Source organism: Equus asinus, chromosome 25, assembly GCF_041296235.1.
Source record: "Equus asinus isolate D_3611 breed Donkey chromosome 25, EquAss-T2T_v2, whole genome shotgun sequence".
In the NCBI taxonomy this organism is placed as follows: domain Eukaryota; kingdom Metazoa; phylum Chordata; class Mammalia; order Perissodactyla; family Equidae; genus Equus; species Equus asinus.
The window spans coordinates 15,802,231-15,874,319 of NC_091814.1; the positions used below are offsets into that span (position 1 = coordinate 15,802,231).

At 45.1% G+C, this 72,089-nt stretch overlaps 1 protein-coding gene and 1 long non-coding RNA gene across 2 annotated transcripts; one reads left to right on the forward strand and one right to left on the reverse strand.

Annotated features, from left to right (window-relative positions):
* Positions 1-7,329: 7,329 nt before the first annotated feature.
* LOC106846272 (protein S100-A7) lies at positions 7,330-10,618 on the reverse strand. The gene is made up of 3 exons (XM_014864979.3): positions 10,466-10,618; positions 8,685-8,842; positions 7,330-7,558 (listed from the first exon to the last, which is right to left on the reverse strand). Exons 2-3 carry the CDS (start codon positions 8,823-8,825, stop codon positions 7,394-7,396), a joined length of 306 nt encoding a protein of 101 aa, XP_014720465.1. The 5' UTR covers positions 8,826-8,842; positions 10,466-10,618; the 3' UTR covers positions 7,330-7,393.
* A 19,803-nt stretch (positions 10,619-30,421) lies between these two features.
* LOC123280801 (uncharacterized) lies at positions 30,422-52,946 on the forward strand. The gene is made up of 4 exons (XR_011498258.1): positions 30,422-30,934; positions 32,735-32,861; positions 33,563-33,718; positions 49,161-52,946. It is a non-coding gene; the product is annotated as an uncharacterized lncRNA (long non-coding RNA).
* Positions 52,947-72,089: the final 19,143 nt, after the last annotated feature.

Here is a 72,089-nt window from a genome sequence, read left to right on the forward strand (position 1 = left end):
TGACGCTTCCAGGAAGGAAAAACTCAGTCAATCCTCCACATTTATGATATTCACTTGCTCCCAATCCTGGGACCCCCATTTTTCTGAAGACATTCTGTGGCCCAGCCAGAGGAACCCTCTGGAGTCCTGTTGGATTGAGGCTGTTTGTCAGCAAGGCCATGGGATGTAAGTGGAACCCAGAGGGTAATGGGGCATGTGCTCCTGGGACTTGTAGGCTGGACTGTCCTTTTCTGACTTCTAGACGGAGTGAGGCCAGATTAATGGTGAATGCGGGTCCCAGGGCTGAGACAAAGGGAATATTATAAGCATGTGGAGATTGGCTGTGAGGCCCCCTGGTGCCTCTCTGAGCATCTTGAAGAGACCTGAGCCCAAAAAGCCGGGGGATACCACAAACTACAGAGCAAGTAGGACTAAGGGCTGCAGTGGGTAAAGATGGATCTGGAAATCCTAGACTGGGGTCTGTCCTCAGTTGCCCACGAAGACGTTATCCCTGGTAGTTCTTCTGTGAATCTCTCTGGATGTCACAGAGCCACCTAAAGTCAGAGCAGAAAGGACATGGGAAATTATCTAGTCCAGCCTCTCAGTGCCCAGAGGAGGTTGCTGAGGCCTGGAGAGAGAAGAGGAGTGACTCTCCCTGACTCCCAGTGCAGGGGTGTTTGCCTGGGGTGCGCAGGGAGCAAAGCTGGGGCGTCGTGCCTTAAACCTGGGAGACGCAAAGAGGCAGACCCTGAGGAAGAGGCACAGGGGAGGGGACAGGGAGCTGTGTATCCAGGTGGAGAGCAGCCCCTTTCCTGTGCTCAGATCTGGGCTTCTTCCTTCAGCTGCTCATGTGACACTGCTCTGGATGGCACTCACACCCAGGACTCTGCCCAACCCAGGCCCCACTCAGAGTCCTGTGGGGCTGGGCTGGCAGGTGGGTGACAGAGGGAAGGCAAGAGAGCTGCTGAGCCCCAGGAAATAGAGCATTTGGGGATTTGCAGATTAAATCAGATTCTCTGATTATGCATCCAATGAGTCATTGGACTAACTTTCATTTGTTCTCAGTAACATAACATCTGCTGCCATAAGAGACAGGTTACTACATACCAGATGGTGTGCTAAGAGCTTTCAATCTATTGTCTCATTTAATCCTCAGAAAAACCCTGCCGGTGGGTATCATTGCCCCAGTTTACAAATGTGAAACTGTAGAACTGAGGGCTTACATAAATTTCTCAAGTACACTCGTAGTAAACGGCAAAGCCAGAACTTGAACCCAAGTCCTATTGACTGAAACCTGGCTTCTAGCACTCTACTGAAATCCTGAGTCTCTGTCCAGGTCTGGGCTGAGCGAGTGGGGTCCCCCCAGGGCCTTCCCAGCAGGAGCCCACCATCTGGGACAGATGCTCTGCACACAGATGTGTGACCAGGAGAGTGACAGCAGAGCGGCCAGGGCTCTGACACAATCACAGCCCGGGGACCTCCGTCCTGGCTGCCCTGCAGACTCTGGGGCCCAGGCAGTGGGAGAGGCCTCTGTGGTCTCCGGAGCTCTGGTTCTCACCCTCCTGTTGGTCAACAGGCCCTTCCACAAGGGATGGCTGCAGAGAAGCAGTTGTGCTTCCGGAGGAAAACCACTTTCACTGGAAACAACTCGCCGGATCCCCCCTGAAGACCCAGACAGGAGCAACTGGGATATTTACCTCATTTTACAGCTGAAGGAACAAGAGTCAGAGAGACAGGATGGCTTAGCTAAAGTCACAGAGCTGCGGTTGGGCAGACTCAGGGTCGGGCCCAGGAATGCCAACTCCCGATGAGCATCCTTGCTGCCTGGGCTCAGAGTCCCACAGGGTTCTGGAGAATGTTAGCAGAGATGTTGTCATCTCCAGCTGGAACTCAGAGGCCAAGACAGCAGCCTGCTGACTCACTTCACTCTTTGCCTGCTCTGTGCTCCCAATCATCTCCCATGGGGCCAGGGAGCCTGGGTTGTTCAGTCAGCACCCACCCGGGCACCCTGGTACTCCTCAGGGCTGCTTTTCATGCCTCCTTTGAATAGGGCCCATCCCTGGGGCCCTTTATATTCTCCTTGAACCGCTCCTCCCAGCTCTCAGGATCTGTCTGGAGCACCAGGGGCCCCCTTGATGTCAGGGCTTCCTGGCTCTGCTCTTCTTTCAACTGCCCCCTAACACACACACACACACACACGCACGCACGCATGCGTTCACGCATATATACACATGCACTGAATAAATCTACACTTTCTTCCTTGGAAACATCTCTGCGTCCTCTGCACAGTCTCCCATCCACCCTCCTCCAGTCAGGCCTTCCTGCTGCAGTGTTTTCAAATGATTTTATTCCAAGATATTTTCTGCAAACAAAACTGGATGCGGGAGCCAGAGGTAGCAAACTGTGAAAAGCAGAGGTGCTTCGGGAAGGGATAGAAATGGGGCCATCGGCCACAGCCCAGAATTCCCTCCAAAGCATTCCTGGTTAAAAGCACAGATTTCAGCCCCAGGATACCGTATAACTTATTATCTCTGTGCCTCAGTGTCCTCATCAGTAAAAGGGGATGACAGTAATAGTAGGTACCTCCGGGTTGTTGTGAAGATTAAAGGAGTTAATTTATATAAAGCACTTTGGAGAGCGGTTGGCAGGTGGTATCTGCTATCTGTGTTTGCTATTATTATTCTGTTTGTATTCAAGAAAGTGGGCTGAATGGTGTATTACTTTTGCTACCTTTCCCAGGACAGGTGGGGTAGAAGGTACCCGGAACCTCATTTCATCCCTAGCAGACAGGGCGAAACCCCCTTGCCTGTCCCAGAATTGCAGGGTTTCCTAACCTCACCTGAGAGCCCCAGAAGGAAGCTAAGCAGCAGGCTGCAGCCGGGTGGAGCTTCGCATCATGAAGAGGGATTTGAGGATTTTCCTCTCTATTGTGCTACCCAGGCTGTGGCTCCATTAGTTATTCAGTAGCGCTGAGGCCATTTTGGAAGAATCAACCAGCCCCACCCACAATCTAATCATCGACAGTCTCCAAGGGTGACGCCCAGGAACCTACATTTTAACAAGCTCTCTAGGTGAATTTATGCAGGGGAGAAAAGCAATCTGAGAGCCAGTGGTCTCGATGATGAGCTTTCTGAGGGAGGGACCAGGCTCCTTCAGGGCCTAATTCAGCACCAACTGCACTCGGGGCCCCCTACACCAGAGGCTGTAAAGGCTGCAATGAGGAGAAAAGTGCCAGCCGTCTCCAAGAAGGAAGTAGACACACAGCTGGACAGTCCTCAAGGGTATCTCCAGCCTCGTCTCTGCCTCTCCCCTCTGTCACACTGAAATCCTATGGTCTCCTGATCACCTTACTCTCTATGACGCCATGGATTTGCCCACACTGGCCTCTGCCCCTGAAATTCCCATCCCCCTCTTCTCTATTTAGAAAAGTCTTACTCATTCTTTAAGAGACAACTCAAAACTCACCTCCACAATGAAGTCCCCCTGACTCACTGCTAGAGTTTTCACTTGGTGTGGAGATTTCCTCTGTAACTGTCTACACACGTTTAAGCAGTTAGCTGCCCAGGAGTTAAGATTTATGCTTATCTGTATTTGAAACATCAGCACCAGGAGCCATGCCCAGTATGAAATGGGCACCCACGCTGTGCTTCTGTGGAATGCAAGAGCATGTGATGAGATGGAGCACTTAGGGGTCCTGCGCCAGCCCAGGAGTTTGGAATGCTGAATTCTAGTCTGGGTGACCCAGAGTAAGACTCTTACCTCCCTCAGTACGGTTGTCTCATCTGCTAAAGGGAGAAGAACTCACTGTACAGAATGTTCATGAGATTCACAAGAGATAATACGGGCAACGGTGCTATATAAATGTAAGGAAATGGCAGTATTGCGAGAATTGGAGCCACTGGGGTAGATTAGAGCCAGGTCAGGTGAGCAGCAAATTGGAACCAGCAAAAGAGAGCCCGCTAAGCTACACTAACGCAGCAGGTACAGTGAACTGAGAATCAGGCAACTTGCTCTTAACAAACTCTGTGGCCTGTAGAAGGTACACACCAAGCCCTGATTCTTCATCAAAAAAATGGTATTAAATCCTGTTTCAAGAAAGAGTGTTCCCATATCAGCAACTGACCTTTATCTAGCTTTGATTCCACTCCCCTTGATCCAGCACCCTCAGGGTCCTCTCTCAGGCATACTTTCCTGGCTTCTCCTGCATTCTATATAGGCAAGTGTTGACCATAGGAGATGCTGATACAGAACTGAATGTCCTGGTTAAAAAAGAGATGACAAGATGCTGGACTAGCAGTGACCAGGTGATAACACTTAACCATCAGAAGCAGGTGGTGTAGTGCCATAATGAGCAGTGAGATCAGACTGGCCACCAGGGAGCATGGCCCACACGGATCTATGGAGTTGGCTAATACAACATGGTGTTCCTAGGAATAAGATAGATGGGCATCTATGTAATAAAAAATTTAGTCTTGCCCAAAGAGAGGTCGGCCTCTGCCCTGGATTTCTGGAGGTAATCTCTACACCCTTGAGATAGGATGCCTGATAAGAGTGTCCTTGTTTACCCGTGGGCTTTGGACCTTTCCAGAAAGTCTAATAATGTGATTTGTTGTGGAGGCTTTGAGTCACGTGGTATCAGCTTGACCTCTGGGCGGGTAGAGACTGCCATCAGCCACACAGGCAGTCAACCATGGGTTCCCCATAAAAAGTCTGGACACTAAGACTTGGGTGAGTTTCCTTGGTTGGCAAAGTGAATTGTTGCACATCACTGCCAGGAGAGCAGCTCTGCCCATGACACCACTGGGAGAGGACCGCTGGAAGCTGCACACTTGGAACTTCCCTGAACTCTGCCCCATGTGTCTCTTCCTATTTGGCTGATTTTAATTTATATCCTTTCCCTGTGATAAACCATACCCATGAGTATAACAGCTCTCAGTAAGTTCTATGAGTCCTTCCAGTGATTTATCAAAGTTCAAGGTGGTCTCAGAGACCCACAAACTTGTAGCTGGTGTCAGAAGTGAGAGCAGTCTTGTGGATTGTGCTCCCCCTAACTCTGAAGCAGCCAACAAGGGTATTGCTAAATATATATAATCAAAAGAAACCAAGAATAGATAAGCCGAAAGCTAAGATCCCCCTCCCCACCCCCCACCATGGAAAGATACTATCCCTTGCAAGTTTTCCACACCTGAGCCAGAAGCCAGAATCCATCAACTGGTCCCATAAAGAATGACTCTGTAACACCACAGCACGTGTATGTAGTAGTGATTCCCCCAGCCTTTTCCCAAAGGAACCTATGACCCTCTACTTCTGCCTGCCCATTTAGGACTCCCTGTGCCAGTACTCTAGTAGGCAAAAAAGGCATAACTTTACTGGAAGGACAATTGGTCCTCATCACCATGTACGATTGCTGCTACAGAACGGGGGCAGGGAAGAATATTTTTGGCACTCAGATGACCCACTGGGGTATCTATTGTTACTCTTATGTCTGGTCTTAAATTACATGGTAAGTACAGCAACCAAGGCATGGGAACCAGGAGCCCACATGCCTCAGGAATGATGGTCTGGGTCACCCCACCAGGCAAGCCACCCAGACCAGCAGAAGTGCTAGCCATTGGGAGAGAAATCTAGAAAGGACGGTAGAGGAGGAAGATGATGAGTGTCAGCTGTGACCTCAATAACAACCGCAGCAGTGAGAGCTATAGTAGCGCACTAACCCTCCTCTCATAAACTGCCCCAGAAATCATAGCTGACTAGAACTGGAGAAGCTGTTGCCGTCTGGAATGATCTTGACACGAAAACCAAATAGATCTGAGTGGGTACAGGTGTGGACTGTAGTAGACATGGTGATACCCCCACCCAAATCCCTGTTACCTAGGCAATGTGCCCATCACCCAGCTCCTATCAGTGTTGGCTGCTAATAGGTCACAGCTGCACTCTTCTCCCAAGAACTGTTCTGGCTGCAAAAGAGCCTCTAGGCCCAGGAATGCCTAGAAGGCAATGCCTCCCCCTAGGTGGGGCCTGTAGCCAGCGACTAACTGAGACAGGGCTACAAAAGGTGGGCCTCTTTGCCTCAAGGTGGGACAACTCCATGGATCCATTCATGCTCCAGAGCTCCCCAGGGAGTCAGACCGATGCTAAACTGAACCTGAGCTCACTGGATAGTCTAGCTTCTTCCCCTGTCCTATGCTGTTTCCCTCACTCCCTGTCAAGTTTCACCTGACAGCACCGCCTCAATAAACCACTTGCACAAGAATCCCCATCTTAATCTCAACTCCCAGGAAATCTGGTCTAAGACTGTGAACGTATTCCACATATGTCTCCTGGTAAGATAGAAGGGGTGAATGTAGGCCACACATCCAGTGCCCTGTGTATCAGAAGAGTGTGAGAATCTAACAAGAAAGGAAGGTGATCTTATGGCAGCATGACATGAGCCTCAAGGATGGGGGAAGTTTATAGAAGTGTGAGGAATAGTGGGGAAATGGTCTGAAAATGGCACTGGCAATGGAGATGAGTGCTGACTCTGCCCTCTAGTCTGAAGGATTTGGAGAGATTAACACTGGGAAGAATTAGCAACTCTCAGTAGAAACGACGCAAGAAACTGGGCATCTGGGGGAGAAGGGGCAGCCATTGCATCGTTTTTATTTCTGCATCCTCATTTCCTAGCGCAGTACCTAGCTCAGAAATGAGCATCATGAACTGTGTGCTCCCTGTCCCTTCATCTGGTGCATAAATGTTAGCCTCTATTCATTAATGACTACCCCAAAAGTGTTGACCTGAATCAACTAGACTTGTCGCCAGTTTCATGTGTGTTGTGAGGACCACCCCCACTAGAAGGGACCAACTCATTTGCCTTTGTATCCTCAGTGCCCAGCTGGTTGTGTGGCACGTAGCAAACCATATTTGAGAGCAAGACAACAGTGTCTGCTCACATTGACCCAAACATGCAGACGTAGGAGCAAGGACACAGCTGCAGAGCCCAGGCCACAGCACAGAGGTCTAGTGCTCAGGTCACTGCTGCCCATCCCACTCAGGAAAGTAGTCTAGAGCGCAAGTGCCCATCTGGCCCCTGGCAAGGCCCCAAGAGAGAGTTCCAGTTTGCACCCTACAAAGGCTCACCAAGCTGCATAAAACACCTGGCTCTAGATGCAGGGAGCACAGGAGAATCTCCAGGTCCAATAGAAAGGGGTGATAGAACCAGGTGGCAGGGTGCTGGAGGGAGCACTCTGGGAATAGAATAGAAGTCTGGAGAGGACTTCTGCATCTAGTGGAGAATCTACAAAGCAGTTAGCTGACAATTGTCTATTCTGTCTAAGATACACACAGCCAAAGAAAAGGAAGAAGTAATGGAAGTTTTTGGTGAGAAAAGACACTTTATTGTTTCTTGCGGTCTCTGGAGACCTCTGGCTGAATTAGCTCACTGGTCTCCTTCAGAACAGGCTGGTGCTCCATGGCTCTGTTTGTGGTAGTCTGTGGCTATGTCCCCCAGCAAAGAGAGAAACTCGGAAAAGTCAATCTTCTTGTCTCTATTCTTGTCCTTCTTCTCAAAGACATTGGCCAAGTAATCTGTGCCCTTTTTGTCCTGTGGGGAGAAAAGCATTCAAACAAGAAAAATCTAATTACACCTGAGATTTGGGCTGGGAGAAAGAGGAAAAGAGGCCTCCTGAAGTCGGGACATGGGAAGGGGGTACATGGAGAGGAGTATGAGGAAGCAGAGTAGAAATCGTAGGGCTGTTGCCTGGAGGTTTCTCAGTTGAATGGCCCATGGTGGGCAACACCAGGATACTGAGCAGTCTGTGCCAGGAACCACACTGGTAAGGGAGTGAAGGGGCTTTCAGTAGCCCCAGACCCACTCACCACCCCTGTTTATGGGCAGTCTCCATTCTTCCCCAGGGCCCAGCACAGGCTGACCATAGTTTCCTTATAGTTCTACTCTCCTCCCATTTGACTTCTTTCCCATCCAAATTCATGAGTTCTGGGTTCCCTTTCCTCAGGGCCCAGCTCTCTGTTACATTTTGCTAATAAATTCCATGCATTCTAATAGTAAAATAAAACCCATCCTAGGAATAAGCTTTGCTGAATGTAAACAATTAGTCTCATGTCATCAATATTATGATTTCCCTTGAGCTCCATCCTGGTGAGGCTCCACTTGAACGCAGAGGAATGAGTCTACTGGAGAGAGGAGTTATGTCAGGCAGGAGGACCCACATACTGCCCCTGAAATCACAACACCTCATTAATCATCTATTGGGAACACTTATATGTATATCACATGTTGCTATTTTTGAAGTGTTTCCACTTACTTATTCTCATTTATTCACACATTAGCCCAGAAAGGAAAATTCTATTATACCCTCTTCAGAGGGGAAGGGAGAGAAAATCAGAGTGTGGGTGACTTGTCCAGAAGCACCCTCAGGGAAGCCCAGGGGCAGAAGAGGAGCTCAGGGCTGCTGACTCCAGACTCCTTCTGCTGCATGTTCTGTCTCCCCAAAGGGCTGGCCCTGCCTGGGGCTGGGAGGGAGTGATCAGTGAGGCAGAACCGGGCTCAGAAACACCCAATACAAATAGTGAATTCATCTCCCTGACAAGAGTCCTCAGATATGTCAGAACCCATGAGACATATGGGTAGGTTCTGGCCCACCCACCACAGCCCCTTCCACACATATTAAAGCCTCTCCCTGCTCCAGACAAACCAGACCCCAACTCACACAGGCAGCAAGGAAGTTGGGGAAATTGTCCTGCAGCATCTTCAACAGGCCTGGCTTGTCAATCATGTCATCACGTCCGGTGTATTTGTGAAACAGCTCGATTATGCCAATCACAGACGCCTCAGCTTCAGTTTTGCTCATCTTGGCTTTCAAAAAAGCTGCCAGGAAGAAAGACAATGAACTTTATTATCCTTCCCCCCACGTAAGGGTCTCCAAATTAGGAAGATGGGGTGAGGACTGAGGAGCGAGTAAGGACAAGGCTAAGAGGAGCCCAAGAAACTTGTGTTTCTCCATGGTGTGGGATGAGTTGCTCAAAATGAGGAGGGTGGGACCAAGTCCGGGATGTGGGCCCATGCAGGTCAGGGTCCAGAGGAGATGGAGAAGGACACAGATGTCCACTGTGGGCAGGACCACAGGATGCAGAAGCAGAGAGGGTAGGAATCAGCCACCCTGGAAAGGAATGAAGCCTGAGATGGGACTGGAGCCAAGCGCAGCATTGTGACAATGACACGCTTCAAACAGCATCAAATCCATCTCTTCCAGCTTCAACATCAGGGTTAGAGTCACAGGGGCAGAGCAGGGTCATTGCTGAATTGATTCTGATCCCTGGGCTACTTCAGGAGCAAGACCCCCCAGGGGGCCCACCATGACCATAGAGCAATCTCTGTGTGAAACAGGCTGTGGTGGCTTCAGGCATGAGTGTGAGCGTGAGTGTGAGCAGAGAGACCCAGCCCTGTCCTGAGCCCCGGAGGAGGTCTTCCTGCACCATCCCTGGGAATGAGAAAGAGAGACTGGGGACCAGAGTTGGCCTCGGACTTAAAATGAGCAGAAATACCTGCCCTGGTTCTTCAACTGTTGGGTGGAATAGGGGAGATGGGGTCCTTGGGACTGACTGTTATTGGGGATTATGTGCCCTTTGTACCTCCCTGCTCTCTGGATCTCCGAGACTTGACCATGTTTAAATAAAGAGAAAGTCTAACTTCCCAAAGCAGGTTCTCCTGCCAACAGTCAGAGGTCTGGGCCGGACTGGCCTCCAAGCCTGAGAAATTGGACAGTGCAGCCCTCACATCCCAGACTTTCCAAAGCACCCGGGCAATGACCTTGGTTCACACATGTGGGCATCTAATACAATCACCATTGCCTCCCAATGTGGGAGAAAGATCCCTGCTCTGTGTCACTGAGAGGAGCCACCCAAGGCCTTGTGTCAACTTTGGCAAAGACCAGAGCGGAGCCCTGTGCCCAGATGGTCACTGGACACTCCCCTGGCCAGAGTGGAGGTGGAAGAGCTTTGGTTGGTCGGTGCCTTACCCAGGTGCGGGCAGGTCACCTCACCAGGGCAGGGCGGGGGGTGGGGGGGACAGTACCAGGACTGAGGTTAGAGAAACCTTCAAGGCTTTGGCAGGACACCCACACTCCCCCAAGGTTGGGGTGAGGTTGAGTCTCTACCAACCCAGGGCCTGACAGGCAGGTGAATGCAGTGAGGAGAGATGACAAGGAGGAGAGGGAGGGTGGTGTCCCCAGCTGCCACTGGGGCCGTTTCCACAGCAGTTGTCGCAGAGGAGCTGAAAGCAGCAACAGGAAGGTTTGGTCCGGTCATCTTGTACAGATGAGGATCTCAGGCTGGGGAGAAGGTCATACGGCCCCATTGGCGGCAGAGCTGTGACTGGCCCCAGGCTCCAGTGTCCTCTCCCATAGCTGCCTTTGCCGCTCCTGCAAGCAGCAGGGCAGGCGGGGCCCTGAGCTCACCCCAAGAAAAGGCAAAGAGGCAGATGCAGACTTACCAGAGCTGAGGAGGCGTCACTGAGGAGAAGGATGCGGGAGATGTGCACCTGGGCCAGGATCGGTCCCTTTATAAGGCTCAGCCTGGCTCTCCCAGGGGCTGGGAGCCCTGGGGCCATGTTTGCTGTCTGCCTCCTGGAGCATTGCCCCATCCAGGTGGGTGGGACACACCAAGGAGGGTGTGTTCAGCATTTCCTGGTACAATCCAGGCCACCAGGTCTGGCACCTCCCCAGAGACCTCACCTAGCGCCTTCTCCTGTCCCAAACTGGATCTGGGGCTGGGAGCCCAGTGGGATGTGTCACAACATCATTCCCATGACAGGGAAGGGGCTAGAGAAAACTGGGTTTCTGGACCTGAAGAGGATGGGATTTGGGGCTCTGGAAGGCAGCACGGTCTGTGTTTATTCGTTCACCCAGTCCTTCTACAAATTTGTTCTGATAGCTAACAGTAACTACCACCACTGCTTACCGAGCCCTGGAGTGTGGCAGGCGTCAAGATGCCTGCTGTGGGGCCGGCCCGGTGGCGTAGTGGTTAAGTTTGCACATTCTGCTTTGGCAGCCGGGATTCGTGGGTTTGGATCCCGGGGACGGGTCTATGCACCACTCGTCAAGCCATGCTGTCCCACACACAAAAAAGAGGAAGACTGGCAGAGATGTGACCTCAGCAACAATCTTTTCAAGCAAACAAAGGAAGATTGGTAACAGATGTTAGCTCAGGGCCGAAGAAGAAGAAGAAAAAGTACTTGCTGTACTGGCCTTCCTCCTTAATCTTTACCATCCATGTTGTCTCCTTGTTAGGAAGCAGAAAATGAGATTTAACAAGATTTTAAGTAAACTGAGATTATACAGCTAGTAGACAGCAAAGTCAGGATCTGATTCTGGAAAAGCCTGATTCAAAACCTTCTCCTCATCCCTCAGCTAAACCTCTAGGGTCACATGAAGACCTGACTTCGCGGAACTCAAAGTCCACGGGTGGGAGGCAGGGTCACCTCACTGCCATCTTCACATCGTATTCTCTGGAGCCCCTGGGAGGGAGACAGGTGTCATGACCCACACAATCAAGGGAACACAGAGAGGGTAGTGGGCTCAGCATGTCACCTGCTGTGAGAGGAGACATGGAGTCAGAACCCTGAGTCCTGACTATAACCCCACACTCTTGAACTTCACTTGGCAGCCCCAGGGGGCGCCTGGGACCATCAGGGGCCTGCTGTCTGGGTTTATGACCTAGAACCTAGTGGTGGTAACTGCCACAGAATGAATCTGTAGGCAGGGGATTGGGCAAAGTTCCCTCCCAGCCCCACGACTCGGACTTCCTATAATTTGTCAATGGCCTTCCTACTTCATCCATGTAAATCAGTCAGCCTCAGAGCCGGTGGCAATGCCCCAGGCTGTGCTGTGCCCCAACCTGCTGCAGAAAGGCTGGTCCAGGCGTGGAAAACAGGAGCCTGGAGGTCAGGCTGAGGCCTGGGGTCCTCTGGGGAACTGCCCTGGTGACTCTCCTAGAAGTTCTTGTTCCTGCTCTCTGCTCCCTTAGAACTTCCTGCCATGGAATGAGGGAACCGATTCAGGCCTTGGATACCCCTGGGACCAGCCCCACCCCTGAGCCTGGGTCGGGCCCTCCCACTGCACTGGGCCTCCATGCTCCAGGCTGGCCTCCCCGTCCCCATTTATGTCCACATTTCCAGTGCCAGACCTCTCTAAGTCGCTCGTTTAATCCATTCTCACCCCTACTAAAAAGCCTCCAGTGAAGGATACACAAGAAACTTGGACGGGAGGCTGTCTTTGGGCAGGAGAACTGAGACTTAATTCCCACTTAAGCCCTGTTATAGCTTTTGACTTAAAATTAGTTTTTAATTATTATATTTAAATTTTCTCTTTTGTTCAGTTCTCAGCCTCAGGTTCAAAAGCTGAGTTATTCATAATCCTCAGCTCCCAGAATTTAAATATCCCAGATCTGTTGCAAGTTCCCTCTCTTGATTTATTTATTCATTTATTTTCCTCTAATCTCCACTCCTATTTTATTCCCCCCAAAAAGCAATATAATGGTTTCTTTTTACTTGCCTGCATTCTTGCAAATGTGGATAGTTATTTTGCTCCATATGTTATTTAAGTTTTTTTGTTTGGTATAGATCGAACATACAGAAAAAGACACCAAACAAAAATGTACAGCCCAGAGATTTCTCTCTCTAATGCCTATACCCATCACCCAGGTCAAAGACTAGAAGGTTGCTGGCAGCCCCTACAGTCACTGTCACCTCTCTCTTCCCAAGATAACCACCATCTATGTTCTTATGCTTAAGTTCTCTCTTTATTTTCTTTATTGTTTTACCACCTAAGCATACATCTCTACACTGTAGTTTTGCCTAATTGCTGAATTTTACATGCATGGAAACATATTATATATATTCTTCTGTGTCTGCCTTCTTTGGCTCAGTATTAAATTTATAAGCTTTATCCATGTTAAAGTGTATACTGTTTTTTTTCCATTGTTGTGTAGTAACCCTTTGTATGAATGTGACCATGATTTCCAGTAATTCTGATTCAGATACCACAGACTGTTCATTTTCTTGTCTTCCTTTTAGATTGGTTTCCAGCTCAGATAACCAGATATTTTGACCTGTGACCTCATGTTTCCCCGGGAATCAGCCACCCTGTCTGATGATATATACGGAAGGGGCCCGTGACAGACCCTGATTGTATCAGTCCTGGGTTTTTAAGGAATGAGGAGGGGATGAGCCTCAGGACACAGAGTCCAGGTCCCAGGGACCAACTTCAGATCAGTCTTGGTTGCTGTCAAAGAGATCAGTGTTTGCAAGCATTCTTAGCAGCCACGTCACACCCCAGCATCTCCCCGTGTCACTCACCGCCACCGGAAGGGCTGTAGAGAAGCACCAAAAGGCTTTCTGAATCCTTGGGCTACGTGTCCAGGCCAAATCTGGCTTGGAACTGTTTCTAAGGCTTTGGGTATCCGGAAAGGAATATTGTTTCTCTTCACCCACCCAGGCATTGAGGAGTAATAGTTAATAATAAAAAGAACCACCATTTATGAACAACGTGTGCCGAACACTGTGCTAGTGATTAAATTCCTAAAGTGGAAACTGAAATGATTGATTTTAGATCTTTCTTCTTTTCTAATATACGTATTCAATGGTAAAAATTACCCTCTTAGCACTGCTTTTGCTGCATTCCAAAATGATGTTATGATAAGTTGTACTTTCATTTTCATTTGGTTCAAAATATTTTTTATTTTATCTTGAGACATCTTCTTTGACTCAAGTATTAGAAGTGTGTTGTTAAATACGTACAAATTTGGGGATTTTCCAGCTATCTATCTATTATTGATTTTCTATTTTAACTCCATTGTGGTCTAAGAGCATACATTGTACAATTTCTATTCCTTTAAATTGGTTAAGATTTGTATTATGGCCCAGAATATGGTCTATCTTGATGAATGTTCCATATGACCTTGAGAAGGATGTGTGTTCTGCTGTTGTTGGATAAAGTAGTCTATAAAAGTTAGCTAGATACAATTGATTAATGATGCAGTTTAGTTCAACTATGAACTTACTGATTTCCTGCCTGCTAGATCTGTCCATTTCTGAAAGAGGAGTGTTGAAGACTCCAACTATATAGTGGATTCATCTATTTCTCCTTGCCTCATGTATTTTGATGCTCTGTTGTTAGGCGCATACACATTAAATGTTGTTATGTCTTCTTGGAGAATTGACCCCTTGATCCTTATATAATTCCCTTCTTCCTCCCTGAGAATATTCCTTGCTCTGAAGTCTGCTTTATCTAAAATAATTAGCCAATTAGTTAATGAACTTGAAACTTCAGCTATCTTTTGATTAGCATTAGCATAGTATATCCTTCTCCATCCCTTTATTTAATCTTTCTGTGTCTTATATTTTAGGAGGGTTTCTTGTAGACAACCTATAGTTGAGTCTTCTTTGTTTAATCCACTCTGACAGTCTCTGTCTTTTAACTGGTATATTTAGACCATTCACATTAAAAGTGATTACTGGGGGCCGGCACAGTGGCATAGTGGTTAAGTTGGCACTCTCTACTTCAGCAGCCCAGAGTTAGCAGGTTCAGATCCTGGGCGCTGACCTATACACCATTCATCAAGCCATGCTGTGGAGGCATCCCACATACAAAATAGAGGAAGATTGGCACAGATGTTAGCTCAGGGCTGATCTTCCTCACCAAAAAAAACGAAGTGATTATTGATATAGTTGGACTAATATCTGACATATTTGTAGTTATTTTCTATTCATTGCCCTTGTTTTTTGTGGGATTTTTTTTCATCTTTCACTCTGTTTTCTGCCTTCTCTGGTTTTGATTGAACATTTTGTATGGTTTCATTTTTTTCTCTTCTTAAGAGAAGAGGCATGTTAAGCCATATCAATTATACTTATTTTTTAAATGTCTTTAATGGTTGCCCCAGAGTTCACAATATATATTTACAACTAATCTAAGTCCACTTTCTAAGAGTACTACATCACTTCATGGATAGTGCAAGTACCTCTAACACAGTACTCCCAATTCCTCCCTCCTGTCCCTTTTTACATTGCTTTCTTTCATTTATCCATAATCACGCAGTACATTATAACAATTATTATTTTGAACAAATTGTTACCTGTTAGATCAATTAAGAATAAGAAAAATAAAAGATTTTATTTTATCTTCATTTATTCCTTCTCTAATACCCTTCTTCCTTTATGTAGATCTGAGTTTGTGACCTCTATCATTTTCCTTTTCTCTGTAGAACATTTTTTAACATTTCTTACAAAGCAGGTCTACTGGCAACAAAGTCCCTCAGTTTTTGTTTGTCTGAGAAAGTCTTTATTTCTCCTTCACTTTTAAAGGATAATTTCACAGAATACAGAACTCTAGGTTGGTGGATTTTTTCTGTAAACACTTTAAACACTCCACTATATTCTTACCTGAATGATATCTGAAGAGAAGTCCAATATAATCCTTACTCTTGTTTCTCTACAGATAAGGTGAGCAGGTTTTCCCCCTCTGGCTTCTTTCAAGATTTCCCTTTGCCTTTAATTTTCTGAAGTTTGAATATGATATGCCTAGGTGTGGTTTTTTGGCATTTATTTTGTTTGGTGTTCTCTGAGCTTTCTGGACCTGTGGTTTAGTGTCTCTCATTAATTTTGGAAAATTCTTAGCAATTATTTCTCCAAATATTTCTCCTGTTCCTTTCTTTCTTTCTTCTTCCTCTGGTGTTCCCATTACATGCATGTTACACTTTTTGAAATTATCCCACAGTTCTTGTATATTCTGTGGGGGGTATTTTTTCCATTCTTTTTTCTCTTTGCTTTTCTGTTTGGGAAGTTTCTATTGACGTATCTTCAAGCTCACTGATTCTTTCCTCAATTTTATCCAATCCACTAATGAACCCATCAAAGGCATTCTTCATTTCTGTTACAATGTTTTTTATTTCTACCACTTCCTTTTGGTTCTTTCTTAGAGCTTCCGTCTCTCCAGTTTCATTACCTATCTGGTCTTGTATGTTATCCACTTTTTCCATTATAGTCCTTAGCATATTAATCATAGTTATTTTAAACTCTCAGTGTGATCATTCCAAAATTTCTGCCATATCTAAGTCTGGTTCTGATGCTTGCTTTGTCTATTCAGATTGTGATTTTTGCCTTTTAGCATACCTCATAATTTTTTGTTGAGAGCTAGACATGATATATCAGGTAAAAAGAACTGAAGTAAATAGGCCTTAGGCATGAGGCTTTATATTTATGTGGCTAGGAGTTAGGCTGTTTTGACTATTTGCTGCAGCTGTGGTGCCAGAGGCTATAATTTCCTCTAGTGTCCATGGTTTTGTCTCCCCTGTTGTCTGGGTTTCCCTAGAGACTCCTTCTTAAATAGGATCTGAAGCTTGCCGTTCTTCCAGCTGTAATCCCTTGTTACCGTACTGGACCATATTGATGTGTTGGTAAGGTGCGAGCAGAGAGAAGGCGATCTATAATCCTACGGTTGGGTCTCAGTCTTTTAGTGAGTCTGTGTGCCTGTGCTGTGACTTTCACAAGTGCTCCTGAGATCCCGCACTTACATGAGAGAGGAAGGCCAGAGGAGGCTGGAGTTTGGTATTTTCCCCTTCCCCCACATCAAAGGCTAGAGGGGACTGGAGTTGGATATTTTTCTTCCCCCGGGTTGGTTAGGCTCTCGTAAAACCTCAGTCAGTTAAGCTCTGGTAAAATAACTTAGCTTGAAGGCAGGAAAGGAGGAATAAAGAGCTCTGGCTTATTTCTAAATTGTTCCTTTTCTCCTCCCTCTTTCAGAAGCCCATGGGGATTTTTCTCTGATCTTCACCCTGAGAACCTGGTGGGACCCCTGGAAGTAAAACTTAGGGAAGTGTGAGGGTTCCCCTAAAGCTGGGCCCCAAGAGTTTTCATCTCTCATCTTATCCACACAGAGCCTTCAGCAATTAGTCGATTACTCTTCAAGAGCTCCCACCAGGCTCCAGCAGTAGCTTCTCTTCTTGTAAGCTATGAACCTCTTCATCCATCTGTCTTTCTCTTCTGTTCTCAGGGCAGTGGTTTGCCCTGAGACCTCAATTCTCTGATGGACCTAAGAAGAGTTGTTGATTTTCAGCTTGTTTAGCTTTTTTCTTCTTGTGAGAACAGGAGTGATGACTTCCAAGCTGTTTACATATTTAACTGGAAACCAGAAGTCCTGTGCTAATGATTTGCATATATCTTTCCAAACTCTGAGGTGGGTCTTATTATCCTCATTACACAGATGGGGAAATTGAGAGTGCAAGCAAGCAGTAACATGTGCAGGATACATATCTAGTAGATGCAAAGCCAAGATTTGAGCCCAGGTCAGCCCAACTCCAAAGCACATATGCTTAACCCTCTGCTGTACTCTTGTTGTATCAGCCTCTGGGCCAGGTTAGGGGTCACCTCAGGGCCTGCACTGCACCATCTATAGTCCAGGGTATAGACAGCCGTGAGCTGTCTCACTCACATGAGACACAAGTATCCACACAGCAGAGTCACAAGGACTGTGACAAGGGCATAGCCCAGGGACCTCCATTCAGGGAACTTCTTGGGCTCCAGGCCCCAGGAGCGGTGAGGGGGCCTAAGGGGTTTCCAGAGCCCTGATTCTTACACTTCTTCCAGCCACAGGCCAGTCTGAAGGGAACGGCTGTATGGAGAACACAGACATCTTGGGAATGGGGCTTTTTCCAACAATAGGCTTTCTGAGCTAGACAAGTCACTTTCAATAACATCATCTTGCTGAATCCTCAACGAAGCCCTGAGAAGAAGACAGATTATTGCACAGAGCAGGTGGAGTGACAGATATGGGACTAGAACCCAGGAATCCTGACCTCTTGCCACTTCACCACACAACCCAAAAGGGAAGCCTAAACCACATTGAGAGGACCACTGTCTAGACCCAACAGGGATAGTGACCCCAGAACCCTGGTCTCCTTGCTGCTTTCCATGGTCACACCACAGTTCAAAGATGTCTGAGACCTCCTGGGACCTCCAGCAAAGCCCTCCAGTCTCTTCTGAGGTCTCAAATCTTTTCCTTAAACACCAGTAGACAAAGGAGGATGCCTCTGAGGGAAGCAGGGTGAACTCTACTCACTCTGCCCCCTCCCTTTCTTTCCCAGGGCAGGCTTGGGCCACTGCCAAGAGACCCCTTGGGCTTCCAGAATGTACTCTAGGAGCCACCGGATGCCAGGATAAAGTCCAGAGACCTTGCCTTGGCCATCACCACCCTCCATGCCCTCCTTTCAGGCTGCCCTTCAAGCCTAACTGCTCCACACTTCCTCCATCCACAGCAAGACTCTGTTGCTCCCTGGGCAGAACTATGCCAGCATGCACCACTGTGTCCAGCTCTGCCCCATAGTAGTTCTGTTCTTGGGCAAACTGCTTCCCTTCTCTGAGACTTGGGTTCTTTTACTGAAAATGGAGTTAAAGTACATATCAGGTTGGTTATTCTCTCACCACACTGTAACAAATTTTTGCCACCTTGCTCCTGAAAATATTTGAATTTGACTTTTGGCCTTGATTATAAGGTCCCCGAGAGCAAGGCCCAGACTCTCTCATCAAATATTCAGAGCATCCTGGAAGCAGAGTACCATATCTGCACCAGAGAAAATAGGTCTCTAAGAAGGCCACTTCCATGCCTAACACTGGCCTCCCCAATCCTCTGTCACTGAACCCCTTAGGGTTTCCTGCACTCTCTATACCTTTGCCCACACCATGCCCTCTGCCTGGCATCCCCTTCTACCTCCTATTTGCCTAGAAAACTCTCATTCATACTTCAGACATCAACAGTTAGCCCTGTTGTAGAGCTTTCCCTGACTTCCTCAAACAGAGGCTTTGCTAAGACCCTAGGTTCCAATGGCACTTCCGCATCTCTTTCTTTGTCCTCCCATGTGGTGACACTGTAGTGACCCATCTGCCATCCCTGGACAAGTCAGAAGCACAAGATTCTCATCCTAGCCCCACAAGCCATCCTTTGTGTGGCCTGGCTGGGGGTGGCCCTTACTCTCTGTGCCATAGTCTTCTTATCTGTCACTGGGGACACTAATACCTAATTCACAGAATTCTGAGGATTACAGGAGGCAGTCAGTAAGAAAGCACTTGGTGAGGCAGAGAGTATGATACAATTTTGAAGTGATGACATTACTATTGACAGAGATTCAGGTGTGCTTGAGTGACATCTGTGACTCAGAGTTAGGAAGCTGACATCTTCAGGGTGCTATCAAATAATGGAAGTGGGGGTGGTGCTGTGGTTACAGCTCCACTGGGTGGAACAGTGCTTTGATGGAAAGAAATAGGAATTTGAAGCAATGTGGAAGGAGGAAGAGACTGTTTCTGAGGGCAGAGCTTCATTCAGGGAAATAACACCCACTCCCTCATCCACCCTGGCAGAGCCACTCCCAGAGTCTGGCCCACATGTAGACATCAAGACCTCCTGAATCACTCTTGGCCAAGGTACTATCCAGCCCCAGCTCCTTCTCCCCACACCTGACCCCGCCTTTGACACCACGTCCACACCTTCATCCTGCTGCTCCCTCAGACGGTTGCCCTCCAGCCTTGCTGCAAATTCATTCACCTGGGCCTTCCCTTCCCTTCATCCTTGGAATTCCACTGGCTTCTGTCTTCTGTGGATCCCTCATGGTCCTCCTTGGTTTATTCCCTCACTTTGGTGGAAAATATTCCCCAGTAACTTCCAGAGAAAGGGTGCTTGGAAGGTAAATATTTTAGATCTTGTATGCCTTCTTTTCTGTCCCTTGATATCCTGGGTTCCTCCCTCTCTTTCCTCCACTCCCCCTACATCTATGATTCCTGCAGGTTCTTCCCAGGAAATATTGTCTGGCCCCCCACCCCCCACTGCCTCTTCCCCCAGCTCAGGCTGTCAACAGCCCATGCAGGTATGGGTGCAGCAGCCTCGGCCAGGGCTGCCCACCTGTCCTCAATCTTCTCTCATGGCAGCCATTGAGATTCTCTGCTCGGATCCCTTCTGCCAGGAGTGTAGTTGGGATCCACCACAGCATTCACATCAAGGCCCTCAGGGCAGCTCCTAGCCAATGGCTTAGCATGGTAGGGATACCAGGGCTGGGTCATTCCAACCTAACAAGTGGTCTTTGCTCTTTAGAAACCCTATTGATCTGATAGAGAATATCTCAGAGCTGCACTGAAGTCTCAGGCTCTTCCTGTGCCTCTTTCCCCTCTCCTTTCACAGGTGCTAGACCTGCAGCAGGATGTGGGGCGTCCCCTGCCTATGCCTGCTCTCTCTCCCCATTATCTTTCACAGGAATTTCCCCCAATAAATCTCTTACACTTTAATTTCATCTGAGCAACTGCTTCCTAGAAAATCCAAACACACACCCCTCTTCTCCAGACGCTGTATTTCTCTAGTTTGACTGCCCTTATCTATTCACTCTCTTGCTCAAAACATTAATTGGCCTCCTAAAGCCTACTGAAGAGATTTTCAAACTTTGTATCCCTGAGAACCTTTTCTTCAAACAAAATTGTGTGAAGAAAGCAAATACACATAACCAATAAAAGCAGAATTGCTGTGATAAAGGAGAGAGAAAGAGCTGATCGAGAAGGAGTCCTGGACACTCAGCAGGAGCCCCTGGGCCATCTCAGGGAACAGAGTTTAAAAAGAATATGAGATTCCCTCCAGCCCTGAGGTCCTACGCATCTTTGATTCTCTATCTTCACAGTGTTAATCAAACATTTACATGCAAGAAACCTTGCCTGAGGTTCTAAGGGCTTTTAACAACTTCAAAAGGGACACCTGGCTTCCCTCAGAGACTGTGTGCCCAGGAAGGCAACTGGAGAAGTGATGGAAGCAGCAGGAAGGACAGGAAAAGCAAACATTCCTGCTTCTGCCTACAGCAAAAGAATGTCACCTGAGCCTCACAGGATGAGGCAGTGACTCAGGCAGGAGCCAGAGAGAGCAGAGAATGTTTTCTGCTCCAAAGATAGTGAAAAAACTTCTAGAAGATTGTGCTGTGTTTATGTTACCCATACCCTGATCAAGAGCAGATGCATCAAAGCTCCCAACAAACAAAAGTCCAGGACCAGACAGCTTCACTGGTGAATTCTTCCAAACATTCAAAGAGTTAATACCAACCTTCTCAAACTCTTCCAAAAAATAGAAGAGGGAACACTTCAGAACTCATTTTACAAGGCCAGCTTTACCTGATACCAAAACCATACAAAGACACCACAAGAAAAGAAAATTACAGGCCAATATCCCTGATGAACATAGATGAAAAAATCCTCAATAAAATTAGCAAACCAAATTCAACAATACATTATAAGGATCATACACCATGATCAAGTGGGATTTATTCCAGGGATGCAAGGATGGTCAACATCCATATATCACCAATCTGATATACCACATTAACAAAATGAAGGATAAAAATCATACAATCATCTCAATAGATACAGAAAAAGCATTTGACAAAATTCTACTAAAATTCAACAAAATTCATTTGTGATAAAAACTCACAACAAAGTAGGTATAGAGAGAACATACTTCAACAGAATAAAGTGCATGTATAACAAGACCACAACTAACATCATACTCAACTGTGAAAAGCAAAGGCTTTTCCTCTAAGATCAGGAATAAGACAGGATGCCCACTCTTGCCACTTTTATTCAACATAGTATTGGAAGTCCTAGCCAGAACAATTAGGCAAGAAAAAGAAATAAAAGTCATCCAAATTGGAAAGGAAGAAGTAAAACTGTCTCTGTTTGCAGATGACATGATATTATACATACAAAACCCTAAAGACGCCACTGAAAAACCATTAGAACTAACAAATGAATTCAGTAAAGTTGCAGGATAAAAAATCAATATACAAAAATAGGTTGTGTTTCTGTACACCAAAAATGAACTATCAAAAAAAGAAGTTAGGAAAACAATCCCATTTACAATTGCATCAAAAAAAAGTCTAGGAATAATTTTAACCAAGGAGGTAAAAGGCCTGTACACCAAAAACTATAAGAGACTGATGAAAGAAATTGAAGAAGACACAATAAGTAGAAAGATATCCCATGCTCGTGAATTAAAAGAATTGTTATTGGTAAAATGTCCATACTACCCAAAACAATCTACAGATTCAATGCAATCCCTATCAAAATTCCAACAGCATTTTTCACAGAAATAGAAAAAACAATTCTAAAATTTGTATGGAACCACAGAAGACCTCAAATAGCCAAAGCAATCTTCAGAAAGAAACACAAAGCTGGCAGCATCATGCTCCATGATTTCAAACTATATTATAAAGCTATAGCAATCAAAACAGTATGGTACTTGCATAAAAACAGGCACATAGATCAATGGAACAGAATAGAAAGCCCAGAAATAAACCCATGTATATACAATCAATTAATTTACTACAAAGGAGCTAAGAATATACAATGGGGAAAGGACAGTCTCTTCAATAAATTATGTTGGGAAAACTGGACAGCCACATGCAAAAGAATGAAACTGGGCCACTGTCTTACACCAAACACAAAAATTAACTCAAAATGTATTAAAGACTGGAATGTAAGACCTGAAACTATAAAACCCCTAGAAGAAAACATAGGCAGTAATCTCCTTGACTTTGATCTTGGCAACGCTCTTTTTGGTTTGACACCAAAAGCAAAAATAAACAAGTGGGACTACATCAAACTAAAAAGCTTCTGCACAGCAGAAAAAAACCATCAACAAAATGAAAAGGCAACCTATTGAATGGGATAAAATATTTGCAAATAATACATCTGATAAGGGTTAATATGTAAAATATATAAAGAATTCATACAACTCAATAGCAAAAAAGCAAACTGTCCAATTAAAAAATGGGCAGAGGATGTGAATAGACATTTTTCCAAAGAAGACACACAGATGACCAACAGGTACATGAAAAGATACTCAACATCACTAACCATCAGGGAAACACAAATCAAAACTACAATGAGATATCGCCTCACACCTGTTGGAATGGCTATTATCGAAAAGACAAGAGATAACAAATGCTGGCAAGGATGTGGAGAAAAGAGAACCCTTGTACGTTGTTGGCGGCAATGTAAATTGCTACAGTCACTATGGAAAACAGCGTGAAGGTTCCTCAAAAAATTAAAAATAGAACTACCATAGGATCCATCAAGCCCACTTTGGGTATTTATCTGAAGAAAATAAAAACACAAACGCAAAAAAAATATGCATTCCCATGTTCATTTCAGCAGTATTTACAACCACCAAGACACGGAAGCAACCTAAGTGTGCATCGATGGATGAGTGAATAAAATGTGATAGATATAGACAGACTGACAGATTAGATAGATAGATAGATAGATAGATAGATAGATAGATAGATAGATAGATAATGCAGCCATATAAAAGGATGAAATCTTGCCATTTGTGACAACATGGATGGACCTTGAGGGCTAAGTTATGCTAAGTGAAATAAGTCACACAGAGAAAGACAAGTATCATATGACCTTCACTGATATGTGGAATCTGAAAAAAACAAAACTAAAATAAAGTTCATAGATACAGAGAATAGACTGGTGGTTCCCAGAAGCTGGGGATGGGGGTGGACAAAATGGATGAAGAGAGTCAAAAGGTACAAACTTTCAGTTATAAAATAAATGTCATGAGGATGTTATGCATGATGTGGTGACTATAGTTAATAATACTTTATTGTATATTTGAAAGTTGCTAAGAGAGTAGAACCTAAAAGTTTTCATCACAAGAAAAAAAATTCTGTAACTCTGTATGGTGATGGATGTTAACTAGACTTATTGTGATGATCATTTTGCAATACATACAAATATCGAATCATTGTATTGCACACCTGAAATTGATATAATGTTGTATGTGAATTATAGTTAATTAAAAAAAAAAAAAGGAGATGCATTGCCTGAGCTGTTGATTTAACATAAATGCTTGTCCAGTTGTCAAGACCTGGCTTAGCCCAGTTGCAACACTGCCTCTGTCTGGACCAGCAATCCTCAGTGTGTGCTTTGGGAACCACCTGGGTCAAAATCTCCCAGGTATTGTGCAAATACAGATCCTGGGCCCCACTCTAGACTTACTGACTCTGATTCTCTGGGGAGAAGTCCAGGAATCTACATTTAAACAAATGTCCCAAAGCTTTTTGGGTTTGGTTTGGGTTTTTTTTGTTTTGTATCCTGGAGATCATCCCTATTTCTCATCTCCCGTATTATACTGGATGTAAGGGTTGCTATCCTTCTCTCACCAATGCGGCACTGCAGCGAGCTCCCTGAAGGCCAGGGCTAGGTATTAGCCCCCTTTGAATTCTCACGGCTAGCCAGCTCCCAACATAAAGAAGGCATGCCCAAGTGAAATAACGAGTCACCGGGTGAAATAATCCAAGGGAAACGACTGGCCGCAGCAACCAGCCTGGTCAATGTGGAATCTCTGCTGTAGCCACAGGACACCTAGAAAGAGAAGAAGGGAGGGAGGGTCCTCACCTTGGTCCCTCGGTGGAAGCTCACTGCGAGCCTGATATAGAAGATAAGGCTCTCAAAACCAGAATAAGGAAAGATCTTTTTCCAGTACTTTTAGTTTGGATTTTAATTGTATATGTGGTTGTTTTCTATCTTTGGTAGTACAGTTTCAACGTGTCTGTACAAGGCTTAGGAATACAGACATCTTAGTTTCTAGTATATGCAAAAATTCCAACACTTGCATTGAAACTGCAGATGACTGTGCTTCTCTGTATTTGCGTGTGTGTGGCAATAAAAACCTCTTAAGATGTGCCAAAGATACATGGATGAGATATAGATGTGAATTGATTGAGAAACTGGAGCTGAGTCAAGCTGCCTTCCACTCAAGCTGCTGCTTATTGTGGGTTCATATGTGTCGAGGCCCAGGGTGACGGTGACACAGAGAATTGTCTCAAAAATGATTTTTCACAGTTGGTTGTACTGTTATAGACCGAACAGTGTCTCCCCCTCAGATTCATATGTTGAGGCCCTGACTTCCCAAGTGATGGTCTTAGCAGGTGGGGCCTTTAGGAGAGAGTTAGGTTAAGATGAGGCATGAAAGTGGACCCCTCATGATGGGATCAGCACCCTCATGAGAAGAGGAAGAGACACTGGAGCTTCCTCTCTCTGCCACGTGAGGATACAGTGAGAAGATGGCCATCTGTAAACCGGAAAGAGAACCCTCACCAAGAATGGAATCTACTGGCACCTTGATCTTGGACTTTACAGCCTCTAGAACTGTAAGAAATCATCATCTGTTGTTTTAAGCCACCCAATCTATGGTATGAGCTGACTAAGACATGTATGAAACAGAAGCCAAACAAAACCCACGCATTTTAATAGGTTATTGTGTTTCTTAGGCCTCTTTTAATCTAGAACAACCCCCCTCCATTTTTTCATGGCTTTGCCTTGCTGAAGAAATCAGATAGTTGTCCTGTAGAATATCCCATATTCAAGTTTGTCTGAGTGCTTCCTCATGGTGTCTTTTAACTTATTTCTCAATCCCCTGTCTTTCCTACAAGTAGAAATTAGCTATAGAAGTTGATTAGATTCCATTTCAATTTTGTTAGCAAAAACACTTCACAAATGATGCTGTGTCCTTCATATACATTGGGAGGCTCATGATGAATGGTTTCTCACTTTTCATGGTGATAAAATCGATCAGTGGGTTCAGAAGGTGACAGCTCAATCCTTCCATTAAAAAATTCTCCATCAACATTGCACTTGATGGTTTTACCGTCCGCTGATGATCATTTCCTGAACCAGTTTTTTCATTAGAGATTCCAAATGGTGATTTCTAATTAAATCATTCCCTATGCATTTATTAACTGGGATTCTTCTAAATAGAAGAACTTTCCCTCATCCACTAAGACTATTTGGTTATCTTGAAATACAATTCATACCGGAGAATCAGAAGAAGTGCCCACGTCCTTCCTTTCAGTTATCGGTTTCCAGAGTATTGAGTAGGCACCTTGCAAGCTCCAATGACATCACGGTGTTTGCTAAATCTAGTGCTCCCTTCTCTCTCTCCTTCTCTCTCTGTCTCTCCCTCCTTCCCTTCCTCCTTGCTTTTCTCTAATTATCACTATGAAACCGTGACTTTCCACATATTCAATGTGTCTCCATAAATAGCTGGCTCCTTTGCCTTGTTATAGGACCTCATTAAGCCCTGACAGTATTCTTGATTTATGGCCCACCAAGATGTCCAAGCCCATCTTGTCTACCTTCTGGCCCAGTTTTATGATACTTCTTTGTTTTACTTTGGTTGATATTTCTAGCATTTCTTTCTGACTTTGGAGAATTAGAGGTCAGGAAAACTTACGTTAGCAATGTCAACTGGTTAACAGTCCTCAAGGTGATCCTCGTTTGCCGATTCATTACCAGTGGATCTCTGAGGAATTGAAGATTAGCACTAAAACTGGCAGGAGTAAACATGAGCAACACCAAAGAAAAGGAGCCTTGACCCAGACAATTTTCTGAAAGAGTCCACCCTCAGCCTTGCCCAGTTTCCTCGCTGCCCCTGGGGGAGTGGCTGAAAGCCTCCCAGGTCTTGAGTCCACCTCATCTCTGCCTCGGCTTCACCCCCAGATTTCCTCTGATTTGGACTGTCTCACAGTCATTTGCCCCAGGGCCACCTGGCACCTTCCTCCATCCTGGGACCTTGTTCTTAGCCCTCCCCAGCCCTACCAGGAGCCTCCTGCTCCTCCCGGGCACCACCCTAACACTTACCAGCTGAGTCCTGTCCACCCCCACCAACCCCCAGGGCCTCAAAGATTTCCACACCCCATTCCTCTTTTGTTTTCCAAAATGAAACTAGCTTTCACTTTACTGGTTTTAAAAGTATCATGTACTCATTGTTTGAAAAATCAAAAAACACAGAAGCTAACCCAACATAGTTCCATCATCCTGAGATATCTTTTTACAGAACTATTTTCTATATATTTTCACATGAAGAGTGATTGAGCAAAAAAATGAAGTCAATACACATGCATGCTGCAACCACATTCTTCACTTGACATTATTTTGTTCATTCAAAAAATATTTATTAGGGGCCGGCCCAGTGGTGCAGCAGGTTAAGGTTATGCGCTCTGCTTCCGTGGCCCTGGGTTCACCGGTTTGGATCCCCGGGGCAGACCTACCCACCGCTTATCAAGCCATGCTGTGGAAGGCGTCCCACATATAAAGGAAGATGGGCACAGCTGTTAGCTCTGAGCCAATCTTCCTCAGCAAAAGGAGGACAATTGGCAGAGGATGTTAGCTCAGGGCTAATCTTCCTCAAAAAAAAACATTAGGGGCCAGCCCTGTGGCTGAGTGGTTAAGTTCACACGCTCTGCTTCAGAGGCCCAGGGTTTCACCGGTTCAGATCCTGGGCGCGGACATGGCACCACTCATCAAGCCATGCTGAGGCGGCATCCTGCACGCCACGACTAGAAGGACCCACAACTAAAAATATGCAACTATGTACTGGGGGGCTTTGGGGAGAAAAAGGAAAAATAAAATCTTTAAAAAAAAATTATTAACTGTGTCAGGCACAGTCCTAGGTGCTGAACATTTCCTGAACAATAAGCATAGATTTATACCATTGTCTTCCATGGCATAGATGTTAGATAATTTGTTTAACCAACATTTTCTGACTGGACTTCTATTGAGTTTCTGATTTTTCATTCGAATTTTTTTTTTAAAAAATTGCTACAGCCTTTCCACCATGTCAGGACACAGCAAGAAGACTGCCAGGAAACTAAGAACCAGGAAGCGGGCCCCCACCAGACACTGAGTCTGCTAGTCCTTGATCTTGGATTTCCCAGCCTCCAGAACTGGCTCCTTAGAGGAATGACCAGGGCTGGTGCAGGGAAAGCACAAGATGAAAGCACAAGATGAGCCAGGAACACAGGAATATCTGGATGTACCAGGGACCCATAACCTGAATCAAATCATGAGGAAACACCAGGCAAGTCCAACCAAACATTCTACAAAACAACCAGCTTATGTTCTTCAAACATACCAATGTCATGAAAGACAAAGAAATAATAAAGAACTGTTCCAGATCAAAGAAGATCAAAGAAACACGACAAGTTAATGATATGTGATCCTCAGTTGGAGTTTTTACTAAAGAGAAAAAAATTCTATAGAGAATTCACTTGGTATAATGGACAAAATTGGAATGTAGATTGCAGAGTAGAAAAAAGTATGCATCAGGGTTAAGTTTCCCAATTCGATAACTGTTTCATGCTTATATAAGAAAGTGTACTTGTTCTTAGGAACTAAACAATGAAGTATTAAGAGTATAATAAAGGCCTGATCTATACAAACTCAAATGGTTCAGAAAAATTAAATGATTACAGAGAGAGAAAGAGAACAATCAAGCAAATGTGAGGAATTGTAAGAAAAAAATAAAAGACTATTCTGGATAAAGGCTATATGAGAGTTCTCTGTAATTTTGGCAACTTCCGTTACATTAGAAACTATTCAAAATAAAAAGCTTAAAAATGCATGTAGTCATAAAAAAAGAATGCTGCAGTGAAATTCTTGTACATATATCTTCGTAACCCCCGAGAGGAAATTGCTTGGACAATGGTTTTATAAAAAGAAGATTTGCCATAAGCAGGAAGGAGCTTCAAGTCCCACGGCTGCAGGACAAGAAGAAAGAGCTCCTGTAGAGGACAGTCAACTGATTTGAGCCAAGAGGGTTCAGAGAGACAGGTGGGTGATATGAGAAAGCTATGTGGTCCAGTGCCTCAACAAGATATTCTCAATACTTCCTACTGATGCCTCTGGGCAAGAGATAATGGCATCTCCTGAAAACTCAGAATTCTTTAGCAAGTCTTGAAATGGCAAGATTTCTCTGAAAAGCAGCCATGACTTTAGTTTGGAGAAAGAATTTATCCAAGAGGACCTTTATGTCAATAACAATAATAACAACAAAAATAATAATAACAAAAACTAGCTGTCAATTACTCTTGAGTAAAAGATCACAGGTACAAAACTAAGACTCAAACATGAATTGATTTGACTCCAAAACCTGTGCTTTTAACCACTACTCTGTATTACCCACCCACCACTCTGTCTAAACAGTAATATTGGACTCCCATTCAACTCCTTTGAATTCCCTGAAAATTTAAGTACAGGTTGATTTTCAGTCTTGCTGACAATTTTGAGCCCCGGACTGTGGCTGAGTTCACTGCCCTGGCTGCCCAGTTCGAAGCTGAGCAGTGGACTTGATCCAAACTCTTCTGCAAATTAATTCAATTTAACCCCAAACTCCTGTGCCCTAGTGAGCATGGCAGCTTCCTCTGGCAGCTGTAGGAATACTTGGAGACGGAGATGCACAAGCTCTATGCCAGGGCCAAGGTCCCTGGCTTCAGGGAGCTCACTTCTCTGGAAGGAGACAAATAAACAAAAACAGCAAAGCATAATACAGTGTGATGTGTGCTGACGCCAGTCTGAGTACAAGGTGAAGAGAGAACAAACCTATGGCGGGAATCAGCCCTGAAGCCAGCAGGATGCGTAGGAGATTGTGAGGTTTAAAACCCGGTGAGTCTGGCGATGGCTCGTCTGGATGTTTTGGTCTCAAATCAGCTGGTCTGCTCATAGTTTAAAAGAGAATTGTAGACCTGCCCTGGGGCTAGAGAATTAAAAAGCACACAGGGCCTCCCCGGACAGCACAGTGCTGCCCTAGGGACTCTGGAGGGACCAAACACAGGAGGTTGAGCTCTGGACACTCAGGATTTTCTGAGAGGAACAGCCAGCCCTTCCACACATGGAGCTTCTTTCCTGTGGAAGACCAGCATTTGCCTTAGTACAGTAAACCCCCTTTGAGCCAGACCAAAACCTCTGACAGCCTCACCCTGCTCTTGTCCAACTGGCTGCCACCCAAGTTTCCACGCCTGCGTCTACAAGTGTCCACGTTGGTGAGTCTATGGATGATCCAGGGAGCTTTTTGACTCCCAGTCCACCTGATGCAGGGTTCTGACCTATAAGTCAATAAAAAAATAATAAGCACCTACTCTGTGTCAGGCAAGCTGCTAGGTGCTGGGATCCGAGGTGCATACAGTCTCTGCTGTCTAGGAACTCATCATCTAGAAGAGATGAGGTGAAAAGAGTAAGTGTTGTGGATGCTAGAAATAAAATTAAGCAGAAAGTGCGGTGAAGACACCAAAGAGATGTCGTCTCATCCTTGGGATCAGCTCCAAGTACAATCACCACGGAAAAGATGAATTTTAAACTCAGCATCGAAACAAAGTGTTCCTAGACATGTGAGGCTGGGAAAGAAATTTCAGGCAGCAAAAACAGAGCGAGCAAATGTAATGGAAGCAGGAAGCAGCAAGCAGCATGGAGCATGGGGAGGATTTGCAAGTACTTGGGCATATTCCCAGAGCTTAGTTGACAGAAGGAGGTCAGAGAGAAATGGGGTCAAGGAGGAGTCAGAAGACTGGCATCAGGGCCCTGGTACAAAAATACCCAGCAGGGATCAGCACGCGGGTGGGGAAGAGAGGAGGCAAAAGGTGGGACTGATACCAGACTGGGGTGTTACAAGAAAGATGTGAGCAAAGGAAAGATCAAAGCAAAGTTGATTTGCAGTTGTGGATTATGCAAAGTAGGCTGCTGAGAGAAGGAGGTGAAAGCAGCAAAGTTGATAGAAAGAGAGAGAAAGAAGAGACGTAGACACTCGAGGTCCTGATTCATTTGAAAAAGAGGTAAAATAGAAGTAAGCAGTGGTAGTCAGAGAATGGGACGTCAGAGAGGAAGAGTCCTGAACTGTGACAAAGTCCAGGGTGGAAGGGGACCCCAAGTCGTGAGGAGGAACAGATGAGTGGGGAGTAGTCACTTAGTTAGTTAGTTAGCTAGTTGGTTAAAGCATCCTTATCTTACTCCAAGCACATCCTGTTGCTGGGGATGAAGAGGGGAACTGAGGGTCAAGTTGGAGGGCGAGTGTGACCAGGAAGTCGGTGGAAGACTGTGACCAGGAAGGTAAGTGTGATATGGCCAGATGGCCCGAGCCCCAAGGAGGGGATGCAAATAGCGGAGTACAGAAGACATGGCCTGGAAACGCCACTGGAGAAGGAGGAGGAGGCTGACTCTGCTTGCCTCCTGCCTCCTTCAGGCTTGAGCCTCGGGAGAGCCATCAGCCTTCCTTCCTCCCCAGGGAAGAGGCCACAAGGGGATTGGTGCTCTCCAGGGAGAGCCAGGGCTCTGGGGAGGCAGCCCCCGTGCCACCTTTGTTTCTGTATCCTCCGTGCCTGTGCCAACACAGTGCGCAACCCAAAGGAAATCACCTGCTGGTTGTTTGCTTCTCCCTTCCCCCTTGATCTGGCGAATAGGGTTTCACTTGCTTCCTGTGAAAGACTCCCCACTCTTCAAATCTCCATTTGAAACTGTCCCTCTGTCTCTGTTTTCACAGACCATGTTTCTCACATCTCAAGTCACGAGAGGTTCAACCAGCAGAATGACTCTCTCTCTCACTCTCTCTCTCACTCTCTCTCGCTCGCTCGCTCTCTCGCTCTCACTCTCGCTCTCTCTCTCGCTCTCTCTCTCTCTCTCTCTCTCGCTCTCTCTCTCTCTCTCTCTCGCTCTCTCTCTCTCTCTCTCTCTCTCGCTCTCTCTCTCTCTCTCTCTCTCTCTCTCTCTCTCTCTCTCTCTCTCTCTCTCTCTCTCTCTCTCTCTCTCTCTCTCTCTCTCGCTCTCTCTCTCTCTCGCTCTCTCTCTCGCTCTCTCTCTCTCTCTCTCGCTCTCTCTCGCTCTCTCTCTCTCTCTCTCTCGCTCTCTCTCTCGCTCTCTCTCTCTCTCTCGCTCTCTCTCTCTCTCTCGCTCTCTCTCTCTCTCGCTCTCACTCTCGCTCTTGCCCTCAGACACACACACACATTCACATGCACTTTTCAGGCACACACATGTGCACACAAACATATCCGTGGGCTGCAAGAGGACTGGCTACTTCACAGGGGTCTAGTTTTCAGGATCTCACTGCCTCTTCCCATTCATGACAATGGCCCTTGGAAGAAACGCCTCACTGGCCCTCAGGTGAAGTGTGGAGGCACCAACGTTTGTCCAGGATGTACTTTTGGCATGAGAGGAAAGATCAGGTTCCCCCGTGACCTCGAGGAACAGGGACAGGGAGGGGATGGGAAAGAAAGCAGGAGGCGGCAGCAGCCCCTTCTCCCTGTTGTGTCCTAAGCAGTGAGTTAGTGATATGCAGCTCAGTGCCACGGTGAGGCACGCCTCCACCAATACGCAAACACACAAACACCACTCAGGAGACAGAGAGACCTCCAGGACCCCAGCCATGCTCTGAGAAAGACAAGCCTCGCCATGGCTGTGCTGACAGCAACAGGGCCCACCTCTGATGCCAGCGGATCAGCTGCACTTGGGGGTCGGGAGCAGAAGTGGGCCTGGGGTGAGAGGTGTGATTCAGTTGGACACGCAGATCCAGGGGGTGCTCTCGGAGTAAACATCAGCTGCACTGAAGCCCCTTGTGGAGGATCTACAGAGGTGAGAGCCAGTACTTGTCCATTTGTCAACACGTACCAAGCAAAGAGAAGGAGGAAGTAACACGCCAGCAGGAGGAGACAGCTTATTGTTTCTTGGGGTCTCTGGAGGCCTCTGGCTGGGCTGGGTCACTGGCTTCCCCAAAATGGGGCGCTCCTCTGTGGTTCTCTTTGTGCTAGTCTAGGCGATGTCCCCCAGCAAGGAGGGAAACTCAGAAAACTCAACCCTCTAATCCCCATTCTTGTCCTTTTTCTCAAAGACAAGCAGTCTGTACCCTTTTTGTCCTAGAGAGAAAAGCACACAAACAAGGGAAATTCTACCACCAGCCAGTCCTGGACAGAGAGGAGGGAACGAGGAGGGCAGAGACAGACGGGGAGACACGCACCTGCGCCGAACCGAAGGTGGGGCTGGTCAGGTGAGGCTACAGAGAGGGGCCAGGCAAATCCAGCAGCAACCCTGGGGCATCATGCAGACTCCTTGTCTCAAACAGCAGCTTGGAGGGGAGACCTGAGGCTTCCAAGGCGCACTCTGCCTGGACGCAGCCGGGTAAATGAAGGAGGGGGCGTCTCAGACTCACCCACCAATCCCCTCTAAATGCACTACCTTCATTCTTCCCCCGGGGCCCAGTGCAGTCCGGCCCCCTCGGACTCCTCTTTCTCCAGTGTTCTTCCCATTTAAATTCTTTGCCATCAACACTTAGTTCTGTTCCATTTATTCAAGACTCAGTTTTCTGTTCCTTAGTCTCCAAATCTCTTCGTGCTACTGATTCCTTCTACTAAATAGAAGTCAAGTGAGATGGAGGATATGAATGTGCTCTATCCACGTAAACAGCTGTGACTATGTCTGCAGGGCTCATGATTTCCATCCCTACCTTGTGACAAGGAGCCTTCAGGAGGCAAGCCTTGACCCCAAGAGAACCAAGCATGTGGAGGGACTCCCAGTGACCAGTGGCGGGGAGATACTGTAGGCAGGGGTTGGTTCACTGTCCTCAAATCACAACATTCCTTGACTAGCTAATATATCTGCCACTTTTTCTGATTTTCAAAGCATTTTCAGATAAATGATCTCATTTCAACAACACCCCTGGACATTAAGCTCTGTTATGTCCTTTTGCAGATGAGAAAACTGAGGATAGGGGGTGGCTGCCTTGTCCAAGGTCACACAGCTGAAGAGCAACAGTGGCAGCACAGGCACCTGGCTTCTGACTCCCAGTCCTGAGTTCCATGAACAGCGCATCCTATCTCCACACAGGCCGGGGGCCTGGGTCATGGGGTAGGTGTGGAGGGTGATCAGGATAGTGTGGGATTCAGGATCAGTCAATCACAAGGAAGCATATCCACCTCACACCGGGGTCCCTAGACATGCCAGGGCCCATGGAATCTGTCCACCCACCCTTGCCCCCTCCTGCACACACATGCACAGCCTCTCCCTGCCCCAGACAAGCCAGTGCCCCACTCATGCAGGCATTGAGGAAGTTGGGGAAATTCTCCTTCATCATCTTCCTCATGCTTGGCTTGTCCGTCGTATCATCATTCCCAGTGTATTTGTGAAATAGTCCGATCAAGGCCAATGCAGACTTCTCAGCTAGCGTACTGCTCATCTTCAAAAAGGTTGCAGGGAGGAGCCAGCCCTGTGGTGTAGTGCTTAAGTTCATATGCTCCTCTTCAGCAGCCTGGGGTTCACTGGTTCAGACCCCAGACACAGACCTATACACCACTCATCAAGTCATGCAGTGGAGGCATCCCACATACAAAATATAGGAAGACTGACATGGATGCTAGATCTGGGACAATCTTCCTCAAGCATAAAAGGGAGCATTGGCAGCAAATGTTAGCTCAGGGCCAATCTTCCTCACCCAAAAATAAAAGGGGGGTCTGCAAAGAGGCAGATGCAGACTTACAGAGCTGAGGAGGTGTCACTGAGGAGAAGGATACAGGAGATGTGCACCTGGGCTGGGACTGATCCCTTTATAAGGCTCAGCCTGGCTCTCCCAGGGGCTGGTAGCCCTTGGGGCCATGTTTGCTGTCTGCCTCCTGGAGCATTACCCTACTCAGGTAGGTGGGACACACCAAGGAGGGTGTGTTCAGCATTTCCTGGTACAATCCAGGCCACCAGGTCTGGCACCTCCCCAGAGACCTCACCTAGCACCTACTTCTGTCCCAAACTGGATCTGGGGCTGGGAGCCCAGAGGGATGTGTCATAACATCATTCCCATGACAGGGAAGGGGCTAGAGAAAACTGAGTTTCTGGACCTGAAGAGGATGGGATTTCGGGCTCTGGAAGGCAGCATGGTCTGTGTTTATTTGTTGACCCAGTCCTTCTACAAATTTGTTCTGACAGCTAACAGTAACTACCACCACTGCTTACCGAGCCCTGGAATGTGGCAGGAGTCAAGAGACCTGCTGTGGGGCCAGGCCAGAGGCATAGTGGTTAAGTTCTTGCGCTCCAGTTCAGGAGCCCAGGGTTCACAGGTTTGGATTCTGGGCACAGACTTACACACTGCTCATCAAGCCATGCAGTGGAGGCATCCCACATACAAACTATAGGAAGACTGACGTGGAGGTTAGTTCTGGGACAATCTTCCTCAAGCAAAAAAGGGAGGATTGACAGCAGATCTGAGCTCAGGGCCAATCTTCCTCACCAAAAAAAAAAAAAAGGCTGCAGGGAAGAAAAACAATAACCGGTTTCCTTTCTTTTCCAAGATGAGAGTCTTCAGAGAAGAAATCTGTGAGAATGAACTGGCTTAAGGAGCGTGTGAGGGACAAAGTTGAGGAGTGAGTGAGGACTGGACTACGTCAGGAGAGAAGGAACTTGTCTTGAGGAGAAATGGTCTCAGAAAGAAAATGGTGGAACCAAGTCCTGGGTCCTGAGACCATTCAGCTTGGGCTCCAGGGGAAGAGGAGCAGAAACAGCAGAGGTCCAGGCTGTGGCTAGCGAGGGGAGGAAGCTGAGCTGTGTTGGGTGGGGATGGAGGCCTGCTGACTCCCTGGGCTGGGAGCAAGACCACAAGAGAAGCCCCAAATCCAGAGGCAGGACTTTCCCAGCAAACACAGCTTTTGTTCTACTCCAGTCTCTCCACCCCCACCTTCCAGCTACCAGCCTAGGAAATCAGATCTGGAATCCTGGGAACAGATCAAGTTTTGGGGATATCTGACCCCCTCGTATTCCTGGGCTGCTCCAGAACACCCTGAGGGTCAGGGATACCCGTAGTCATCTTGACCTTTCACCTTGACTAGGGGGAAAGGCTAGCACCAGCCTCCACTGTCAGAGAGGTCACCAGCCATGAACACAGATGTGAACATGAGCAACAAAACATAACCATCACCCAGAGCACAATCAGGGGCTTCCCGGACCTCTCCCCAGAGGGAGGAAGAGGAGCCAGTGACCCCAGTCGGCTTCCAGGCTTAAAACGAGTTAAAATGACTGCTTACGTTTCTACAATGGTGGCCAGGTGGCATAGAGGGCTCTTTGAATTGGTCACAATTGGGGATTACTTGTCGCTAGTTCCTCTCTTTAGAAAAGAACATCAGGTTCCATTTTAAATAAACAAGCCAGATGTCCAGAAGACAAGTTCTGCCCACAACACTGAGATCTGGGCTGGACCGGACCTGAAGCCCGAGTCTTGAATAACGGAGCCCTGTGTCCCAGACCTTCCGGACACCTCACATGCACTCTCAGTTCCCACTTGTGGGCAGCTAATAACACAGCACAACCAAGTGGAGTTTATTCCAGGAATTTAAGGTTGACTTAATGTTTAAAAATCAATCTTGAGGGCACTATACTAAGTGAAATAAGCCAGTCACAGAAGGACAAATACTGTATGACTCCACTTATCTAAAGAAGTCAAACTCCTAGAAGCAGAAACTAGGGGTTGAGGGGTGGGGAAAGGGGGAGTGTCTGTTCAATTGGTACAGAGTGTCAGTCATTCAGGATGAAAAAGTTCTAGAGATCTGCTGTTCAACAAAGTGTATATAGTTAGCAATACCTACTATAGACTTCAAATTTTGTTAAGAGGGTAGATTTCATGCTACATGTTTTTTACTCCAATAAAAAATTTTAAGCAATGTTTAAAAAAGAAAATAAGTTAAAATGTTAATAAAAATGAAATCAGTGTAATTTACCACCAGAACAGAATGAAGTTTTTTTTAAGCATATAAGCATCTCATCAGATGCTGAAAATGCATTCAAAAAAAGCCAAAATCCAATCGTTTTAACAAAAACCTTAGCAAGCTAGAAATGGAAGGGGATTTCTTTAATGTGGTGCAAGATAGCTGCAAAAACCTACAGCAGACAAAGCTCTCCCCGTTGAGATCGAGTCTGATTCAAGGATGCTTGCTATCAGCACTTCTGTGTAGTTTTTTACTGCGAGGAGGGCCTCAAGTGAAATAAAACAAGAAAAATAAAGTGTAAGAATTGGAAACGGGGAAATAAAACTGGCATTTTCACAAGATCTGATTGTTTACATAGACAATCTAGAACAATCTATAGATAAACTATCAGAATAAATACCTAAATTTACCAAAGTCACTGGATACAAGATCAATAAATAAATAGAAAAATAGGATTTAAAAATATCACCATTTATATATATATATTTTTTTTTTTTTAAAGATTTTATTTTTTCCTTTTTCTCCCCAAAGCCCCCCGGTACATAGTTGTGTATTCTTCGTTGTGGGTTCTTCTAGTTGTGGCATGTGGGACGCTGCCTCAGCGTGGTCTGATGAGCAGTGCCATGTCCGCGCCCAGGATTCGAACTAATGAAACACTGGGCCGCCTGCAGCAGAGCGCACGAACTCAACCACTCGGCCACGGGGCCAGCCCCGACCATTTATATTTTTTTAATTTAATTTTAAAATATTACTCCAAAACAGCAAATACATAGGAATAAATCTAATGAACTATGTGCAAGACCTCTACATTGAAAACTACAAAATTTTTTATCTTTGTTTATTTATTTATTTATTTATTTTTATTGCAGTAACCTTGGTTTATAACACCATATAAGTTTCAGGTGTACATCGCTATATTTCAGTTTCTGTGTAGATTACGTCACGTTCACACCCAAAGACTGACTACAGGCCATCACCACACACATGTGCCCTGTCACCCCTTTCACCCTCCTCACTCCCTCCCCCATTCCCCTCTGCTAACCACCAATCTAATCTCTGTCTCTATGTTTTTGTTCATTGCTGTTTTTATCCTCTATTTATGAGTGAGATCATATGGTATTTTACTTTCTCCTTCCGACTTGTTTCACTTAGCATAATACCCTCGAGGTCCATCCATGTTGTCACAAATGGCAAGATTTCACCCTTTTTTATGGCTGAGTAGTATTCCATTGTGTGTGTGTGTATATGTATATATGCATATACATATATACATATACACACGCCGCATCTTCTTTATCCATTGGTCTGTTGATGGGCACCTAGGTTGCTTCCAAGTCTTGACTATTATGAATATGCTGCAAAGAACACAGGGGTACATATATCTTTACCTATTCATGTTTTCATCTTCTTTGGATAAACAGTACTGGAATAGCTGGATTGTATGGTAGTTCTATTCTTAATTTTTTGAGAAATCGTCATACTGTTTTCCATAGTGGCTGCACCAATTTGCACTCCCACCATCAGTGTATGAGCGTTCCCTTTTCTCCACACCCTCTCCAACATTTGTTATTTCCTGTCTTGTCAATTACAGCCATTCTGATGGTTGTGAGGTGATAGCTCATTGTAGTTTTGATTTGCATTTCCCTGATAATTAGTGATGTTGAACATCTTTTCACATGCCTGTTGGCCATCTGTATATCTTCTTCGGAAAAACGTCTGTTCAGGTCTTTTGCACATTTTTTTTTCTAAAGATTGGCCCTAAGCTAACGTCTGTTGCCAATCTTTTTTTTTTTTCCTTCTTCTCCCCAAAGCTTCCCAGTACATAGTTGTATATTGTAATTATAGATCCTTCTAGTTCTGCTATTGGGACGCTACCTCAGCATGGCTTGATGAGCTGTGCTAGGTCCGCATCCAGGATCCAAATTGGTGAAACCCTGGGCCACCAGAGCAGAGCGTGGGAACCTAACCACTTGGCCACAGGGCCAGTCCCCTTTTGCCCATTTTTTAATTAAGTTGTTAATTTTGTTGTTGAGATGTACAAGTTCTTTATATGTTTTGGATATTAACTCCTTATCCGATATATGGTTTGCAAATATCTTCTCCCAACTGTTGTCTTTTGGTTTTGTTGATGGTTTCCTTTGCTGTGCAGAAGCTTTTCAGTTTGATGTAGTCCCATTCGTTTATTTTTTCTATTGTTTCCCTTCCCTGGTCAGACATGGTACTTGAAAGTATGCCGCTAAGATTGATGTCCAAGAGCATACGGCCTATGTTTTCTTCTAGACATTTCACGGTTTCAGTTCTACATTCAAGTCTTGGATCCATCTCGAGTTAACTTTTGTGCATGGTGTAAGATAATGGTCTACTTTCATTCTTTTCACATGGCTGTCAAGTTTTCCCAACACCATTTATTGAAGAGACTTTCCTTTCTCCATTGTATGTTCTTGGCTCCCTTGTTGAAACTTAGCTGTCCAAAGATGTATAGGTTTATTTTTGGACTCTTGATTCTGTTCCATTAATCTGTGTGTCTGTTTTTGTGCCAGTACCATGCTGTTTTGATTTCTATAGCTTTGCAGTGTTTTCTTTTTTTGAAGAAGATTAGCCCTGAGCTAACTGCTGCCAATCCTCCTCTTTTTTTGCTGAGGAAGACTGGCCCTGAGCTAATATCGTGTCCATCGTCCTCTACTTTAAATGTGGGATGCCTACCACAGCATGGCATGCCAAGCAGTGCCATGTCCACACCCAGGATCTGAACCAGCGAACCCCGGGCCGCCGAAGCATACTTAACCACTGTGCCAATGGGCCGGCCCCTTTGCAGTATATTTTGAATTTAGAGAGTGTGATACCTCCAGCTTTCTTCTTTTTTCTCAGGATTTCATTGTCTATTCAGGGTCTTTTGTTGTTCTATATAAATTTTAGGATTCTTTGTTCAATTTCTGTGAAAAATGTTGTTGGAACTTTGATAGGGATTGCATTGAATCTGTAGATTGCTTTAGGAAGTATGAACATTTTAACTATGTTAATTCTTCCAATCCAAGAGCATGGAATATCTTCACATTTCTTTGTGTCTTCTTCAGTTTCTTTCAACAATGCTTTACAGTTTTCAGTGTACAGGGCTTTCACCTTTTTGGTTAAGGTTATTCCTAGGTATTTTACTCTTTTTGTTGCACTTGTAAATGGGACTATAGTCTTAAGTTCTCTTTCTGCTACTTCGTTGTTAGTGTATAGAAATGCAACTGATTTTTGTATGTTGATTTTGTATCCTGCAACTCTACCATATTCATTTATTTTTTCTAAAAGTTTTTGGTGGATTCTTTAGGGTTTCTATATATAAAATCATGTCATCTGCAAATAGTAATAGTTTCACTTCTTCCTTTCCACTTTGGATCCCTTTTATTTCTTTTTCTTGCTTGAATGCTCTGGCTAGGACTTCCAATACTATGTTAAATAAGAGTGGTAAAAGTGGGCATCCTTGTCTGGCTCCTCTTCTTAGACGGAAAGCTTTCAGTTTTTCTCCATTGAGAATGATACTAGCTGTGGGTTTATCACATATGGGCTTTATTATGTTGAGATACTTCCCTCCCATATCCATTTTATTCAGAGATTTTATCACAAATGGATGCTGCATCTTCTCAAATGCTTTCTCTGCATCTGTTGAGATAATAATATGATTTTTATTCTTCATTTTGTTAATGTAGTGTATCACATTGATTGATTTGTGGATGTTGAACCATCCCTGCATCCCCGGAATAAATCCCAGTTGATCATAGTGTATGATCTTTTTAATGTATTGTTGTATTCGATTTGCTATTATTTTATTGAGGATTTTTGTATAGATGTTCATCAGTGATATTGGCATTTAGTTTTCTTTTTTTGTGTTGTCCTTGTCTGGTTTTGGTATCAGGGTAATGTTGGCTTCATAGAACGCATTAGGAAGCTTCCCCTCCTCTTCAGTTTTTTGAAAGAGTTTGAGAGGATAAGTATTAAGTCTTTGAATGTTTGGTACAATTCACCGAGGAAGCCATCTGGTCCTGGACTTTAATTTTTTGGAAGATTTTTGATTACTGTTTCGATCTCCTTACTGGTGACTGGTCTATTCAAATTCTCTATTTCTTCTTGATTCAATTTGGGAAAGTTGTATGATTCTAAGAACTTATCCTTTTCTTCTGGATTATCCAGTTTGTTGGCATATAGCTTTTTGTAGTATTCTCTTATAGTCTTTGGTATTTCTGAGACGTCTGTGGTATTTTATCCTCTTACATTTCTGAGTTTATTTATTTGAGCCTTCTCTCTTTTTTTCTTGTTGGGTCTAGCTAAAAGTTTGTCAATTTTTTTATCTTGAAAACTACAAATTTTATTAAGCCAAGTTAGAGACAAGTTAAGTAAATGGAGAAATATGCCATGTTCATGAATTAGAAGACTTTACATTGTCAAGATGTTAATTCTCTCCAAATTGATGTACACATTGAGTGTGATAGTCAAAATTTCAACAGATTATTTTTGTTGAAATTTGCAAATTTACTCAAAAATTTAAATGAAAATACAAAGGACCTAGAATAACCACAATAATCCTGAAGAAATAGAACAAGCCTGGAGAACTTACACTGCCAGGTATCAAGACTTATTACAAAGCTATAGTCATTTAGGTAGGATAGTATTGGTGCAAGTATAGATAAATAAACCAATGGAACAGAAACAGACACTGCAGGGAGGTGGGAAAGAGAGGCTCTTTTCAACAAACGGTGCTGGTTTCAATGGAACATGCATATGGAAAAAAATGAATCTTGATCTCTACCTCACGTCACGCATCAAAATGAATTCCAAATGGATTATAGATCTAAATGTGAAAGATAAGATAAAGCTTTTGAAAGAAAACATAGGAGGAGCTCTCCAGGTCCTGGAGAAATGTGCAGCTCTGGCAGGGCACAAAATCAGGACCCTATTCTGGAAGCTAGAGTCCTGTGAGGTCCCTGAGACCAAGCAAGGGAAAGATTGTGATGCTTGCTATGCACAGAGACAGGAGAGAGCTAAGCTTCCATGTGGGGTGCAGGAGCCTGCCTGGCCCCAGATGTCAGTTACTGGGACTCCCTGTGGTAAACAACAAAAGAGCAAGACTCTCCAGCTAAGCACTGAACATCCTCCCTCAACTCTCAGATTTAGCAGCAAAATCTTCCCAACAGGCTGGAAAGTCAGGATGGGAGTCTAATGTCCACAGCAGAACAACAGTCCTGAGGAATACAATGTTGGTTCATTCTGGACAGGCTCCCTCAAATTCTTGGAACCCCTCCTCCAAAATAACACATGCATACACACAGACACACAAGCACACATGCACAGACACACACACATGCACACACAACAGCATAACAGCTCACACTGTCCATAGAGTACACTCTGGGGCAACCTCCAACTAACAGAACTGGCACTTTGTGGCCTGACCATCTCTTGTCATGAGTGTGAGTGTGAGCAGGAGTAAATATCCCAGGAACACTCCAAAAAGAGTCATAAAAGGAGATTTTAACCTTATTGATCCCAGATTGAAAATCAGAAGAAATGCATGCCAAACTTCTGGTCCTGGTAGAGGGATCGGAAGGTCTTTAGATCAACCACTGTTGTGGCTGTCTGCCCCTGCTCTCCCCTCAATCAACCACATCAAAGACCTAAGCTTTTTAAGAAAAGGGCTGGTACTGGGAGTAACTGTCCTTGTTCGCCTGGGACTAAAGGGATTCCTAGTCAGTGGACTTACAGCACTAAAACCAGGCAAGTCCCAGCGAATCCAGGATGAGTGGGTCATCCTAGTCTGGACTCGGGAAAGCAGGTTGTTACAGAGATACATGCATGTGACTATGCCACATTATAATTGTTGGTATTTGGGAGGGACTGGGCCCAGTGCCAAAGTAAAAGGACAATGGCACCTTTATCACCAAAAGTCCCCTATTAAAAAAGATCCCCTTTTGACCTGGGTCATGGGTGTGAACAGTTGGTAACAGACTAAAAATTTCTTCCCAAAGAGAATGAAATCCACATGTCGGTGATCCAATCAGGGAAGACATCCAGGACCCTATTGAAAATGTGACTTTTTTGGTCAAGTGGGGAGAGTGAAGATCTTTACCCAGAGGGTAATGGGACTTTGCCCTCACAGGCCTGTGAACTGACATCTTCTTCTAGAGCAAGGCAGAATGTGAACAGGGTAATGGGACATAAGGGACCCCAAAGACAGGGGCAAGAGAGAATATGAGAAAGATTGATTTGGCCCCCAAGGACTTCCTTGGAAATATTTTGATAAACCTCAAGCCCAGATTGCTGATAAAAATCAAGGAAGAAGGCAGGTTAGTGACCAAAGCGATAAAGTGGACTCTGGTCATCCCGGACATGGCTTTGTCCTCAGCTCCCACTGGAGGCATTTCCCCAGTGGTCCCCTGTGACTGGAGACTCACAGTGTCAACTTCTGAGCTGGAAGGGGTGTAGCCCAACACCCTGATTTTACAGATGAGCATACTGATGCACAGGGAGGGGAGGATTCATCCAAGGTCACATAGCCCAGGGGAAGCAGAGCTGGTGAGCTGACACAGACTGATAACCAGCGACAGGCGGTTTCCCCTGCTCTTCATGTACTGCACGTGGGTTTTAAACCTGAGGAATCAAAGAGGCTGAATCAGACCCTGTGAGGAGTCACTGTCTCAGTCTGTTCAGGCTCTATAACAAAAATATCATAGAATGGGCGGCTTCAGCAACAAACATTGATTTCTCACAGCTGTGTAGGCTGGAAGTCCAAGATCAAGGTGCCGGCAGATTTGGTGTCTAGTTCATAGAGTGTTGTCTTCTCACTGTGTCTTTCCACGGCAGAAGGGCTAGGGAGCTCTCCCGGGTCTCTCTGATAAGGGCACTAATCCCACTCATGAGCACTTCACCTTCATGACCTAGTCACCTACCGAAGGCCCACCTCCAACACCATTGCATTGGGCGTCAGGATCTCAACATATGAATTTGTGGGGGACACAAACCTTCAGTCCACAGCAGTCACTAAGGAGAAGGACAAGTTGGTGAGGAGCAGGGGTTTCTCTGGGATTCAGAGCTGACCCAGTGCCGGTGTTCTGCCAGCCTCCTGGGAATGCCCAGCAATTCCCAACAGAGCCTCAGGGTCCACCAGAACCCTGGGGCTACCTGTACCTTCTGATCCATCTCAAGCCCCAGGGGCTGAGACAGGACAGTAGAATAGATTGGGTTGGAGCAGTGATGAGGAGTTTGCTGAGCCCCAAGGTATATAGCATTGTGTGTCCGGGGAAGGAAACATGGCCTCCCCTGGTTCACACTTCCAGTCATTCAAAAATAATAGCTATTGAGAACTACCGTTTATTGAATACTGTGCCAGTCAAGTATAATATGTGATTTACACACATCAGTTTATTTAACCTGCAAGAGAATCTTATTAGAAAAGTATTTTCATCCCACTTACACAGATAAAGAAACTGAGATTTTAAGTGGTTCCATAATGTAGGCAGGCCATCCAGGAGGTAGCATGAAGTCAAAATTCAAACCCAGGTCAGCCTGACTCCAAAGCCTGGCTCTTAATCCCTCTGCTGTATTATGAAGTCCTTGATTCGTCACACCAGGCTCCACCAGGCAGGAGCCCAGCGTCCAGAAGACAGATGACTATGTACTTTCTCAGCACAGTCCCGCGGGCTCAACAGGGGAAAGCCCAGAGACCTCAGTCCAAGGAACTGTGCGGACATCAGGGCCCAGGGCAGCAGTGAGTAGACGTCAGCAGGCTCCAGAGCCCTGGACCTCATATTCCTTCAGTCCACAGGCCACTCTGGAAGGAATTTGCTCCCCTAGAGTTTAATATCCACAGGCAACACCTGTAACTGAGACTTGAATGTTACCAGCAAGAGCCTTGCCAAGAAACTATGAGAAACAGATAAGATTTGTCTCCTAAGATCCGCCTCCTGGGATGGGTACATCTTTTGGAGGATATGTTTCTGTCCTGTTATTCTCCCAATGACTGATTAACAAAAGATCCTGTGATGTTGTGATTGGCCCCAGCTAAGTTGATGTTCCGGGATTGCACTGTCCAGTACAGTAGCCACCAGCCACATGTGGCTATGGGGTACTTGAAATGTGGCTATTGCAACTGAGAAGCTGAATTTTTAAATAATTTAAATTTGAAAATTGAAGTAGTGTAAAATATTTTTCCATTAGATAAACATTATTATTTTGGTAGGACCACATTTCAGTTTAACTATTGAAAATTTACTGTCCAAATTCAGATCAGCTACATGTGTAAATGGCATATAAAATTTCACAAACTTAGTAAGAAAGACAGAATATGAAATATCTTATTTAACAATTTTATGTTGAGCCTTCGTCTAATTCCTGGGAATTATTTGAAAACTAAAGCACAGCTATATTTTTGGTTTTGAGCTCTAGATGGTGGCTGAGCTCACTGCCCCAACTGCCCTGTTCTCCTACAAATTAAGCTGCCCTGATGAGTCTCGCAGATGTCCCTACTGTAATGGACGCTGGATTCTTCCAGATGTCTTGAATTAACCAGGCACAGGGTGCCTGCTCTCAAGGAGATCACCTCAGCGGTGACAGACAAACAGAAAAATAGAATATGGTATGAAATACAATGTGTATAAACTCAAGCTGGGATGGGAGTGTGACCCAGTTGTGGGAAATGAGATAAGGCTTCCCGCAAGAAGAAAGACCTAAAATGAAACTAGAATGATGAGTAGGAGTCTGTGAGTGAAGGAACAAGGAAGCTAGAGATCTGATAACTGGAGCCTCTGGCAAAGGTTTGCCTAACTATTCCAATCAGGTATTCGAGGGAATTGTGAAACTGCAGGAAGAATTATAGATTCACACATAGACTAGAGAATTAAAGGAGATACAGTACTCCCGGAGGTCATCCCTAACCACGGTGATCCTGAGGGAGCCATGGAGATGCCAATGTATGGATATCTGAGAAGCCCCTCACCTCTCCCCGTGGGAGGATCAGGTGTATAGAGAGGAAGTGAAGCCATCAGAACCTGGTAGAAAGAAAGTGATGAAAACTAGAGACTGGAGGTTCTGGTGATTTAAAGAACACAAGAAACAGGACTGAGGGAGGGAGACAGCAGAAAAGCTAGGATTGTTGTTCAAAGAATGGGATTGGAATGGAAGACTTCAGAAGAAGCACAATCCTGCGTTATGACAGGGTCTGCGTGTCCTATAGGAAGGTGTTCTCCAACTCAACTTTCCATTAACCAGATCCTCAGAATGCCTTCAGCCGCTCCAACATCAGCCAGGATAAGGGGCCGTGAAATGGAAGAGAAATAGAGGGGAGGAGAAAGCCATGGAGTTGAGGCTCTCAAGGCACTGTGCAAGTAAGGAATTGGACAAAACATGTACGTGCAGTTAACTCACCCCATAGGTTTACCGTTGGTTGGATGGAGAGGAAAATGGAGAACAGGAGCTGAACTCTTCCTTAAAGGTGGGGGAGTAATATATTAGTAAGCTTTGCTGTGGTAACAAAAGTCCCAATACTTCAGAGGCTTACATCCACAAACATGTATTTCTTTTTCACATTACGTAAGGGCTGTGGGTAAGCTCAGATTCTGCCGAGGTCTGCTGGGCTCTGCTCCCAGCTGTGAGTACACTGGGATCTACTCCCCATGTTTTCTCAGTCTGGGACCCAGGCTCATGGAACAAGAGGTTGAACCAAGCTATGCAAGCACATTTAAAGCTTCTACTTAGATACGTCACACCGTCTCATGGTCCATTAGTTACATAAGTCACGTGACAAGCCCAACACAGTGAGGCTGGGAAGTATACTCTTCCCATGGGGTAAAAAGGAGTAAATGTTTGGGAACAATGATACAATCTATCACAGATAGTGACCAGGAGGTTGATGAGAGCCTCCATCAAGAATGGTAGAGAGTGAATTGGTCAGATGACATAGGCCTCAAGTGGCACGATTCTAGAATATTAGTGGGAAAAATACGGTCTGGAAATGGCATTGTGGACAAAGACAAATGCTGACCCTTCCTCCTGGCCCCTTCAGGCCCAAGGCTGGGGATAATGAGAAACCACTCCTGGACAGCACTGGTGTTCTTGGGGTCCTCATGAGCTCCGTTAAGGCAGCCTCTGTGTTGTGTCATCTCTGCAGCCTCCATGCCTAGTGCAGAGCCTGGCAAACAAGGACCTATCACTGTCAGCTTCCTTCCTCCTGCACCTTCTTCCAGCAGAAAAAGGAAACCATTATCCTAACATCACACTCACAGTGGACTCCTCTCCGCTTTAAGATATTTTAACCATGATTGGTTTAATGTCTCTTTCCACTCCAACTTTCTGTTTCACTTCCCCTTATGCTGGCTGGTGTTGGAGTGGCTGCATGCATTCTGAGGATCCGGTTAATGGAAAGTTGAGCTGGAGACACATGGAGCTTCTGTTTAAATGTGTATTTGCATGGCTTTGGGCTGTGGTAGGGAGAATTCGGAGATGGTCTCCCAAGACATCGTTCCCTAATGACCAGGACTATGAATATGATGAGATGCTGTCCTAGTCAGCTCAGGCTGCCATAACAAAATACCACACTGGGTGGTTTAAACAGCAGACATTTATTTCTCACCATTCTTGAAGCTGAGAAGTCCAAGATCAAGGTGCTGGCAGATTTGGTTCTCGGTGAGGACTCTCTTCTTGGCCTGCAGACACCTGCTTTCTCACTGTGTCCTCAGAGAGAGAGAGAGAAGGAGCTCTCTGCTGTCTGTTCTTATAAGGACACTAATCCTATCAGGGCAGGGCCCTACATTCATGACCTCCTCTAAACCTGATTACCTCCCAAAGACCCCACCTCCGAATACCATCACACTGGGGGGAAGGAGTTCAACATACAGATTTGGCGGGGAGACACAAACATTCAGTCCATGACAGATATCATGCACGATTTCATAGTTTAAGTAGCAAAAGGGATTTCTCAGATGTAATTGAGGCTACTAGTTGGTTGACCTTGAGTGAATCAAAAGAGAGGCTTTTCAGTGGGCTTAATCTAATCACACGAGCAGAAGAGGAAGTTAGAGATTTGAAGGACAAGGAAGATTCAAGATGCTGTTGATGGCTTGGAGATGGAGGAGGCCATGTGGACAGGACCTGAGAACAGTCTCTAGGAGAGGAGATTGTCCCCCAGCTAACAGCCAGCAAGGAAACAGGAACCTCATCCCTATAACCACAAGGAGCTGAATTCTGCCACAACCTGAATGAGCCTCGAAGCAGATTAATTCTCAGAGTCTCCACATAAGAGCTCAGCAGGCTCACAACTTGTGTTATGGACTGAATTGTGTCCTCTCAAACTTCATGTGTTGAAGTCCTAACCCCAATGTGACTGTATTTGGATATAGGGCCTTTAAGGAGGTAATAAAGATTAAGTGAGGTCATTAGGGTGGGACCCTTATCTGATAAGGCTGGTGTCCTTATCAAAAGAGGAAGAGAAGCCAAAGGTCTCTCTCTGCACAGGCACAGAAAAAAGGCCATGTGTGGACACAGCCAGAAGGCAGCCATCTGCAAGCTTAGAAGAGAGGCCTCACCAGACACAAACACTGATGGCACCTCCGTCTTGGACTTTCAGCCTCCAGAAGTGTGAGAAATAAATTTCTGTTATTTAAGCCCCCGGTCATGGGTATTTTGTTATAGGAGATTGAACTGACTAAGACACCTTGATTTTGGCCTTGTGAGACTCTAAGCACAGAACCCATCCAAGTCCACCCAGACTTCTGGCTTGTGGAACTGTGAGATGATAAATGGATGTTGTTTTAAGCAACTAAGTGATGTTGAGGTAATTTGCTATGTGTCAGTTGAACCCTAATATGTCAACAGTCACTGCGTGTATAGTTAAGTAACTGTTAGCCAGCTCAGCATGGGAAGGGCTTCTACCACCCACTGTGTGGACTCATCCAGCATCATGAAAGGAAGTTCAGGGCCAGAGATTATATCATGATATCAAGGTGCTCAACAGTGCCCAACACCAGAAGTACACGGACAGCGCAGGAGAAACAAGATGTGAAATGTAGGAGCCAGAAGCTAGTCTGTGAAAATTCTTCCAATCAACAGAAGAATAAAATTATAAGCAAAGTATTCAGTTCTCGTTGGCACTTAGTTAAACAGAAGTTCTTTCATGTCAGTAATACAGTCAATAATGAGTCATATACATTTATAAACATACCATAGGACTTTTTATGAACATCAAGCAAAATAGAATTTATCAAGATTCTTGTGTTTGAAAGGCAAACACCTATAAGAAATGGTTTCAAATGGTGAATATATATGTCTGTGAAATTGCGTGTTTTATTCATCCAGCATATTGGCTACCAACTTAGCAAATCTGAAACATCTTATCCCAATGAAATAGCACACAAAACTGCCACCAGTGCAGCAAAATCAACTGAAGAAACAAGTATTCCAGAGACAAGCTTGTACTCACATTTACCAAGAGCTCAATGCAGGTAGCACAAGTAATTTAACTAGACAGTCGTGTAGTTCAGTATAAGACAGTGACAACTTTATGTGCAGCTGAATGTCTCTTACGTAAACCTTAAGTTAATGTACAATAACCTTAGTTTTGTGTATTTTTTCAGTTATTTATCCAAATCACAATTGAAATATGCTTGGAAGTGTCCTGGTCCAAGCCAAACATGTATCCTGAAAAGAAAGAAGACTGATGAAGCTTCAAAATGTCAGAAAGAAAACAAAAACCCTGGCGATCAACATTATGAGAGTAAAGAAAAGAACCAAAACAGGCAAATTAATTTAGACCATTAAAATGACAACAGAAGAGGTAAAGACAATTATGAGACTTGCGATACTCATAAACAGGAAATGGAAAAGCACAGGAAGATGAAAGTAATAGAAAGGGAAAACACAACTTGCATGATCAGCAAAGGATGCACCATCTTAATTTTCATAAATTCATTGATTTCAAAAAGTACCATGATCTTTCATTATAGAGTGACAGTGAACAACAATCTCATTCAACATTGTTTAACAAAAGATAGTTTGTTTTGTCCTAAATTGTTATCCTAATTATATTTGCAGAGAATCAAACAAAACAAATAGTAGACAGAAGAGATGCTTCTCAGATATTCTGAAATAAAATTTGACAATCAGACTGTTATCAGACCCTGGCTGGCCTGCTCCAAAACTAGAGATTCAGTAGCCATTGGAGTGCAGTCAACAGAGAGAAACCACACAGCAACCCGAACAGGGAGAGTTTCATATGAAGGATTATTAATTTAACAGGGGATTGGAGTAACAAGAGATTGGCTAGTAAGACAAAGAGGACTCTAAGCATATAGGGATAGAAGCCGTAAGGAGCAGCCACTACCCCTGGGCTGAGAGAGAGAGCTCCCAAGGAAGAGCCCCACCCACCACCCACTCACCCCCAGGGCTGAGACCTTACTGGAGAGGACAGGCCATGGCTCACTGGATGGCAGAGAAATGGCTGTGGTTCACACCTGTGGAACTTAGTGGAAATCCACCCCCTAGGATGCCAGAGGAAACATGAAGTGGTGTCTCATTGAGGCATTCATTCTGCTGCAAAACTATCTGAGGGGTGAGGGTGCTGGGGAAGCTGCTGCCACCATGCACTGCAGGAGCTGGGCATTGAAGAAATAGGAGCCTGGCACTGGAGAAGCCACTGCAGGAGCCTGGTACTTGAGAAACTGCCCATGTGTATTGATCAGGGTTCTCCAGAGAAACAGAACCAACTGGATGGAGAGAGACAGACAGAGAGGTTTATTTTAAGGAATGGCTCACACGATTGTGGAGGCTTGGCAAGTCCAAAATCTGCAGGGTGGGCCAGGGGCTGGAGACCCAGGGAAGAGCCAATGTTGAGGTTCAAGTCTGAAGGCTATCTGTGAGCAGAATTCCCTCTTCCTCGGAGGAGGTCGGTCTTCTGTTATATTCAGGCCATCAACTGATTGGCTGCAGCCCACTTATACTGTGGAGGGCAATCTACTTACTCAAAATCCACCCATTTAAATGTTAATCTCATCCAAAAACGCCCTCATTGAACATTTAGAATAATGTTTGACCACATATCTGAGCACTATGGCTCAGCCAAGTTGACACATAAAATTACCCACCATACTGTGCTGCAAGAGCTGGGCACTGGAGAAGCCACATGTGCTGCAAGAGCTGGATGCTAGAGAAACTGCCCACGCTGCAGGAGCTGGGTTCTGAGGAAGCTGAGTGTTCCGCAGGAGCCAAACCCTGGAGAAGCTGTGTGCATTGAAGAGCCAAGCACTGGAGAACCTGTGACTGCTCACAGCCTGGTGCTTTCTCTGCACTGTAGGAGCCAACCAGACAGGTGCACAGGTGCCAGGAAGGAAAACCCCTTCCACCTGCAGTGTCTCTCCAGTGCCCTGAACTGAGAAAGCTTACTATTGTGACAGCTGGCAAAGGACAAATAGTTTAAGGGCCCAGATCCATTTCACACAGCAGGCAACGAAGGACGAATTCAGAACCAAGAGGCAACAAATTGATAACCGATATGGTTTCCATATATCATTTACTCATATACTATTTTCAACAAGACAAACGTGATCTATATCAGACAGGTTTTCAGACTAGAGGAACATATGGAGAACCTTGAAAGTGATCAAGACTCCACAGAGTATAAAAAGGCCATGTTTACTAGTATTACATGGAAATCAAATAAAATATACACTGACTAGCCCAATAGTTTGAAGAACAGATAAGGACAAATATTTGGTATTACTGCATAGTGCAAAAAAAAAAGTAGTTTCAGTTATTGCATTTTTAAGTAAAAGAGGTTTACCCTTTAAAGGTGACTGAAAAGCAGCATTTTACAAATAATAGAAATCTGATTAAAGTCATTAAACTAATTGCTGAATTTGAGGGGGAAAAAATGACTTATTCATCCAAAACAGCTTACAAAAGATTAATCAAACTAATGACAAAACATATACAAAAAAGAGGTGGTAAATCAAATAATTAAACCAAACAACAAATATTACTCCACACTGCATGAAAGATGCTGAGTAGTTGATGGTCATCATGCACAATTGTTAAAATGGAAAACCGCAGGAGCAATCTTACTTTTTCTCCATCAGAAAAGCGTGAATCTCTGACTTTATTCAAAAGTGAAACAAGTACCTGATGTCTGTTACCTGCCACAAACAGCTCTCTCTCTCTCTCTCTCTCTCTCATCTGTCCCACGACAACAGTTGTTCTGAAAGGTGAGACAAAGGACTCCCAGCCGCTTTGGAAAGGTTCCTAGCACTCGGAATGAACAGTCTGCAGAGCTCGTTCTCCACCTCTCTGGAGAGAAGCTGCCCCCACTCTGTCTAAGGCTGTTGACAACTTTCCTATTTTGCGATAGTTACATGATTTGTCTTTTGGGTCATCTTTTGGATGGTATATTTTAAACACATCTCAGCTTGGATTTTCCTTTTAACAGTCTCAATGTGATGAGATGGCCTTCCCATATAAAGCTGTCCGAGCCTGGCGACAGGCATACAGGACATTTCAAGGACTCAGATATATTTTTGAAGACTTGGAAAAGAAACAGGAATGAGATCCAAAAAGTCGATAAAGGTTGAATACACCTTTTAACTGTAATCTGGGAAAACATTTTAGAACATGTCAATAAAATAAGTGATAAATTACAGATTTAGATGTATATGAAGGCCATAGATATATTTACTAAAAAACTAACATAAAAGTCAGATTAAAAAACCAATAAAATAGTGAAACAAAAGCAATAAAGAAGACAGAAGGAATCAATATAAATTGTTCTGACATTAAGAATCATGTTGTAAAATAAACAAGTTCAGGTCATACCAAAAACAGTAGTTCAATAAGAAAAAGAGATAAATCTCAAATAGACGTCATAGTGAAGCTCTCAGATAACGTAGGAAGCCACTGCCACACAGCAGAGACAATAAACCAATAATAAGCATCTTCCATTTAAAAACTATTTAAGATTACATTTTATGAAAACTTGAGATGCCCTGAAGTCTTACGGATCATATGTGAAAGAAATCTGATAGAGGTTTTCTCAACTTGGCAATAATCCTAAGAATTTACATGACATTACCAGTAACACGTTATAAAGCTTTGAAAACAAAAGCTGTTCTAAAATATCAATGGCAAAAACTAATTTAATTAACATATCAGAGGAAAGGCTGAATTATCTTTCTAGACTCTATAATGGTTGTCACATGAGGCAATCAAAGATCATAGAGCCAGGAAAACATAGAAAAATAATTAAGCAACCAGTTGAGTCATCCAGTTAATAAAAATATTGTCATTTTCGGACTTGTGTAATGTTTGCAGTTTGTCATCTTTTGAAATTTGTGATTTGCTGTATTTTTTCTCACTCTAAATAAAAATTTACTCTCATGTTTAATTTTGCATTTGTAACTTTGCATTCTTTTTCTGAAAGGAAAGTCCCCCCAGAAAGTTGCAGCGCCCCCAAAATCTGTACCCAGTCCTTCCAGTCTTACCCATTTTGTTCAGGATTTTGGCTACGCCACAGCTTCTGCCTGGCATCCCCTCCACCTCTTCTCTGCCTAGAAGATTCTTAACCCTCCTCCAAGGCCCAATCAAAAGTCACCTCCTCTGTAAAGCCTTCCCTAGCTATCAACGCAAGAAATGAAGCATTCTCCCTCCTGCCTTCAGGACTCTCGGCACTTTCTCGCTTCTCTGTGGTGCTCTCTCGTGGCACCGGAATTTCCTCTGTACAGGAGCCTCTCCCCAGTGAGGCAGCGAGCTCCTGGGGACAGGCACCGGGTCTTCCCCACGCTGATGGCGTGTTCTCTCCTCACAAGAGGAGATCACAGAGAGCACGTTGGCGGGGTGCACGCAAGGCTGGCCAGGCGAAGGAGGGATGGGGCTGATACTAACACAATGGCCCCAGGGCCAAGAGTGCAGCGTTCTAACTCTTTGTGTGACACCAGGCAAAACCCATGTTTCCTTTGCCCTTGAGAAGTCTTTGTCTTCTCATCTGTCAAATGCGGAAACAAACGAATTACCAGCTTCACAAAGATAATGGACGTGAAAGCAGCTAGAAAGATAAAAAGCGCCATCCGAATATCAGGGGTTATATTAATAGTGTCGACAGACTCAGGCTTGCTTGGCAGAGACACTGAGTGAAATCCCACGGCTTAGAATCCCAAATCTCTCCTCACCGGGTACACCCCAGTTTACAGAAGTGGGCGATGGCACTGCAATTTCAGCTGTCAACAGGGCGTGACAGCAGCTAGAGCAAAAGATTACTGTCAACCACACAATGAGGAGGAGCCCAGCCCCCCAGCTGTTCCTGAAGCCAGAGCCCAGCCCTCGGGTGAACTTGACTTCCTGGATCATTCTCCACAGAGGGGTCCTGGAGCCCCTTCTGTTCCCCTAGTCCAGCCCAGAATTAAGCAGTTACGTAAATCAGCTGGAGGCAAACAGTGACAATGATAGACCGTGCTTCTCTCCGCACTGAATTCCACACTTGGAATACTGTCAGCACCAACATCTGCCCACTGCAGTCTCCCCCCACTCAAATTCTGTCTATGCAAATCACGGCCAAGATTTGCTTTTTTTTCTTTTTTTTTTTTTTTTTAATGCATGTGCCCATTTCCCCCAGCACTGGAGAAACGGGAGTACAGTCAGGGTCTGATTTGCACTGACGACTCAGCACAACTCTGCTCCCAGAGACTCTGGAGTGACCAGTCGATAGGCCCAGCCCTTCTCACCCTCTTCCACTGGCAGGTAGACAGGCCTTGTCTTCCCCACTAGGCACCACAGGCTGGAGACTGCGGCTGGTTTGTCTTTAGAAACTTCCTCCCTTCTCCCCTTTGGGAAGGAGAGTGAGACCGCAAAGGCAGTAGAGTCTGGTGTCAGGAGACCCCCAGCCCCGGAGCCCAAACGTCCAGGTTCAAAGCCCAGCCACGTGTGTCAGCTGTGTGATCTTGAGCGAGTTACCTAACCTCTCTTTGCCTCGGTTTCACCACCTGTAAAACAGGAGAATGAGCAGTGCCTCTTCTGCAGTGTTGGGAAGATTAGGTGACTTAATACCATGAAGTGCTGGGAACGGCGTTGACTGGGCGGCACGTGTCCAGCGATGATCGTTAGTACTTCCTCCAGAACGTCACATCCCGCCAGTAGGGATTTCTCTCTGTTCTCTACATTGTATCCCCGATCTCTAGAGTGGTTCCTGGAACACGGTAACTTTCAAATAAATAATATTTAAGGAATGGATCTCCTCTCTAGGCAAATATTTATTCAGCTAGAGGAGACGAGGGCCTCTGGTCTGTCTGGAGACAGCACTGCCTCCGTCTCGGCCTCCACCCCTCCATGCCATCCCATCCCACGGGTCTGAGGTCCTTCCCTCAGGATCATGTATAGGTCAAAGCATAGAACCTCCTTGGTTTGGTCCCTCCTGCCAAAAAACTGCTTCTTCTCTCACCACTGCCTCCTCTCACTGAGCCAGCTCTCCCACCAAACCAAGAGGCCACAGCTGAGCCCGGCAGACCTCTAAATACTGCCCTCCAACCCAGAGAACCAGGGCCTTGCTCTTTCTCCTGGGTCCCAGACCACTTCATCAGCATCCCCCATCCAAGCCTTTCCCGTCTCACAGACCTCCAGCACTGACAGCATACACCTGCTCCCCACCCCCGCCCCTCCCGCTCTGCCCTCTGAGATAATTACTGTACCTTCTGCCCAAGACCCTTCTCCTCAGTTTTTCCCAGACCTGTAGGTCTCTCCAGAGATGCTTTTTTTTTTAAGTCAAGTTATATACGTACATAATTTTAAAGTCAAACAGTTCTACGAGACTAATATCAACACTCCCCACCCTCAAATTCCCATCCCCGAGGCAACCACTTTCAATCCATTTCTTCCTGTATTTACTTCCTTTTTTTTTTTTAAAGATTGGCACCTGAGCTAACAACTGTTGCCAATCTTCTTTTTTTGTTTGTTTTCTGCTTTATCTCCCCAAATCCCCCCTGTACATAGTTGTATATCTTAGTTGTGGGTCCTTCTAGTTGTGGCATGTGGGACGCCGCCTCAACATGGCCTAGACGAGCGGTGCCATGTCTGCGCCCGGATCAGAACCGGCGAAACCCCGGGCTGCCCGAAGGGGAGCGCGACAACTCAACAACTCAGCCAGGGGGCGGGGCCCGTGTATTTACTTCTGTATTTCTAAATAATAGACTTCTATCTCTACTTGATGACTTTTCAGGCTGTTATACTAGCTAACGACTTCCTATACTAGAAAATAAGAATCTGGTTCTTCTACAACATACACACACACAAATACGCGCACACTTCCCCTCCCGCACAATTTCTCAAGTATAGTTATATCATAGTTTTTGCTTAAAACAGAATTCATGATATATAGTATAATGACTGTGTAACTACTGTTCACAGATAAACCATGTCATCTGCTTTGAGTATATTTTCTTTCTTGTACAACTTCCTGTTTTCTCAGGAGTTAACAGATGACCTGTTTTTTCATTTGTTTGGTTCTCTCTTTTCCTATCACTAACCCTCCCAGAACTCTCCACCAAATTATGAATCTCCTCTCAGTTCACTTAAATACAGTAGATGGTCTCTAACTTTGGTTTTATTGCTTGGAGACTTCTCCCCTGGAGCCCCCTGTAATCCTGCTCCAGCCTGGACAGATTTCTCTCTGGATCTGCTGCGAGGCCATCTTCTTGGGTTTTAGCTACCCCTTCATCCTAGGATTTCCTCCTGCCTTTCTGCCATATGGCAGCACTTATTTCCTGCATCTACGCCTTCATCTTTCTTGGTCTATTCCTTTGTTTTAGAAGAGCTCATCCTTCAGTCACTTCTCAAGAAAGAATTCTTAGGAGGTGACATTAAGACCTTGAATATCCAAAAACATTTTTTCTACCTTTATAATTGATTGATAGTTTATCGGGACATAGAAATCTAGACTATAAATGAGTTTCCTTCAGAAGCTTGGAGACATTGCATGATTATCTTCTATTATGCAGAATTATAATCAGTTTCATTCCACTGGAAAATTTAAGAATCTTTTATTTGTCACAGTGTTCTAAAGTTTCATGAAGATATGCCTTGCTGAGAATCTTTTTTTTTTCAGTCCGCTGTGCTGGGCAATCAAGGGATTCTTTTCTTTTCTTTTCTTTTTTTAATTTTTGCTGAGGAAGATTCTCCCTGAGCTAACATCTGTTGCCAATCCTCCTCATTTTTGGCTTGAGGAAGACTAGCCCTGAGCTAACATACGTGCCAATCTTCCTCTATTTTATATGTGGGTCATTCCACAGGATGCCTGACAAGTGGTGTACGTCCACGCCTGGAACTCGAACCTGCGAACCCAGGCCACCCAAGTGGAGCGCGCTGAACTTCACCACTATGCCACTGGGCCAGCCCCAGTCAAGAGATTCTTTTAATATGAAAACACATAGCTTTCAGATTCAACAATTTTCTTTTATCGTGTCTTTGACCATGTCCTTCCCTCTGCTGTCTTGGTCCCTTCTCCAATCTTGAACTTCCAGAACTGATCCTCTGATACTCATTTCTTTTCTGTCTTATTTTCTACATTTTAGTTTTTTAATTCTACTTTCTGTTCAACTTTATCTTCTAACACTTATATTGAATTTTCACTTCTGCCAACAATGGCAGAAACCCAGAAGCAAGCCCATTGCATAAGTTTCTAAGATCTTTTTCTTCTCTGAATATTCTTTTTTTTAATTTCCGCTTGTTCTTCGGTCGCAGATTTGATATCGTCTCTTAACTCTCTGTGAATATTGGTCTTTTAAGGTTTTCTTCTATTACCTGCATTGTCATTTTTATCCAAATTCCTTTTATTTGTTTATCTATTTATCTGAAGGTTTGGGGGTTTTTCAGTGTTTCAAATGTAAGGTTTTCCTGAAATGTCCAGTAATCCTCGGCCATCTGCTCCTGTTTAAGAATGAGGTACTAAAAACTGTTGGGAAGCTGTGTCTGAAAGGGCATGGTTTGTCAGTCAGTAACCTTCATTATAGTGTGACCCAACTGAGTTATTTTAAGGGGGGTTGTGAGATTGTGATTTATAATAAGAAATATATATTTGGCCCTCCTCCCAATTCCTGGCAGAGAGCTCCTAAAATCCTTGAATTTCCTAAGTGACAAGAGTGGTAAATTTGTCTTGATATTCATAATGAGCCCCTTTCAACTACACCTGAGGTTATGCGCCGGAGTCCAGCTCCAGCAGAGTCCAGGTTCCTGAGGGAGAGACGGAGTCGGCGCAGTGAAGGAGCGGGCGTGAGACTTGAGTCGGTGCAATCAAGTCTCACTTTACTGTGCACAAGTGTCGTTTTTATATTTTTCAGGATTAGTACAGAAATAGCTCTACAAATATTCTCAGAGAGATAAGGAAGTACAAAGCAAGTCTGTCTTTACTGGTTTATACAGCGTTTTTATATCTTTTTTAGCAGGGGATAAATATAGCAGTACAGATGTTCTTGCAGAGTAAACCACAAAGCATTCATTGATAAGTATAATCCTACAGGGAACAGAGTTAACTTTTGGGGGGAAAGGTTAACTATCTTTTCCTGCACAAAAGCGACTTCAGCAATTAAGAAAAGACTTCTATGATATTTTGCCAGACACATGCAGGAGAATAATATATTTTTCAATAACTAACATATGGAGGAAAATTCTACTTTACGGAGGAAGTATATCTATGCTTATCAGGGAAACTGGAGGAAGAGCAAAACATCAACCAGAAGGAGGCAGCTGCTTTGATCCAAATACTCTCTTCAGTATGAACCCCTCATTAGGGAGAAAATTCTCCCACTATCTATGTGCGTCAGGGGGAACTTGCCACTTGCGATATTCTGAAGGCTTATGCAGATGGTCACATATTTTTCTCAGTACCAACCCCGCGGGGGGAGCATGCTCTTTTCTCCAAAGCAGCCATCTGGAAAATTACAGCATGAGTAGGAAAATGGGGTATAAGACAAAGGGAAGAAAAACAAGTTTTTAAAGTTCAGCATAGCTTGGGGGAAGGCCGGCTTTACATTTTCTTGCGGAGGGGCGCCGTGCGTCCCTCCACTCTTCTTGATCAGCTGGACCCTGTCAAACAGCCGATCAAATGCTGCCTCGGCCCCCAGCAGTTACGTTAATGAGGTGACATTTGGAAAGCACCTAAGGATGGGGCTGGTCGCCAGGGAAACCAACCATGTGATTGGAGGGTGGGAACTTTCAGCCCCGCCCCCTGACCTCTGGGAAGAGGAGTAGAACTGGAGGTTGAATGGGTCACCAATGACCAATAACGTGATCAATCATGCCTATGTAATGAGGCCTCCATAAAAACCCAAAAGAACAGGGTTTGGAGAGCTTCCAGGTTGGTGAACCCGTGGAAGTTCAAGGAGAGTAGCTTTCCCAGAGAGAGCGTGGAAGCTGTGCACTGCTTTCCCCACACCTAGCCCCATGCATCTCTTCTATCTGGCAGTTCCTGAGTTATAGCCTTTTATAATAGCTGGTAATCTATTAGGTAAAATGTTTCTGGGAGTTCCATGAGCTGCTCTAGCAAATTAATTGAACCCAAAGAGGAAGTCATGGGAACTTCTGATCTATAGCCATTGGTCAGAAGCATGAGGGACAACGCAGACTTGCAAGCAGCATCTGACGTAGGGGAATGGGACAGTCTTGTAGGATCCGATGCTATCTCCAGGTAAATAGAGTCAGAATTGAGTGGAAGTGTAGGACTGGTGTTGGAGGATTGCTTGGTGGGGTGCAAAAACACACACGTCCGAATAGCCATCTTGGGATAGTTCAGCCTTCTCTTCATCAGCACAGACCCACCACTTGCCCTCATGGCAGTTCAATGTCAGGCACCGAAGTTGGATTTCCAGGCTCAAATCCCTCTTCACCACTCACCAGATGTTTGACCTTGGACAAATTAACTAACCTCGCTAAGCCTTTTTCCTCACCTCTAAAAATGAAAGCGAAAATAATGTCTAGCTTAGAGCATCATTTTGAAGATTAAATAGCGTGATAAATGCAAAGCGCTTGAAAAAGTACCTGACACACAGTAGACCTCCGATAAATATTGGGTGCTTTTTTTTAACTATTGCTCTTCTCTGGCCTTTTAAATGCTCTCCCTCTTCCTCTCTTGTCCTTTCTCATCCATTATTCATTCAGACAGTGTGACCATTTTAAAACATAGATCTAATCAATCAAGTCCATCTTGGCTTGCTTGGGACGGATGGGGTTCCCAGACACAGGACTTTCATTGCTAAAGCCTGAACATGCCTGGCAAACCAGGACGAGTTGGTCACCCTAAGTCACTCCCTACATAAGACAATGTACAGGCTTCCCATTTCTCTTTGAGTAAAGTACAAACTCCCTGCCATTCAAAGCCCAGGGTGACCTGGCCCCTGCCCTCCAGTGTCGAGCCTCTCTCCTTCCCCCAGAACTGCACTCCATCTGCTCTGGCCTCCTTCCAGCTCCTCCATCGCAGGCCATGTTCCCTCCCACTACAGGGGCTTCCCCCATGCTATTCCCCATGCCCAGAACACTCTTCCACTCTTCATCCTCCGTAGCTAACTTGTGCTTTAGGTATCTGTCAGGAAGACCCTCCCTGAACCCCCAGACAGGGTCACGTGCCCCGCAGTAAGGACTCCTTGGGGGAATGGGTTGTTCACAGGAAAAGAGTCTCCCTTATTTATTCATGGCTGCAGCAGCAGCAGCCAGCACAGGGCCTGCCCCACAGAAAGATTAGAGTAGCTCTCTGCTGGATTAACTAAATCATTAAAATGTAAACACGCCTTTATTATCTGCTGACACTTAGTGAAGCTTAATTAGCAGCCAGCTGAGAGCAAGGCCCTGGGAAAGACACAGCAGATGTGCAGAGGAGTTGGATGGAGGACCTGAAGGGAGAGATGGGAGGGACCCAAGGAGCTACTCTGCCTCCTCGTCAGCTCTGCTACAGGAAGGAGGACTCCAGAGAAGCACTGCCAGCCCTGAGCATTTCTTAAAACCCCTCCACACCCTGGGAATTAGGAACCTCACCCTCCACACCCTGCTCTTAGACCAGGGTCTTGGCTACACCTGCCTTCCGTAGGCACTGCCCTACTTAGGAAGGGCCCTGTGAAGGATGAGCACTTGGATGCTGGCACCAATGTAGGGGAAGTTCTATGGTTCTATTGCCTTGGCACAATCTGCCACTGTGTGACCTGGTCTCAGCCCTTTCCTTCCTCCGCATTCCATGTCCCACCCAGGCCTTGCTCAAGCCTTGCCCCACCCCAAATTCTGCCCCCTCAGGGACGCTATCCCTGATGTCCAGCCCCACGTCACCCCCATCTCAGAGCCCTGCCACCCAGTACATCACCTTAGATCTGCTGCCCAGACTGTTTCATCTCCTGCCTGCTCAGCAGAGGCTGTGTCTCTTCGTCAAACTAGATCACCTCCGAGGCTGAGCACTTTCTTCCCTCACCCTGGGTGGTCCTCAGGAGCAAGGCTGTGCTCTTCCTCAGCTGGCAGCTTATTCAGGGCCTCGGTCTCCTCACTCACACTGGGGACTCCCTGAGGGCCTCTCCTGCCTCTGACTCTCTCTCCAGACCCTGGTTCAGAACTTTAGCCACAGCATGCAGAAGAGAGGAGACGGTGTGCCCTCATCCTAGCTCCTCAAAGATCGCTGGTTGGGGAGAGAAGGGGTGAGGAGATCCCTGCATGCCAGCAAAGAAAGGAGATAAGCAGGGCCAGCTTTAAACTGCCGCCAAGCTAGAAATTCAGAGAAGTTCACATCTGGCTTCTGCTACGGGGCATGACCTGAGTTCCAACTCCCAATGCTCTAATGGGACGGACAATGGCCATGACTTTGGTGAGATCTGTTGAGGGTGTCCAGGGCCATGGTGCCCATCACAGCAAGCCTAAGGCCATCCACATGGTTTTGTCCACAGTGGCTCTCCAGGGAGCACAAGAGGCAGGAAAGGTAATATTCACTCAGGGCTTACTAAGCGCTGGCCTTCCAATGCTCTGCCTCACATTGCCCTAATATTCGGGGGCTATTCTGAATATTATGAAATGGTTCTGGAAAAAGACAAGCAAACTCCCCATTTTCCAGGCAAAGGTCTGTCCAATCCCATCTGCTAAGTGCAGCTGCCGTGGGGGCTTTGTCTCTGGCACCCACCCAAGAGTTGATGTGGACGTGATCACTCAATCAGCAATTATTCCTAAGCTACTTGGCGCCAGGTCTACTTCAATTAATACTGACTCTTCCCGGCCACCCCGCCTCACCACCTTGACTGGACTAGCACGTAGTCACAGTCAAAGGAGGCACAAAGGTGACTACAGTGGCCGCTATGGGTTTTCTTAAAGGACTCAATCAAAGCACCATATAGAAATCTTTCTAGAAATTTTTACCAGAAGCCATTTCCTCTCCCCTTGACCCCACTGTCTCAACATAAAAACCTCTCCAGCTCTCTCGACCAGTTCCCTCTCGGCCACATCGCTCTCCCCACCCCTTTGTCTTTCACTGCGTTGCCATTCCCAGCCAAAAGTAGCCACTAGGACTTCCGTTCCTCCAGCCATTGCCAGGCCCTGCTGGAGAGCAGAGGCACCTAGCAACTCCGGGACCTGCCTCCCACACTCTACAGATGCAAGGGCGGCACAAGGTACAAGTCTATTCAAAAGTCAGTTGTATTCCTAAATACTAGAAACTGTTAGAAAAAAATTAATAACGCCATTTGTTATAGAACAAAAAATATAAATATCTAGCAATCGACCTAATAAAATATGCCAATTCTGAAATGTATATGGAAGAGCCTAGATCATTTTTTTTAAAGATTGGCACCTAAGCTAACATCTTTTGCCAATCTTTTTCTTTTTTCTTCTTCTTCTCCCCAAAGCCCCCCAGTACATAGTTGTATATTCTAGTTGTAGGTCCTTCTGGCTCTGCTATGTGGGTTGCCACCTCAGCATGGCTTGATGAGCCATGCTAGGTCCAAGCCCAGGATCTGAACCTGTGAAACCCTGGGCCACCGAAGGGGAGCACACGAACTTAACCACTCAGCCACAGGGTCAGCCCTAAGCCTAGATAATTTTAAAGAAGATGATCAAGACAGTGGGCTTCCCTATAGAACAGAAGACATTACAAAGCAGTGGTCATTAAGACATTGAAGTAATGGCACAGAGAAAAGCAGAAGAAGACAGAGATCCCAGAAATGGACCCACACATAAATGGAAATGTGATCTGTGAGGGAGGGGTATTGAGTGGGAGATTGCAAATCAATGGGAAGTGATGGCTTCGTCAATAAGTATGCTGGGATAATTAATCATCCACGTGGAGATTGCATTCTACAGCACATAATATACAAAAAATAAATTCCAGCTGGATTAAAACTTAAATGAAAAAAAGAAAACCCTAAAACTTTTAGAAGAAAATGTAGAAAAAGATTGTTATGACCTCGGGGCAGTGAAGATTTTCTTAAGCAAAGAAAAAAAGAACTTAACCCAGAAAAGAAGACTTCACTACATTAAAATTTAAAATTTATGTTCATCAAAAGACGCCATTAAGGGGCCAGCCCCGTGGCTGAGTGGTTAAAGTTCTGCGCACTCTGCATCCGCAGCCTGGGGTTTGCAGGTTCAGATCCCAGGTGCAGACCTACTCCACTCATCAGCCACGTTGACATACGTCCCACACACAAAGTAGAGGAACATTGGCACAGGTGTTAGCTCAGGGCTAATCTACCTCACACACACACAAAAAAGACACCATTAAAAAAATAACAAGCCATAGACTAGGAGAAACCATTTGTTACACATGTAACTGTCAAAGGCATAGTATCCAATACACGGAAAGAACTCCTCCAAATAAACATGAAAAAGACAGGCAATAGAAAAATGTTAAAAGATGAGAACAAACAGTTCACAGAAGAAGAATGACGGAAATATAAGTTTCAAATATATCATTGAGATATCGGATTAGGAAAAATATTTAATCTTACAATTCGGATTTTGAGCAACAGAAACTCATAAACTGCTGGTGGGAGTATAAATTTGCATAACCTCTTTGGAGAAAAAATCAGCAATATCAAATATAGTCAAAAATGCACATTCCCTGTGATCCAACAATTTCATCTTTAGGTTTGTTCCCTAGAGAATCTTGTGCACAAAGAAATATGTGTAAGAATATTTATGAGATTATTGTTTGTAATAACAAAAAAAGGAAATAATCTGCCAGTAGGTATGGATAAATAGGAAAATTCCAGGAGAACGGATAAATAAATTGCACAGAATTCATAAAATGAAATACAATACATAATACGATACTATGTAATTGTGAAAATTAACGAACTAGTGCTATCAACACAGGTGAACCTCACAAAGATAATGCAGAGCAAAGATAAATCAAGTTTCAGAAGTATAACATTTTAAAACAATGCTAAATACGCAAAGAGAATGATAAACACCAACTTCAAAATGTCAGTTTCTTTGAGCGTAGGGGGACAGGAGGGCAATGGGACTAAAGAGGACTCAACTATATTTGTAATGGTTTGTATGGGGTTTTTTTAATTGTAGTGAAATGCACGGTGTAAGATTTACCATTTTTCCGTGTACAATGCAGTGGTATTAAGTGCATTTACACTGTTCTGCAACCATCACCACCATCCATCTCCAGAACGTTTTTTTGTCTTTCAAAACTGAAACTCTGTACCCATTAAACACTAACTCTCCACTCTCCCCTCCCCCCAGCCCCTTCTGCTTCCATATCCATGGATTTGACTACTAGGGACTTCACATAAGTGGAATCGTATAGCATCTGTCTTTTTGCAGCTGGTTTATTTCACTCAGCATAACGTCCTCAAGGTCATCCACGTTGTAAAATGTTTCAGAGTTTCCCTCCTTTTTAAGGCTGAATGATATTCCATTGTATATATTTACTTGCCTTTGTTTATCTATTCCTCTGCTTTTCGTTTTTTGGGTTTTTTTAATGATGTGGGTTTTTTAATTATGCTTTTTTTTTGTCTTTTTGATGAGGAACATTGGCTCTGAGCCAATATTCCTAACATCTGTTGCCAATCTTCCTTTTTTTTTCTCCCTCTCCAAAGTCTCAGCACATAGCTGTATATCCTAGTTGTAGGCCATTATAGTTCTTCCTCTTTTTTTATTTTATTTTATTTTTTTTGGCTGAGGAAGATTAGCCCTGAGCTGACATCTGTTGCCAATCTTCCTCCTTTTTTAGTTTGAGGAAGATTAACTCTGAGCTAACATCTGTGCCACTCTTCCTCCCCTTTATGTGTGGGTCGCTGCCACAGCATGGCCAGCAAGCAAGTGGTGTAGGTCTGCACCCAGGATCCAAACCCATGGACCTAGCTGCCAAAGCAGAGTTCACCGAACTTAACCACCATGGCACGGGGCTGGCCCCTATTCTGGTTCTATGTGGGATGCTGCCACAGCATGGCCTGATGAGCGGTATGTAGGTCCATGCTCAGGATCTGAACTGATGAACCCTGGGCCACTAAAGCAGAGTGCACAAACTTAACTGTTCTGCCAAAGGGCCAGCCCCCATTCCTCTGTCGAAGGACACTTGAGTTGCTTCTATTGTGAATAATGCTGCTATGAACAGGGGTATACAAATATCTCTTTGAGACTCTGCTTTCAATTAGTTTTGATAAATACCCAGAAATGAAATTATTGGATCATTATTTGGTAATTCTATGTTTAATTTTTTGAGGAACTGCCACACTGTGGCCACACCATTTTACATTCCTACCAAAAGAGTACAAGGGTTCCAATTTCTCCATATCCCTATCAACACTTCATTTTTTTAATTTTTTTATATTAGTCACCTTAATGGTGTGAAGTGATATGTCATTGTGGTTTTGATTTGCATTTGTGTTTTCTTGATGATTAGTGACATGAAGCATCTTTTCATGTGCTTATTGACTATTTGTATATCTTCTTTGGTGAAATGTCTATTCAAGGCTTTTGCCCATTTTTTAACTGGGTTGTTTATTTTGTTGTTGTTGAATTATAGGAGTTTTTTTATTTTTTGTATCTTCATTTCAGCAGACTCTCTGTGTTGTTATCGCCAAGATATCACATCATTTGTCTTCTACAGATAGTAATGCCAAATTGGACAATCCTTCTTTTATTTATTTATTTTTTTTTTTTTTGGAGGAAGATTAGCCCTGAGCTAACATCTGCTGCCAATCCTCCTCTTTTAGCTCAGGAAGACTGGCCCTGAGCTAACATCCGTGCCCATCTTCCTCCCCTTTACATGTGGGACACCTACCACAGCATGGCTTGCCAAGCAGTGCCATGTCTGCACCCAGGATCCGAACCAGCGAACCCTGGGCCTCCGAACCAGAACGTGCGCATTTAACCACTGCACCACTGGGCCAGCCCTTATAGGAGTTCTTTATAGATTCTGAATATTAAGCTCTTGTCAGACATATGATTTACAAATATTTTCTCCCATTTCATGGGTTGCCTTTTCATTCTCCTGATTGTGTCCTTTGATGCACAGACGTTTTACGTTGATGTAGTCCAAATTGTTTATTTTTTTTCTTTTGTTGCTTCAGCTTTTGGTGCCATCTCCAAGAAATCATTGCCAAATCCAACGGCACAAGGCTTCCCCCCTATGCTTTCTTATGAGTTTTATAGTTTCAGCTCTTACTTTTGGGTCTTCGGTAATGGTTTATATCTTGAGCTGGCAGGTAATTGGGCGCTCCTTGTGTTCTGTCTTACATTGTGCGGTTGGTTTGTGTATGTGTGTGCTTAGGTTCTCTATTGCTCTCCCTGCTTTTCTAGGGCCAGAAGAGATGAGGTCTGGTCAAACACCTTGCCACGGTCTCTGGTGCTGCGACCTAGAAATTACTTTATGTATATCTTATTGAAGCTGATGCTTTCTTCTCTATCTGAGAGGTAAAAGCAATTAGCAAGCAAATATCATCTAAAGAATCAGAGTATTTGCCCCCATCTAAGTGCTAATCCTCCAGAACACCAACAGTACCAGAGAGCCAGAAGCCTCTCCCAAATTCCCGGGAGTAGGAGGAACCAAGCAGACGTCTGTATGGATAGAATGACATCCCCTCCAGCGCTCTCCTCCCCTGAATCTCCTGTGATACTATTTGCCGTAGAGTCACCAGGAAAGAAGAAATCCAGACATAGTTGGGTCTCCTCATGCAAGGACTTGAACATAGTATGGAAATCATAATTAGAGAGTTCTGGAAAGCAGGCACACCCTAGAAGGAAGCCCAGATGTGCCAGTGTTTTTACTATATTAAAATCACATGTACCAAGTGCCAAGCTCGTGATGCAAGGTCTATGTGTCATAGAAACACGTGGGAGACACTGTCCCTGTGCCGAAGAAACTCAATATAGTTGAGGAGGCCGATGTGTGTGACCCTATGGTGAACAACACTAGCCTTGGGAGCCAAACAAACACAGATCTGAATTCTAGCTCCTTTCCTTTCCAGCTCTGTGACCGTGCCAAGTTACTTCTCTAAACCTCAGGTTCCTCATCCATAATATAGGGATGATAATATTTGCTTCACAGAGTTGTTAAGAATTAAATAAGACAACACTTACAAAGTGGTTAACGATGCCCAGCACAGAGGGAGCCCTCAGTAAAGGGTCTCACGTGTCGTGGAAGTGGTAGTAGTAACAAAAGCAAAATGGTGTGATGGCACCAGGCTTACATTCAACTTCACCTACTTCTAATCAGCAGAGGGGAGAAAACAATCAAAACAGTGCTCGAGATGCTGCTCAGGTGTGATGGGAGATGGGAAACCACAGCTCCTTGGACCATCTTGGTTCTCATGAGGGATCACCTCAATGAACTGATGATAATATCAATGATGAAACATCTCTTTCCCACAACATGGTGACTCAAGCCAAGCCAAGTGCTTTATCTGGAGCTCACCTGAGGAAACAGCCACCCTTCCCAGCAGCTGAAAACCTTGGCTGTGTTAGACTTGTTGAGAAACAGTATGTCCGTCTCCAATGGAGTAGCATCCTGGGAGATTTTCAAGGATACGAATCACTAACACTTACATAAGGTTTACTTTGTGCTAGACACTGTTCTGAGGGCTCTATATAGATGAGTTAATTTAATCTTCACAACAAATTTAAGAAATGAGAACTACTAGTGTCACTAGTCACTAGTGACTTTATAGATGTGGAAACTGAGGCACAGCGGAGGTAAGTAATTCACACAGGTAGGAAAGGACAGAGGCTGGATTTGAACTCAGGTGGTCTAGCTCTAGAGTCCATGCTCTTAATTGCTGGACTCTGCCACTTATTTTAAACATGCTTATTTTTATGTCTTATGCTGCCCACTTTGTGAGCCATGACTCTACAGTAGCAGAAGTGGCAGTGGGTGGCAGTTGCAGTGGCAGTGGAGTGGTGGTGGCAACAGTGTAAATCATAATCAGGGTTCAAGGGCATGAATGGGGACAGTCAACCACTAGACTGAAACTGCAGAACCTGAGATCTCTAAAAGTGAACCTTGAAATTCATTAAAGTTCTACCTTGACCTTGAAAGTAGAGTTGTCCTTTTCCTTCTGGGCCCAGAGGGGAGAAGGCACAGAACCCCCCAGAACAGGTGCAATGGGTTGAGAGCTCTGCTAAAATAGGCTCCGAAAGCTACTTCTCCGGTTCCCCCCTCCCCTAACACTGTTCTCACATCTCAACCAGGAAGAGCGGGGAATCAGACCCTGAGCCCGTCCCTGCCACTTTCGGGAACTCCAGAGGAATGCAAATTCCTTCCCTCCCCCGAGGAGATGCACTTCAGATCTCCCTAGTCCTGGACCTGGACGGGCCTGGCCAAGAGCCCCACCCTGAGGGCTGGGAGCCGTGGTGGGAGGCCCCTCACCAGCCTGTCACCATGTCTGAAACCCCACCATTTGGGCTTCCTTCCTGGGGATCAATTCCTCACGTCTGTCCTGGTAGCCCTTCACAGATTATAGAACCCTCATTATCTCTTTTGGTTCTCACATCAGTAGTCGGGATGATGACTTGACCTTGGTTCCCAGCCAGCCCCACAGTCTAATGCTGATCCCTCTTAATGACTAAGTGAGATGTGACCCATTTTATTTTGGGTTTTTGCTGTTGCTGCTGCTGCTGTTGACCCTGCATTTGGCAAAAGTTAGCACAATACACACATGGAGGTGAATGGCTGAAAGCTGAACAAAAACTCAGCAAGAAAAAGGGGAAAGTTAGCGTTCACTGGGTGCCAACTAGGTGCCAGGCATGGTTTTAACTCTCTAGACAATCCAATGCCCATTTCTGGGTGAGGAAACCAAGGATGGAAGGAGGTTAATTCGTTTGGAGTCGCACGGGTCCCAGAGGCTGAGCCATGGTTCCAAGCGGAGTCAGTCCACCCCACAGCCCTGGACAGTGCGGCTGGCTGACGAGGACGAGACCAAGGCTGGGAGAGATCCAGTGACTCACCCAAAGCCACATTGTGGTGAGGGACAGAACCAAGTCTTAGCTCAGAGCTCCTGAACCCCAACCCAGGCGCTCGTGTTTTCTGTGGGAGAATGGCGGCTCTGTTTACTCCTGAGAGAGGCAACACCTATGCAGTGTTCTGACCACTGAGCTGGCAAGCCAAGGAGGATGACACTCAAGATTGGAGAGGGAAGCCCTGCGGCCTCCTCAGCGCTCCTCAGGTGGGAGGTCTCAGTGAAGGAGGTTGGACTCTGGAAGAAAGTCCACTTCACCCCAAGCATATTTAAAGAACCCTGTCTCAATCCTAGGGTTAGTCACCTCACCTCCGTCCGTCCAACTCTGTGCTCAGCCTGGGCTCTGGGGCACAGCCCGGCCCGGACAGTATTCTGGGTACAACGTGAGGGTAAGGGCCCCACTCACCCCACTGGCCCCACAAGGGCTCTGGGAACTCCCGAGGCGGCACAATGGGCTGACATTAGGTGCCTTGCTATTATGCTGCCCAACTCTCACCCTCATCTTTGGGCCCCTTCCTTGAATCCCCCTCCCAGGCCTTTCCACTGCTGAGCCGTCCTGATCCCACCCCTCCATCTAGCACCCCCATCATCTAGCAAGTCACTGGATCTCTCCCAGATTTACATCCCCTCAGAGGCTCCCCACAGTGAGGTCCCCTGACCTGCAGCTTAGGCCTTATCAGAGCACTGGGTCCCATCTCCCTTCACAAAGATGAGGACTCCCCCAGGCTGAGCTGTTTCTTCCCCAGCGACAGGCATCTGCTCTTCGCCCCATCTGCACTGCTCTCCTCCTACTGCTACAGGCAAGATGTTCAATCTGGAAATTCAGGAGAAAGAGATGTGTTCTGGTCCCAGTTCTTCACTCCCTCCACGTCCAGGACCGCCTGGCCTCCAAGGGGTTTTTCTTCACAGAGGAGGAAGAGATTCTATTGCCAATAATGCCATGCCAGCCTCCACCCTGTGGGTTCAAGGTGAGTCCTCGTGGTTGAAACTGGTAGGAGGGAAAACAGAGACTTGGGCAGCTTTGATCTCATGATTTAAGTAAACCCCAGCCCCAGTGTGGGTGGAGCATCTCTCACGCCAAAGACACAGTCCATGGTTGTGCTTGGGACTCCAAGACACAGGCGATTCTCAACCCCAAGAGCCCTCCTCCTCTTCATCCTACAAGCCCCAAGGATTTGGTCTTCTTCTTCCTCTGCAGCAGATCCACCATCCCTTCATCCGTTGGGTCGGCAGCAGTCACTGTCAGTCGCCAACTATCCATCAGTCCCCTCTCCCTCCTTCCTTCTTGTTGCAGACCCCCTCTTCCCCGGCAAAGGATGAAAATGCCAAAGGCATTTTAAAGCTAACTTTGCACCTAGAAGTGGTTGATGGGACCTGGTTCTGGCCAGTGATGTGAAGAAGTCTTCTAGAGAGGTGATGAGAAAGATTTTCTGCTTTGGTAAAAAAACAAGGTGTTGCCATGTCTTCTCAGAAAAAGGAAACAAAAGAAAAAATAAACAAGTGGGGCTTCATCAGACTAAAGAGCTTCTGCAAGGCAAAAGAAACTAGGATCAAAATAAAAAGACCACGCACCAATTGGGAGAAAATATTTGCAAATCATATATCCGATAAGGGGTTAATCTCCTTAATATATAAAGAACTCACACAACTGAACAACAAAAAAACAAACAGCCCAATCAAAAAATGGGCAGAGGAGATGAACAGACATTTTTCCAAAGAAGATATACAGACGGCCAATAAACACATGAAAAGATGTTCAACATCACTAATCACCAGGGAAATGCAAATCAAAGCTTCCTAAGATACCACCTTATGCCTGTTAAAATGGCTATAATCACAAAGACTAAAAACAACAAATGTTGGGGAGGGTGTGGAGAAGGAACACTCATACACTGCTGGTAGAAATGCAAACTGGTGCGGCCACTATGAAAAATAGTATGGAGATTCTTCAAAAAACTAAAAGAAGAACTACCATATGACCCAGCTTTCCCACTGCTGGGTATCTATCCAAACAACTTGAAATCAACAATCCAAAGTAACATATGCACCCCTAAGTTCGTTGCAGCACTATTCACAATAGCCAAGACATAGAGGCAACCTAAGTGCCCATCGATTGATGATTGGATAAAAAAGATATGGTATATATAAACAATGGAATACTGATCAGTCATAAAATAAGACAAAATCATCCCATTTGCAACAACATGGATGGACCTTGAGGATATTATCTTAAGTGAAATAAGCCAGACTGAGAAAGACAAACACCAGATGATTTCACTTATATGTGGAATATAAATAAACACATGGACAAAGAAAACAGTTCAGTGGTTAACAGGGGAAAGGTGGTAGGGGATGGGCACAGGGGGTGAGGGGGAGCACTTATGTGGTGACAGTCAGGAAATAATGTACAACTGAAATTTAACAATGATGTAAACTATTATGAACTCAATTTAAAAAATTTTTTTAAATTTAAAAAAATTTTGAGATGCTAAAAAATTTTTTTAAAAAAGATATTGGAAGAAATTGCCCCCTGCCCTCCCTTCCTGCTTTCCCTGTTGTCATTGGAGAAGCTGTGCTTATTGCTGCTTGAGCATCTTTCTTGAGAGGAGCAAAAAGAATTGCAGAGAAATTGGCATGGTCGAATGGCAGAATTAACCAAACCAGGAGCCTCTGACATCTGGATTTCTTGTTGTATGAGATAATGAGCCTCTATTTATAATTCACTTTAAGTCAGTTATTCCGTGTTTTCTGCAACCAAAAGGATGCCAACTGGTACAAAGCTCCTCTTCTCAAAACTGATTGTAGAGGCACACTCAATCTCCAGCTGCCCTCCTTATAGCTGCCCAGAAATCAGACATCATCCACTAGTTCCAAACAGACACTCTCCAGCCACCAGACTCACTTGGGCTGAACTCCTGCCTCCTGCTTATGTCACGAAGGGAAGAAGAGATTGAGCAGTACACGAACACCTGAGCCCCACATCAGATCATGAGATCCCAGAGGGAGGAGGGGGTGATAAGGTAGAGAGTGGTGGTGCCCAAGTTATCCAGTTTGGCTTTTCCACTGAGGCACTTGGTGTGATATTTCTACTATTTTCTAAATAATGTAAATATA

What these genes read in the sequence shown, in the direction of transcription:
- LOC106846272 (XM_014864979.3), bottom strand. Translation starts at nt 8,825, where the DNA reads ATGAGCAAAACTGAAGCTGAGGCGTCTGTGATTGGCATAATCGAGCTG. An exon ending in CCAACTTCCTTGCTGCCTGT is followed by an intron (nt 7,559 to 8,684) that starts GTGAGTTGGGGT and finishes TTCTCCCCACAG; the next exon opens with GACAAAAAGGGCACAGATTA.